Source organism: Tetrao urogallus, assembly GCF_951394365.1.
Source record: "Tetrao urogallus genome assembly, chromosome: 1".
NCBI lineage: Eukaryota > Metazoa > Chordata > Aves > Galliformes > Phasianidae > Tetrao > Tetrao urogallus.
In genome coordinates, this window is record NC_136813.1 from 2,661,232 (window position 1) to 2,733,320 (window position 72,089).

The window sequence follows — 72,089 nt, forward strand, 5'->3', positions numbered from 1 at the left end:
TCTGTGGGCAGCACATGCTAGCAGAGCCATCTCTAGCTCTGGCACAAATTCACAAAGCAGCAACCTAACAAATTCCTGTCCATCTGCCCATTTGGAGGCATTCATTTATAGTTGGTGATGCTAACCTTAATTTACAGTCCTTGTTTCCTCAATCCATTGCCTTGGTTATACAATATATTGATATGAGCATTCAGAGAGAAAAGCCTTTCAAAATACAGACGTTAGCTAATCAGGCACTGCCAGTCGAATATTTAATATGTGTACGGTAAGCTATATTCCCATTTCATCATGTTCTTTTTTTTTCAATATCACCATAAAAGACTTTCTGTGTACATTTTTTTTCACTTATATGATCATCATTTATACCAGCGTAGAGCTGGAGAACACAAGACATCTTTTATTCTTCCTGTGTGCATGCCTCAACCCAGGAGCAGCAGGCAGTCTGTGTGCTTGGTATCTGGTCATGTTAAGAGAATCCTCTTGAAAAGTACATGCTTTTCCCAAAATTTCAGGGACGACTGCACAGTGACAGAGATGTTACTCATTACTCCAGTTTGCAGACACAGCACCAGCTTGCTTTTCCATTGGCACACTTTTATCCTGCAAAAATACGGTAAGCGTTCAGAAAAATAAGATGAGGAAATGCCTGCTTTCATTGGCCACCTAGGTGTTAAAATCTTTAATTATTTTTCCTATTATCACCTTAGCTGCTTTTGTTGTCTGGTCCCTGTATAGTGATCACAGCTATGCAATCCATTGCTGCCCCAGCATGCATTTTTAGCACTTTTAGCAAGTTAAAGTGTAATGACATCTTTGATCCTTTTCCCATGCTTTCTGTTTTGGGAAGTGCCTTTGCTTCCTTCTCAGTGCATTGTTAACCAATATTATACATTACAAAGAGAACAGAGGTATGCATCTGTCTCCCTGAATCACAGAAGCCTCTGACTTTAAGCTGCTCTTTGACATGCCTCAGAATGACACAATGGAGTGTTTGTTTTTTTTTAAATATTGTTTCAGGTTATATAATCAAGCTTTTGCCTCCCTGTAGTGTTTAAATAGATGCTTGACTCCAGCGGTGTTTCCACGCATTAGGTTTCGCTGAATTTAGCTACTTTCAGCACTGAATTTCTTTCCATTTGCAAAATAGATAGAGGTTTTAAATATACATGGATTACTTAAAACAGGGGGAAAAAATAATTGGCAATGCAAAGCTCGCTCCGGTGAAATAAGTTGAAATATTGTTGTGGATTCGAGTACAAATAGTTCTGAGCCCACTGTGACAATCCCTGCTTCTGACAAGGCTGTGCATAAAAGGCTCCCCTGGCAAGCTGCCATTGCCTGAATGTTGTTGAGGCTTCTGTTCCTATCTCAGCCACGAGGAAAATGTGATGGGAAAGGGTTTGAGGAGGGGGAGAGTTTAGGAGTCGTCTGAGGGTGATGGAATAAAATTAAAACGGAGATGCTTATGTCAGGAAAATGTAACGAGTCACTGAATGATCTCTAAAGAGAAGTGGAAACTGTTGGTTAGGCCATTTAACATGGAAACAACAACAATAAAAAAGACCAAGAAAGGATTTAATTTGTGTTAGAATCTCAGCTATCTCTTCCCTGTGCAAAACACAGAACGTATTTTAAAGCATCTTTAAATTCAAAAAAATTTTACATTATCTACAAAGTTTCATTTGTCTTAGTATAAGAGTGTCGTGGCTTTCTTGACTGCTGATAAAATATTTTCTTGATTTTCCAATTCTACTTTTCAAATTATCAGCACAAAACTCTGAATAGTGAAACTTCACCGTTTACAGAGAGGAAGTAGTTGTGCATGTTTCTCATGTAGTGCCAAGTTGATGTGCCTCAATTCTACCTTCAAAAGGCTGCTCTGAAGGAAAAGGGCATTTCAGAGTTTGTATCAATCCAGCTGTAGCTTGAATGAATGCAGGTCTGTCAGCCGTGTGCCACAATGAGAATGGAGTTTGTAGCGGCGTGAGTGGAGATGCACTTAATAATCCAGCAAGAAGAGCAGAGAGCTTGCTGTGCTCGTTTTGTATGAGCCCCTAAAGAGCTGCAAGGAATGGCTTTGTTGCTGGTGAGCTGGGCTGCATACAAATCACTTTTTCCAAGTGAAAATCACTTCTCCCCTGTGCTGTGCCATCTCACTGCTGGTGCCTCAAAACTACAGCGTGTTGTCTTCTCCCTTCCATTGGCTCATGCGGTACAGGGAGGTGCAGTGAGACACATTATTCTATATGCTCCCAGAAAACTTGTAATTAATTAATCCAGTGCCTGTAATTGATGCGAATTGAATTATTACATCCGGTCCTAGAGAACGTGAAACAATACTTGAGTCCTTGATGGTCACTGTATTTCTTAATGTAAGTGGGAATGGATATTGCTTAAATGCATGTAATTGAGCCATTTCTTTATAAGCCTTGCAATATGCTGTTATAAATGATTACGCATGGCTTTTGTATATCAATCTGCCATTCATTTCCTAAATTCTTTATTAAAAAATGGAGATGGAGGTACAAGAAAAGTGAAACAACTTGCCCACGGCTGCTCACTGGGTTATCAGCAGATGAAGAGTACTGCAGGACTAATGAGATCTCATTTCATCTGTGTCTGCTGGCTGTAATGCATTGCTAACACTTTTAGACCTAAGGTTACAGTCTTATAAGACCAATTTGTGAATCACTTGTTGACATCAGTTGAATGTTCAATAGATTTACTGGTTATCATGAGACAGAACTGGCTGACAGCATGGTGGCATTAGTCTTGCATCCTTAGGAATTCTGAAACCAAGCTGCTCTCAACAATTTTCTTTATGGTTTTACTTTTAGAAAAGTCAGAGTGCTCTGTAATTTTGGGCCTCTGTAACTGATGACTCAGTCAGAAACTGAGGATGTAGGTAATGAGAACTAAGAAGGTTGAAGGCAACTAAGAATATATAAAAGAAAAAGCTGGCATTTTCACATTCTGCATTTTCTTCTGGAACCCACAATGAATCAGTCTATTTTATATGACTGCACTGAGAAAATGTCACCCATGGGCTGTTTAGCTATGATTCCTTATTAATGAAGTCTAAACCACCCTGCTCTTCTTTTCATTTTTTAGCATATAACTGGAATGCTCCTGACATTTCTCTTCATCACACATAAAGAAATGTTGTCAAGTCTTGGTCTCCCTTGGGTGGCCTGCCAGGATTACCCTAAATTATCTAAGCAGGCTCCGTGCAATCATTCTGAGTCCAGATAACTTATGCTTTTCAGGATTCATTCTTTTTGTGTGATTTTGTTGTGTCTTTTTTTCTTCTTTGTCTGCAGTATCTCAGCCATCCCATTGGTACGGGTAATAGAGAATTGATTGTAGCTAAGTAGGTGGCTCTGAACAACTGTGCTGTTGTAACTACAGGCAGAATTTGGCCTTCAGGGCTTCTGGACCTTCTCCCACATATTTCCAAATCTGGGTTTTCATCCTTAATGAAAATAAGAAGTATTCTTGGAAAACAACTTAGGACATCTGCAGAAAGTCGCAGCTTCAGACAGTTCATACATAACTGCTTCATGTCTTACATCTCTTTTTTCATTCTGTGTGCAGAAAGAAATGCAGCGTATATGATTTGCTTGAGCACATACATATGTGCTCATGAGAGTGTTAGTGTGTGTCTGTCTGCTTTGCTTGTAATAACTTGACCCTGTTGTCGATTTTGGAAGAAAATTAAAGATCTTCAAACAAACAAACAAACAAACAAATAAAAAACTAACCAGTCTCATTAAGTTTACTGAGCCTGCTGAGCCAGGCTGAGAAAACATATTATTCATGCTTTCTCTGAGAAAAGGTACCAGCATGAGCTGCATTGTTAGCAAGTAGCAGAGAATTCACTGCATGAGGATGGAGAGCATACATAAATAAGCACAAAAAAACTTCAAGAAAATGTTCAGCTAACATCTACACCTTATTAGATAAAATATGTTTTTAAAAAATGGAGTAGTTTCTTGCTCAGGGCATGATTTACTTACCTCATGCAATAAAAATGATTCTCTCCTAGAGCATCACAGTTGCTGTTGATGAATAAATCTCAAAAGGGCTGTATTATTCTGGTAAGTGGCATTCCTACTGAGCTGCCTAACTGAACTAAAAGTCACATTTCAAGCTGGGTTTGCAATGGAACCTCTGAGCTACAAAGAAAAGCTGCAACTTTTAGCACCATCCTTGTCTACATCTTCCTTAGCTTTCTGCAAAGCTTAGGGCATTTGGTTTTGTTAGGGCATGTTATGCAAAGATGATGCTGTTTTCCTTCAGCTGGTTCTTGTTTAAGAAGGCATTAAAAAAAAAGGAGAATTGTTTGAGCTCTCCTGTACCGTTCAGCATAATCGTTTTCAAGTGCTGGAGATTTATACTGCTGTGGAGAACAATAAGAAATTGCATGTGAGAAAATGCTCATCAGCAATCACAAGGAATAAACATTTTTCTGTAGTTAGGTGGAAACAAAAGCACTTGCAGATCTAGAAATAGGCATTGCCTTTCAAAGAGTACCGTCAACCTTGTCTTCACCTCAAAAACCTTCCAGCTGCGTCTTCTCCTCTGCAAGCAAGCTATAAGATAAGATTTTAAGGAGTTGGGACTCGGTGACCCTTGTGGGTCCCTTCCAGCTTGGGATATTCTCTGAATTCATGATTTTCTTGGTAAAAAAAAAAAAGCAGGCAGAATAGAAATTTGGGCTCAGCAGAGAGATTGCTCATTTCTAAGATTTTATTGTTTCCTAGAGAACTATTGAAGGTAACCAAACCAGCCTTTTCCTTTTGGCCGCTGACAAGGAGAACTGCTCCTTGCACACAAGCAAGCCACCACCTTTCCCAGGATCACACTACACACTTCCCAGTAAAACGTCTAGACAGGAACAGAGGGAGTTTTTCCTGCCAGCATTTCCAGCAAAAGCTTCTGCAGGCTGGAGCTTTTAAATTATGTAGGGAGGGAAAAAAAAAAAAAAAGTCTCAATTCTTTTCATTATATATGATTTTCTGTGAAAAGACCTGCTGTGGGTTGCAGATAGTAACAAATTTCTGCAAAAAATGGGTTTCTCTAGCACAGGTGTGGGCCCAAAACCACCAGTTCCTCACAACCTGAAACACTCATTACAGGACAAGAGGGAATCACCTTAAGTTGCATCAGGGGAGGTTCAGGTTGGATATAAGGAACTATTTCTTCTCAAGAAGAGTGGTGATGCATAGGCACAGGCTGCTGGTGAAGACAGCATCCCTGGACGTGTTCAAGAACCGTGGAGAAGTGTCCCTGGGGGACGTGGCCAGTGGTTATGATGGGATGGGTTGGGGTTGGACTTGGGGACCTTAATGGTCTTTTCCAGTCTTAATGATTCTATGATCTGCAGGATGACGGGGGACACCTATGATAGAGGGGACACCTTTCATCCTCGTCCTCAGCTCTCAGGTACTAATATAGATATATATATATACACACACATATATATATATATTTGCAAAATTGGGAAACCCACACAATGAAGCGCAGAAAAAAAAAAGTCATGAGGCAAAACTAAAGCCCCACGAAGGCCTGCTGCCCAGAGCTCATCCAGTATCTACGGTTTTCTGTATTTGTTGTTGTTGTTGCTGCTTGTTTTGATTTTTTTTTTTTCTTTTTCTTTTTGCTCTCCTTTCTCGCTGTCACACCACAGCCACAAACCGCCGTGTCTCCTTCGGGCTTCAGCTGCACGCCAAAGATGGTTTCTTTTTTCACTTCTAATCCCATCTGAGGACTTTCTAGAGGCTATGATCGACTGCACTGCTACGAAAACCACAAAATACACGCAAACACACATACCAAAAAATAATAAAAAAAAAAAGCCAATACGGCTATTAGATCTGAGGCAGCCGCCGGGCTCGCAGGATGTAGCCGTCCCGGTGCGGTTGCCGGCTGCAGGTTGAACCACCGCATTGTCTGCACTGAGGAGGGCTGGCTGCCGTCACCGCACACAATTTTGAGTCAGAAAGCTGGAAACGGGGAAATAACGCCCCGGATTTCCTTTCAGAAACTGCGCTCGACGGTTAACGACCAAACTTTGAGAAGTGTGACGGGCGTAAAAATCGCATCGTTACGCTAATGGCTGTTTCACGGTGTAGCTGTGGGGTGCTACGCACCCCTCTACTACCCCAGCCTTAGAGAGCAACGCGCGCGGCTTTTTGTCCCCTCTCGCTACCCGTATCCGCCTGCAGGGCTATGGCGGGACAGTCGGCGCCACTTCCCACCTCGTAGACAAACGCACAGCGGACTACATCTCCTAGGAGTGCCCCGCGGCGCTGCGCATGCGCGGCGCACTTTCCCCGCGCCATCTTGGCTCCCGCTTCTTCCATCTCCTCGCTCACTGAGTGGCTGAATGAAGGGATGAGGGCGCGCGGACTACAACTCCCGTCGTGCCTTGCGGAGCTGGCGCATGGGCAGTGCGCCCCGCCGCCATCTTGGCCGGGGAAGCGCTGCCGCCACCGCCGCCAAACAAACCCGAGAGCGGCACCGCGGGGGGAGGAGGGGTTGAGTTGCCGAGGAGTCTTTCGATGTGCCGGGCACGGCCGGCCAGGTGAGTCTCGCTCCCAAAGCAGCACCTCCCTGCCTTCTCCGAGGCTCTTCCCTATGAGGAACGGGGCTGCTCTCCTTCCCCGGGGCGCCGGGGACCCGCCGCCCCCTCACGGGCCCGGCGCCTGCTCCCTGTCTGCGCGGCCTTCACCTCCCTTCTGCCTTCAGGGCCTTTCTCCCTCGCTTGAGGTACCGGAGGAACCCCGCGAAGGGCGGGCGTGAGCCCCGGGTGGCTGTAGCCTGAAGGCTCCCTCCCGGGAAGCTCCGAGCCTGGGGATGGGGCCGGGGCTTTTGTTCCTTGTGCTCCCCTCAGGCCCTTCTTCCTTCTCCTCCTCGGGGGAGATGCTCCCTTCCTCCCCTCCCATCTCCCAGATCTTCTCCTCGTAAGGCTTTTTCTCCATATTTCATTATTTTTTTTTAAATTTTTACTTTATTATTTTTATTTTAGGGGACGCGGAAAGCAGATTTCTGCGTTATTTTTTGTTTTGCTGCCGTTCTGTTATAGATCGGTGCTAAATGCGTTGTGTGGGGGGGGGGGGGCCGTGTGGATTGCTGGAAGAGTTCTTATAATAGGTGCTCTGTGCATAAAGAGAAGGAGGAGACTCGAGCATCTATTCGGAGAGTGTTTCAGCATGAAAAAGAAAAGGCTGGGGCAGGAGGTAGGAAACTCAGGAGAAAGGCTTTGACTGGTGGGAGAGAGCATAGGAAGCCCCACGCCTTTGTGAAACTGCTGAATTCCTGCATGGTAACGCATGCCATTAGGTTGGGGCAGGGATGGGAGGGAATGTGGTGTTGAGAGCAGCCTGGGGACTTTGCATTGGGAGGTGGATAGATGGTGGGTTCACGCTTACTGCGGCTGTGTTCCTTTGCAGGGAGGCTGAGCTCTGCGGGAGCACAGGGAGAAGATGCCTGTGGTGTGGCCAACGCTTCTGGATCTCAGCAGAGATGAGTGCAAGAGGATCCTTCGCAAACTGGGTACAGTAAGATGCAATTTGTGGGTCTGTATGTTTGCCCTTTTAAGACTTGCCTGCCTGCTGCTTCCATGAAATACTTTATTACGTCTACAGGCAACTTACAAGTGATTTCCTTCTTCCGTGTGTCATTAGGCTGACAGCTGTGGCTTAAAATGATGTTGGGCAGATGCTCTGCCTGAGCAATAGAGGTAAAACAGAATTGTTTTTGTTTGATTAAATCTCTCATAGATAGCCTTGTCCGTCTTTGCTTTGATGTGGCAGTGTTTATGGCTATGAACGTGTGATATCATATCTGGGCAAGAAGAGAATCTTTGTTTGTCCTTCAGTTCTGTGCTAAGGCACCTATTTGTACCAAAAATGCATAGAATTTTTTGATTTGATGGATACGGTGGTGTTTCTGTAGTAAAGACTTACAGATTCATAGAATATACCAAGCTGGAAGGGACCTGTGAGAATCATGGAGTTCTAGCACTGCACAGTCTTGAAATGTAACAAAAAATAACCTATGATATCTTGTAACTTTCTGCCTTCACTTATGTGAGTTGTCAGAGAGATGTGGAAAGTCCTAACTTTACAACAGGAGCTTTTTGTGCTGTTTCAATTCTAGCTTAATGTCCGTGTACCTTGCCCAACAAATGTGTGCGTATTGAGGTTTTTCGTGCTCTGTAATTGCAGATGTGTAAGGAGACATTGTGTTTTGGAAGCAAATAAAAATATTTATTCTTTCCTCTCATGCAAGCTTTTGGCTACCATAGGAGAGAGAGAATCCTTTCATCTGATCCTATGCTGTGGTTCTTGTGTTCCTAAGAAAAACTTGTTTTGTTTTAAGTTAAGGGCTTTTTCTGAATTAAATGATGCATAGCATTAGAGGAAAAGAGAAGTAGATTTCTTTTCAGGCTGTCCTCTGAGGAGCTTTTTCTAGGAGGTGATGTCAGGAGGAAAGCTGAGCCTGCCACAAACTTCCTGTGACAGTCATGTTAATCACTCAGCTTTTCTTGTTCACGTTTTGAAAGCTAAGAGACTGTGTGTTGTATTCCTTAGTTATGTGAACGTTCTCATGTGCTGTGTAGCCATCGCCACTGTTTTCTGAGAGATGTGAATTTTTTTTTACCTTGCTCTTTTTTTCACTTTGCTTCTTGAGAATCTGGGATTTGCATTCTGTTGGAGCGGTGACGCAGTTGTTGCACACAGCGTCAAAACGAAGCCGTGCATCCATTAAAGTGATAGCTCTAGGTCTGAAGAGAGTCTCAAGGGGCACAAAACTAGGAGAAAGTGCAGAATGCCAAAAAATATGGACCGGATCTCTGCTACTAAATTATGCTAACGTAGCTCTTGCTGGCTGGAAGGGTGGAAAAAAAAACTTCCAGCCGACGGCGGTGTGCTGGCAGAACCCTGCTGGTGTAGCTGAGCCAAACAGAACTGCAGCTACACCTCCTCCAGTGACATAACCTAGGCCGACAGGAAAAAAACAGAAGAAATAAAAATCTTTTTTGCTGGCATGAGCTGTGTCCCCGCCAGAGGGCCCTGCCAGCATAACAGAGATAAGAGCTTGTAGCTGCCGCGTCTCTTCTAGAGTAGAGGAGCTCTCCATTTATACAGACACACCAGAAGGCTGGAGGGAGAAGGGGCACAGCTAGTCTGCCAGCCACGAAGCAGATCAGTTGAGCTCTCAGCCCAACATCTCATGTGGTTGCTCATTCAAGGCAAAATACAGTGGTGCAGGGAAAGCTGAAATGTATACTGAGGTGTACAATGCCTTGTGTTGCCCTGCAGCCTTCGTGGCTTATAACTGAATCACCTTGCACTTGAAATAACGGTATTTATTTGTGAAACCTGGGTTTTGAAGCATTTATTGACTTGCTTGGTGGTTTCAACTTGAAAAGAGAGCACGTCAGTTAGTAATGCTGTGTAGACAGGAAGGTAAGGAAGCTGGTTACAGCTTCTATGTAATCTTTTCTAACTCTCAAAAAGCCAGGGTGTGCATTTGTTAGTCTTAGTATAGAGCATCTGTATTGAAAATGAAAAGAAGAATCTCTTTGCTAAGTAATTATACAATTGTATCTGAGGATTATTTTATGTTGTTAACAGAGGAAAATAATTAGTATCTTAAATATTGTAACATGGTTGTCTAAATAAATGTTGATATTAATAATCACCATTGCATTAATTAGCAAATGTTTTATAACCGAAGCTGCAAATGCTTCTGTAGGTCTCCCAGCATCCCTGTGCAGGCTGTGGAGTTAACCAAGGCAACTCTGCTTTGTGTCTTTCATACTTAATCAGGGCAGCAGAGCAGGGCTTCTTTTCAGCACAACTCCTTGATTTGATTTGTTAATTGGCTTTTTGGAATCCCAGTTTGAGCAGCATCAGTCTTCTTTAATTGCAGGAAAATTCAGATGTGTTTTGGGGCTCTTGTTAAGTTTTGGCCTGCCCCTTTTATTTATGCTTCTGACTAACTGGGATCTGTTGTGGGGGTGGGATAACTGGTTGTTGAAATGGAGCTCTGAATGAAAGTAATCTGCAGAAATAGCAAAATAATTGGTATTGTTGGTTCAAAGCATGGCCCTTAGTAATGTTTTCTTTAACACGTACTGCTATGCTTAGAATAGCAAGCTAGCAGACTCCAACTGTACATGCATTAGGTGTTTTTTACCCTGTTTAGTAGGACAGCATCCAGTATTTCAGTAACCCTTAGCTATTATGTTATTTTGAAAGCACTGATGGTGTTCTTATGAGTCACCTGGTATTACATGTTTATGTTACATCAGAGTTACATTTTTGCATGCTAATCTTCATGATGGCCCTACATTTAAGACTGGCTGGATTGTTTGGTGTACTGTATGGCTTTAATTCACTGCAGTGCATTGTTTTCAGATCCGAGCAGTTGTACATATCAGGTGAATGGGCATGAAAAGATAATGATGATCGTGTTTAACAAAATGGAGCTCATGCTCTCCATGCTAATTAAAGAGCAGTGTTAGGAAAACAAGTCCATTACTCTTTTGACAGTATTTCTTCTCCAAGCCTTGCAACTTTTAATAGTGATATGTATTAAATATTTTCTTCTGCTTCTAGAGAGTTCTAAGCTACTACTCAAATTTCTGGACTCTTTTTTTCAAGGTTTCTATGTTGAACTGTCAGCTCGGGGAGTGCTTGGGTTTATACAACTAGATAATCCTCTGTGATGATACAGTTGTTTCATAGAAAAGCTGTAGGCTGCAGAATAATTGACTGAGAGAGTTCTAAACCATCAATCTCTCCTGAAAAGCGCTAAATAATTGAAAGACACGTTCCTTGTAATGATTTTGGAAATTAATAGAGTACTGTCAGTAATACTGAAAATAACATTTTTTCCTTTTGCTGTGAGCATTAAATAGAACTACTGTTTGCTCTAATTCCTCAGAACTGGAGGCATATGCAGGTGTCATCAGTGCCTTACGTGCACAGGGAGATCTTACGAAAGAGAAGAAGGATCTTCTTGGAGAACTCTCTAAAGTGCTTAGGTAACCCTGACCTTTATAAACTAAGAGCTGGTGGCCTTTTTCTTTTAAGAACGTAACATGTTTTTTCTATCACTAACCATTGTAAAACAAATCTTGATTCTCCATCTTATGGGCGCTTGATTCTGGTTTGTTTTGAGTTTCTGTGGGTGAATATTTACTGTTTTGCTGGTGGCTTTTGAGTTATCTAGTGATTGCAGCTATCTCATGAATGCTTGCTAGTTCCAAGTTCTGTCAGGGTAGGATTTTGAGGTCTTAGGGACCACGTTACAGCAAAGAAGAACGCTGTATGTTCTGTATAAGTTTTTCTACTTTGATATTTCCATCTTTGATTTGGAAATCAGCTGTTTTGCAGTGGTACCCAGCGAACAGTAATGTTCTCCTTATTCTTCAGTAGCACTTGTTGTGCAATGATATGTTCATACTTTCTCACTGTGATAGCAAAAATTAAGTGACAATCTCTGAAACCTAAATACCTGTCCCCCTTTGTCTCCTGAGTGGATTATTCATAAGTTTCGTTTTAGCTGAAAATTGTAGATAAATGTTCATGTCTCCCTTTGACTAAAATATATTGGTATTTTTTTAATAGTATTTCAACAGAGAGACATCGTGCTGAAGTTCGAAGAGCAGTAAATGATGAACGGCTAACGACTATTGCACACAAGTAAGTTATAGGTCATTTCCTCCACGATTTCCAAAGGTGCCTTTTGGAAAATCCATTATGCCTTAACTGAACGATAGAACTTTCAAGATTGATGGTGATTTAAAGAGCAGTGTTTGACTGAAAGAATTACCGTATCAGATTTAGGTCAGGGTGCCAGAACGGTTTTAACCTTTTGGATCTCAGGGCATCCTGTTCACAATATGGCACGACATAGGGAAGAGTCAAGAGGAGCTTTCTGTAAAATAGACCAGAAGAAACAAAATAGAGAAAAGAGATAAAATGTAAACTTGATGAACAGCTTGCACAGTTTTTCATCTTTGTTTTATAATTGTTTTTGAGTTTAATTGTGTTTAAATGCATTTGTGAAGGTCATATTAAGAGATACTTGTCCAACTAGAAAGACAAAAGGAAGGAAAGAGATGAGAGACACTAGTGGAAAACAATGCATCAGCAGCGAGGTGGAAAAAAAAGAACTGCAGCAAGCTGTCTGATGACATCAGTGTCCACTGTTCCCTGCTTGATGCAGCTGCTATGCTGGCATCAGTTGGGCTGGTTTCTCCTTGCATTTGTTTCTCAGGCTCCACGTGACTTTGAGAGGTGGAGAGGAGCAAGAGGACAAGCGCTTACGTGTCTCTGATAGTTAATAATCTTAAGAAGTGTGCTGAAAGAGGGATGGACTGTCATGATTCCCTATTTTCTTTTGTGTTATAACCACTGATTTTTAGTTTGCCTCATGTAACCTAGGTGTTATAATGAGGAAAAAAGAATGGCAATCGTGCAACTAACAGGCTGCTTGGAGTTAGCAATTGTCTGAACGTGGACTTGCCAAGATTAGCATACTGTGCTAGTGCTGCAGGATATTTAACATTTTAGTGGTTTAATGCTCATGTTTAAAGAATTAGAAATGTGCTGTTTACCAAACAAAAACCCACGAACTTCTTCGCACTTCTTTAGAGAAAGAGAACAGATAATAAAAGAAAAATAAGCATTGTATTGTCAAGTCTGGCTTATTTCCTTGAATTAAGTATCCTTTTTAAGCAGTAGTTCTGTTTTTAGCATTTTCCAGAGCAAGAGTACAGTTTGTCCCGAAGTAGCGAACTTCAAACGGACGAGATATTATAATCCAGGCAAGGTGCAACTGTAAAGTGCTGCATCTCTTTATTTTTTTCCCTCTGGTAAATTCTTTGTAAGTGATGGTTGGTAATGTAGTATTTGACTTAAATAATCTAACTCATTAGGAAAGCAGACTTTGCTAGCTTTGCTTTGCGCAACATTTGTAGTCTTATATTTGATTTTAAAAATGTGTTTTTACCTCAGCTGGTGCAGCTCTGCTTGTACTATGTGAATATGTATGAAGAATGCTGAAGCATATCAAGATTTAACAGCAGAGCAGATCCTCTGCATTTTATGAACTAATTTGTTGTAGCTTTTGCTGCAACTTGCTTGCAGTAGTTCATGTGGGAAGTTGTTTTTCGGAATATATTAATACATTAAATGGGTTGGTTTGTTTAAGAACAACATAACAGCATTGAAAAATAATCTGTCATTCTGATTTTACTGATTTCTCAAATGAGTGCTGTAAAACAGTTATAAGCAGGAACAGCTTTCTATCTAGGCAAGCATTTTTTGAAGCATTCTGGTTTGTGTGTAAGTACTATGGTTGAGAGAAAATGAGAGGAATCACAGGATTGTAGGGATTGAAAGGGACCTTTAGAGATCATTGAGTCCAAGCCCCCTGCAAAGCAGGCTCCCTACAGCAGATCAGGGAGGAGCAGGCTGGATTCTGTGGAGAAAGATGTGCTTGAATCTTTTCATGTGCTATTACTTTGTTTGGGATTACTTCAGTCAGTCTGAGAAATTTCTGCTGAGGTAAAACAAGTGTTGCATTAGAAGCTGAGATTTTTCTCTTGCAAGATAATCAGTTTTGGTAATCTTTCATGAAATCTATGTGATCTCTAGGTATTTTTGTCATCCAGAAATGGAGGGTAAACTAACTCTACCTGAATAGTAGATAATCTAATATGGGGGAGTTGAACATGACATCCACAGCCCTGTAAGGGCTTTGTAAAAAATCATGTTAAAAGAAGCAGCAACTCTTAGATATGTTATGGGAGGATTTCTGCATCAGCTGGGAAAAATGTAAGGGCTGTCATGAAAGGAAGAAGACTGGAGGTATTTCTCTAGTGTGTCTTTAGAAACAGCCTTTTACATTTTCACTGTTGAAAAGAGGAACTTAAGTAAGAATGCTGAGCGTTTAGGAAAGTCAGCAGAGAAGTTAAAAGGTTTTCCTTTCTGTTTAGTATGTCTGGGCCAAACAGCTCTTCGGAATGGTCTATAGAAGGTCGTCGGCTGGTGCCGCTGATGCCACGGCTTGTTCCACAAACAGCTTTCACTGTTACAGCTAATGCAGTTGCCAACGCAGCTGTTCAGCACAACGCGTCTCTTCCAGTCCCTGCAGAAACTGGAAACAAGGAAGGTGAGAGAATGCTGAGGTTCTACACAAGCTATTCATGGTTTAAATCGTTTTCTTAGTGCTAGATGCCTTAAAAATCCAAATCTTTCTTTTTTGAAAATGTACCAAGTTATAAGATTGATTTCTACTTTTCTTTTAAACAGTGCTATCACATGTTATGTGTAACTTGGCTGGATGACCTTCAGTTATGCTTCATACAACTACAGGATGTGTAGCACTTCTTCAAAGAGGCTTTTTTTTTTTTCTGGTTTTCTAAGAACTGTTGGAGCATTGTTTTGTACTTGAAAGTAAAGTTGAAAATAGCCATTACCAAAAATATTTGCTCATTACTCAAGGAATGTTTTAATTTCTTCAAGTGATGTACATTTGAGGGGAGGCAGAAACTGTCTTCTGTCAGTTACCTATCTAGATAAAAATTTACAGAAATGAAAGAGATCATTATACTGAATGAACACTAAAATTAAAGATAAATGAACGAACTGTAGTGTAAAACATCTGATTATTGTAAAGGAGGATGAAAAGACAAACCCTAGAAATGGCAGCACAAGTTTCTGGGTATGGGAGGAGGGGAGGGGAGGTTAGATTTCTCCTCTGAAGGCAGTTCATTCCATGGCCATACTGAAATCAAACTTGTGAGTATTCAACAATAACAGGATTGCAGAAGCAAGTATATGCCCCACAATAAGTCTTTAGCTTGCATTTCAATTGCTGAGATAGTGGTAGAGTAATAGATTTCTGTGCTTTACTTACATGGAAGGTGTGTTTTCTCCTCTTTGGTGGTGGTTTGCTATTCCTGCACAAGTACCTCTTCAACCTCAACATCTACCCTTGTCCCAAGTTGCAATGTAGCAACAGTGAAGTCCCTTAGACCCACCTGATCAGTTTCCAGTATATTCTTGTCTAGTGGAAGTACTGTTTATGTTAAAAGTAAGTGATAATAGTAACTGATTAACAAAAGGCAAAAAAAAGGCCTATCTTGTGGCTGAAGTGTGGACTGAAATAGACACTCTAGCCTTGGGCAAGTCATTTAATGCCTTTATGCCTTAGTTTAGTCTAAAGAATGAGCATATTGCTTCCCTTTTCCAAGGTAATTACTGCAGGGAGCAGTAACAACAAGACTGTAAAATATTTTGAAAGTGAAGTATAGGCATTGCTTTATATCAGTGGATTTCTAATCCAGCTTATTCAGTAGTTATCTTTAAGGTGGCCCTGCAGGTTGCTTCAGCAGAGGACTTCCCTCTTCCTTGTCCTGCTTAAGTATTGCAAATAGTCTCTTATTTGAGTTAGGAAGATCTCTCCTTCCCACTTCCACAGCTGATGTATGCATTATTTTGGAAATATTTTTGTGCCCTTATTTCAAAACCAGGCAGGACAGGGCTGTGAGCAACCTGATCTAGTGAGAGGTGTCCCTGCTAGTGGGTTGGAGCTAGATGATCTTAAAGGTCTTTTCCAACCCAAACCATTCTGTGATTCTATGATTTCAGTTAGAGAGCTGTTGTGCTTGTCCCCACTTGCTCTAAACTAGCCTTGCATTTCTTAAGAATTTGGCTTTTGGCATACTATGTTCAAATAGTAGTAGCTTGAGAGAATGCAGAGTTTTCTAAGGTGTAACTCAATGGTTGAACAAATTACAGTGTTTACTATGTCTAGTAATTCTGTGATTCATTTGGTAGCAAATTTTTTGTGACATACCTAAGCAACTTTGGAAATCCGATTGGATATGAGACCTCAACAAATATCCATCTTCATGTGTTTAGATTGGAAGTGCAGCCCATGATGAATAGAAGCAGTCATTCTTCATGTTGTTTTGGTGGTTTTTTTTTTGTTCTTGTTTAATAAATGAGCTAGTTCCAAAAGCAGAGTAAGTCCTCATAAATACGTCCAAATCATCTGAGCTGGTTTTATGTGAAATTAAAAGTGCTTTATTCTGATTTTATTTGAATTTTGATGCCTATCAAAAGGCTGATGACAAATCGAGATTAATAAAGAAGTAGTTCAGAAGTGCTGTTTGCTATTTGTATTGTTGTTATGGATAACTAACATTTTGAAAATTGATCTTAATGCAGTGTGTAGTGTACATGTTTGTGTAACATCTGCTAGCCAAAAGCAACAAACTGTACATGACTGCAATGTTACCTGGAAACAATCATCTGTATTGATTGTATCAACCTACAAAACCCGTTAAGGTTTTTTTTTTCCAATTTTTCTGATTCATTGTGCTCATCACTCAGTTTTAGGTTAATGATTGAAGGGGAAAATGTTTTTCACCTCTTAAAAATTTAGTTTAGACTTACTGAATTATTACATGATAATGAGAATAAAACCAGTCTAGACGCACAATAGAGAGATGATAGGTTCTCATTTTTATTCCAGCCATTCTTAGTTGTTTTTTTTTTTTTTTCCTCCCTTGCCACTTGCTTTATTTTCTTCTGTCTTTTAAAAGAATTGTCCATCTTTCAGAATGTGTTGCATCAGTCACAGCAGTTTTAACAAACCTGAATAAGAGTAAACTTGGACGGGCTGAGTTATAGTCCTGCCTTTGTCACCGATCTGTTGTGATCTCACCCAAGTCACAGCCTGATTGAGCCATTAACTCCTCTGTTCTCTGCTGCCTTGCTTGTCATGTGTGAGTTACAGTCGAATTGCATTACTTCTGAGTTAAGTGCTTCTGGAGCACTTGGCAGAAGTACAGCTTCTAGCATGAAATTACAGGAATAACATTCTTACAAAACTCCAGCAGTGAAAATGAGAAATGAAATGAGCTGTACATAAGAAGAGGAGATAATATTCAGCTGGTTCAATCTGTTTAGTCTTTTGTTATTGTTTTGTGGAAGAGGGTGGATAAAAATACGTTTTTATCTTCAGTATTTCTTTGTAATGCACAAAGGTAACAACTGTGTCCTAACGTGCAGGCTGCGTGTGTTTTATTTTTTAATTGAGATGAATACTTCTCTCATCTCCTTCTGAAACTCCTGCCCACTTTCAGTGTGATCGATGACTTTGCATTCATTGCAAGTTTACGAAGTGTACTTTGTGTAGTACTTAGAGCCTGTTGCTAAAAGATATTCATGGTATTCTAGGGATGGAGTTCACCTTTAGGTTGTTCCGGTCCATAAAGGAAATTGTTTTGAGCCTTGACTTGTAGATCCATGCTTAATCATGGTGTTTCAGTGTGCTAAGACTAATCTTTGAAGCTGCAAGCTTTTCTCTTGGTCAATTTCCCATCTGTGTGTGGGGGCAACCATCAGCCTTCTGCATGACTCTGATGTGTACCTGCCAGTGAATTGGTTATGGGCTAATACAGAATGCCATGTTTTGGACACCATTTGCTATGCCACTTGTCCATGTTCATTCCTGCATCTTTACTTTTTGAATGCCTGAATGTTTAGTTGTTAGATTGAGTGTAGTTAGATCCTGACCCTAATTAGAGATTGTCTGTCAACCATGTTTCTTTGTGTTACCAGCAAGAATGCTTTTTGCTATGGCTCTGTTTGCTGTCTGTAAGCCACAGGCATATAATACAAGATCTTCAATCTTATTCTGCAGAGGAGCATCAAATCTTCCCTGTGTATATTTTTACTGAATTTGTTTATCCCTGGCTATTTTGGTAAACATGCACGTTACCTAGTAACTAAGAATTTACGAGGTAGTTAAACTGTGTCTTTCTGCAATGCATATCAGTTTATGCACCTTTTGCCTACTTAGGAAAGTTTCATATGTATTTATGGTCCCTTGATCATGCTGTAGAATGAAATATTTCTTGCTCAGTTGAATGTTGAAGTAATTTGTTTCTACTTGTGCAGTCGGCAGTTGTGGGGATGAATGAAATTCTTTGAGGCTAGACTTGTTTTCTGTAATTGCATGCAAGGTGATGCCTTGCTATTGCACAAAATGCACCAGACTAAACTTGCAAAGTGAGGTTTAAGTATGTTATGAATGAAAGTGGAACATGAGATGCTATATTGATGTGAAAAGGAGAAAGGTACTGTAACAAAAAGCATGTTGTAACAAAAAGAATGTGCAGAGGTTGAAATCAGGAAAGACTACAGGAGGATAAACTTCAGCTTTCCAGTAAACAACCAGCAACAGCAGTGTAGTATGAAGATTTAAACTGGTGCTATCCTAACTCCCGTGTATGTGCAGTCACATTGGACAAACTTCTAGAGATAGAATGAAACTCCAGCACTGGCTCTGCATTCTTTCTGTCTTTTAAATGGAGTGAAGCAGCCAAGCAAGGTTTTGGGGGTTATGTTTCTTTGTTTTCTGGCCCTGTAAGTGGGGTCTTCATTAAGGACATAACACATCTACGATGTGTTGTGGGTTGGTTGTGACCATAAGATATAATTTATTCTCTGTTTCTTTTTCTTTTGTTTGGAAATGTGTGCAAGACTCAGTAAGTTTGAAGTGTTCTGGAAAGCACTGAGAGCCACAAGTAGGGGAAAACCTAAATTTAGAAAAGCACTTCTCTTCCAGGTGTCAGCTGCTCAGATGATGATGAAAAGCCCCGCAAAAGACGGCGAACTAATTCTTCCAGTTCTTCCCCTGTTCTCCTGAAAGAAGTCCCGAAGGCAGTGACTCCTGTCACTAAAACTATCACAGTGCCTGTAAGTGGCAGCCCCAAGATGAGTAATATAATGCAGAGCATTGCCAACTCCTTACCGCCACACATGTCGCCAGTGAAAATAACCTTCACTAAGCCCTCAACACAGACAACAAACACAACAACACAGAAGGTATGTGGGGGAAGCTGCCAAATGTTACTTTATTTTGGTTTTATCAGTGAATAAGATGTGATGTTTGACTCTTCCTTTCTGTGAACTGTCTAGCTGTTTGGTTGTTTTTTTTTGTTGTTTTTTTTTTTTAAAGGATTATGCTTGGGATAAGGTAATCCCTCTTTAAAACAAAGAGAAAACCAAACTCGTGTATGAATTTAGTTCACCTGTGTGTGAAAGGACCTGGATTGACGGCTGTGGAGACTGAAGCCCTCTTTTTATCCACAGAACAGGTACAGCACAGGCAGCGGGAGTGCAAGCTTCCCCCAGACTGCCCCACCAATGTGCCTCAACCCTGACCTGAAGGGACCACTTCTAGGGATGAGAGGGGATTCAGTCTCCATGCTCATTCAATTCTTGGCCTCTCTGGTGAGACTGCCAACAAGGTTGCCAGTTAGTACCATTTGTGGTGTTGGGTTTTGTGATATGGACACTGATCCACTGAGAACTGGATCACATAGGCCACTGAACAGCCTTCAGATGGTAACAACTATTGGTCAAAGGTAATCTTTCTTATTTCTATTTTCCTTACTTATAATTATTCTTTGCAGTAGTAGATTTCCAGGAGAGGTGGCATGGACTTTCCCTTGGCATGCCTTTTGTCTAGAGACTACATTCCGGGGGTCTATAAGGCTTGCCACTGGAGCTGATGGAAGACTGGGGAGGGCTTTGTTTTCCTTTTAGTTCTAGCGTGCAGTTTCTCATTCTACATGAACAGCATTGTGGTGATCAGATCAGTTTCATCATCTCAGCTGAGTATGCCCGGGTTCTGTGAGAATGCAGCATGTGGAGGCTTACCCATTTTGAAACTTTTTATTGGACTCAGATTTTATGTGGCTGTTCTACTGCATGACTACTTTCCCATGCTTAACAGTGTATTTCAGATCTGTCTGCTTTTTTGTCCTTAAGGTTTAAAAAAGATTAATGCTTCAGACCAAGTTAACTCTTGGCGCAGTTATTAATTAAGGCAGACTTGTGAGAGAGGCAAAAAGAAAAAAGAATTTGGCCTTGATACTGACAGGCTGGTTGTAGGCTGGCTACTGACAAGCATTTGTTTTTTTCTGACTATGAGAGTTTGACACTTGAACTCAAACCTTCACATGGGATAGTCTTGTTAATTGTTTTATTACTCTGGGTTAGCAGAGTTCCCATGTCCTGGGTTTGGAAACTTTAATAACAAGGACAATATAACTGAAGTAACATGCAATAAAGAACTTGCTTTCTGGCCTTTTTCCATTTCCAAGGTCTTTGTTTTCATTTGATTTACTGTTCTTTGACAGTGTTCTTAATCAGTCTTCACCTCGGAAAGACATGCATAGAAATCTGTGAGTGAGCATACATCATTAAACAGAACATCCTGCATTCACTGCAGCAAACACACAACTTGTTTAGAGCCTGACTAACCTACCTAGCCTGCTGCTCTTTTTAGGCTCACCTTTTGTGCAGGAAGATTTTTCTTCGCCCTAACTGCCTATGGTGTTACATATGCTTGGTAGTTAAAACTGGAGTGTACTAAACCTGCAAAAGGAAGAGAAAGGACTGTCAGCAGAATCTTTTCTGCAGATGTGCTTTTGCTTCATTCAGATTTGGAAATTTTAGGTCTTAGTTTGCACATTGTGACTCTTGCTAGTCTGCAGCTATGGGAAAATCATTTGTTTCATCAGAGAGCCATAGTAGTGCTTGTGTCTGAGCTTGTCACACTGCCCTCTTTCGTTGGATTTAGGTATACTAAGATACATCACTGGATAAATTGGTGGGAGAAATCCCACTGTGCAGTTTTAAATTAAATGACAGACTTGTTAGACTCAAATTGGAACTGCACCATTTTAAACAAGTGCAGCTGGTTACGAGTGAAGTTGTTGGGTATGAATGAAATTTTTAGTTTCTACACGCCAGTTTTCAGAATTGTTTTGACATCTCAGTGGGTTGGAGAAAGACTTGCCGTAACAACTAATAATGTCACAGCTCCAATTTCTGGCTTCTCTTCCTGTAATGAAATCCTCTGTGTAGGACACAGAAGGAATCTAGCTTCAGCTTCTGGCGGTTTGGTTCATTTATTTCTTCAGGAGCTGGGTTTTGATGTTTCTCAAAATAGGGCTGATAGGACTAAATACAGCAAATGTAAGGGATTTATATCTTACTATAACAAAAGCAAAAAAAAAAAAAGCAACTTGCTCTTGGTCACTGGTCAGTCTTTCTGCTGTGGAAAGATATGCAGTTCTGGTGACAAGTTAACATGTAATCACAGGATATCCTGAGTTGGAAGAGACTGAGGATCACTGAGTCCAGCTCCTGGCTCCACCCAAAACCCAAACCCTGTGTCCCTGAGCTCTGGCAGCTCGAGGCCATGGCCACTGTCCTGGGCAGCCTGTTCCATGCCTACCACCCTCTGGTGCAGAACTTTTTCCCCACACTGAGCCTGATCCTTCCTTGGCACATCTCCATGCCATTGAATGTTTGGACATGTTTAAATATAATATTTCAAAGACATAATCGTTGTGATTTAAGTTTCAAAATTTGAAATTTTTTTTTTTTAGATCAGAAGATTCCGCATGTTATATTTCATGCAGGAAGATCACTAATCATCATTGCATTTCTTCTCCCAGAATTAACACAGCAGAACATAGAGATGCAAATCTGCTTAGTCACAGGACAGCAGTTGATTTTGAGCTGTAATACGTGACAAGACTTTTCCCCTTGCATGATTAAACAAAGTCATATTATGTAATAACCTCTAACTGATGGTTTTATCTCTTGCTTTGATTGAAGAACACTGTTCAGGAGTTTTGATTATATCCAGATGCATCCTGCATGTTCGTACTTAGCTGAGATGTTTAATGCCCTGTTGCACTAGGAATTACTTAGGAAGATTAATATGAATAATCTTCCTTCATAACCTGCAACTTGTTGTGGTGCTCCTAAATTAGTTATCCTATATGGAATGGAGCTGGCCCTAATATTCAGAAACTATTATTTCTAGTGCCATCTGACTATTGAAGAAACAAAATTGAACTCTGATCACGCCTTAGGGTCTTTTCCACATGCAAGATTAGTACCAAAATTGAGCTTATGCAGTGTTCAGCATGTGTATTTGGCCACAGCCCAGGAGCAGTTTCAGAAGAGTATTTTGATTAAATTGTGGTTAGACAGAAGGCGAAAATAAGGGTGGCACAGCAAAAACATTCTTTCTGGAGTAAGAAATAAGGAGGTGATGTAGTGGGTATGGAAAATTTATGCTTTGGGTGATGGTGAGGTGTGGTAAATGTGCTGTCATTGGTGGAGGTAGTAAAGTCTTGTTTTTCCTCATGTGAAAATGTTTAAAAACTCAGTTAAGTAGCAGGGATCGTAAAAGTAGTGGGGAGAAAGGAGAGGCAGAGGCAACCACAGTGGTGAAATTTGCTGTCTTGATTCCATCCATTCCATCAATTCAGAGCAAGATATCAGTAGCGTTGGGAAGTAGTATAAGACCTTCAAATTATTCTGGCCAAGATTTGATTTCCTCCTTATGTACCTCTTTTCTATTTGATTTTGTTCTGTGAAATCATGACTTAAGTTTTAAATTTATAGATTTGTAATAAATGATGTGGGGGTGATTGGATTATTGAAAGCGTTTCTTGAAGTTCCTGCATGGCAAACTGCGTTGTATTTCTGTCCTGTGTGTTTCTATTTCAACGGTGTGTTTGTAAATGCAAGGAGGTAGGAGTAAACAGAATAACACAAACCTCCTTACATAAGTGGTTCCCATCTTAAAAACGTAAGAGATGGGCAGTTTTCTAGGTCAGTTGCATAAGGACAGACCTCTTTCTGTGTATGTCAATGTCAAACCAGAGCATGGCCTTGTAAGTGAAGATCATACTAGGAGTAATGCTTATTGTCTTCAGACAAATGGTTTTCAGGCAGATATGAACGAATTTATTGTTACTGAGGACTCTAATTAAAACAAATTGTTTCTGAACCTAGAACAGATTTTTCACCGATGAAATATTGATTGCTTACATCCTTGTGGATCAAAAATACTTTCCTATTTATTCCCAGTAATTTCCCATTACTGACTCAGCAGCTGTTAGTTGTTGAAGAGAAAAATACATTTCTTTATTCTCTTTATTGCCATTTCTTGATATTTGTGCTAGATTAGAGAGAATGGTGTTTAAAACTTACTTGAACTCCCTGCTGTTTTGTTCAAAATGGGCTTCAGGCTTCCTGGCTTGGTTAACAGAACTGAGTTCTTAATTCCTCCTGTCTGTTTGCCTTCAAACAAGCAATTGCTATCTAATTAAAATAGAATTATCTCTAAAAAACAAAACAAAACAAAAACCTTCTAAGGAAATGTTTATAACTGTCTTTTCAAACTAAGGGAAATTTTTAATTGCCAGCAAACATGATTCACACTTTTAAATGGTCTTGATAAACGTGTATCCCAGAACTAAATGCTTATACACCAATATGTTACTGAAGTTTTATGCTTTTTGTAAGTGCAAAGAACACATGAATTTCTTCTTTCTTTTTTTTTTTTTTCCCCTCCTTTCAGGTGATTATAGTAACCACATCTCCAAGCTCAACTTTTGTACCCAACATCCTTTCCAAGTCCCACAACTATGCAGCAGTTACAAAACTTGTTCCAACATCAGTCATCGCCTCAACTACTCAGAAACAACCGGTGGTTATCACTGCTTCTCAGTCCTCTCTGGTCAGCAGTAGCACCAGCAGCAGTAGCTGTTCCACTCCTTCCTGTACTGCAAGTACAATTGCTGTGACTGCTGTGGTATCATCAACGCCATCTGTGGTCATGTCAACGGTAGCACAAGGTATGATGAAAACGTATGTTTAAGAGCTTTTTTGCTGATTGCTTTGAGAACAGCATAGGGATGAGGTTTATGTTTACATATGCTGAGTTCAAAAGAAGAGTTGTTAAAAAACAAACACTCCACTGATGAAATTAATCCAAGGTACTACAGAGGAATTCTTACTGGACACAGCTCTTTTCCTTCTTCCACCACTGATGTGTAAATTCAGTTATTAAAGAGAATCTGATGAGGCAGTGTGGCAAAGCTTTTAGTTCTGAGGTAAAAAAAATTTTTTGGGGCATTAAAACATTGCCCCAGAATGAGTGTTTTCAGACAGCTCTGTCTGATTCACAAAGAATGGGTATTTCCAGTATCATTTGAATACCGTGTTGATTGCTTCTCTTAATGCCTTCACAGAAACATGTAAAGTTCACACCAAGTAAATTAAGCTTATGCTTGACATACTCAGTATTGTAATACTCATGAAGTATTTTAGAATAAAAATATTCTTAAAAAGGCTTATACATTTTATCTTCATATTTTATTGACTTTCAGGTCCTTAATCTTAAGATCTGAGTGAGCCTGAATTTAACACACCTGAGTTGCTGGTTTCTCTTTCCATCTGTGCCTGCTAGCATGATTGATTCAACTCTGTGCCCGTTGGCTGTCTCTTTGGGTGGGGAGGTGTGAGTGACTGAGGGGACCTCAGTGACCACTACTTGCTGTGCCTGACAGTGACAATTGTTGCGTAGCATTTCTCTTGGTCTATATTTTCCCTTCCATTTTTCAGTCCACAAAAAGTTGCTGAGCCAAATCAAGGCTCAGGAGGTATTCTGCAGCCCATATTGCATGCGTTAATCAAATCCTTAAGGTGTGTCAGTAATCAGCAGCACACAAGAGCTTACAGCAGCGTTTTGTATTGAACCGTGAATTTTTAATTGGATTTGATCTTGGAAGTGGCAGCTACAATTCAGAAGTGACTGATGCAGGTTAAAGATTCAATGTAATTACGAAAGATAAAGCGTTGATGAAACGTTGTGACAAACTGATAATGGCTCCCACCATGGAGAAATGAAATCGGTAAACAAGATCGACTGACCGAGAAAGGGAGAAGCTGATAGGTCATGCAGTGAGAAAAGGGTTGCTTATTTAGATTGTCAGAATTCTAGGTTGCTCTGTTAGTGTTATAGCTGTCTATAACTGTAGAGGAAAAGTAAGAGAGGAGATTAAAGCCTTCTGCTTTAGCACGGGCTTGATTGAAAAGTGCCAACGTAAGACATGAACTTTGTCTTTCTCAACTCTTTTTGAAGGGTGGATAACAGCAGGACAAGGGGAAATGGTTTGAAGTTGAAGGAGGGAAGATTTAGGTTGGAAGTCAGAGGTTGGATGTTGGATTATAGAGAGTGGTGAGGTGCTGGGGTTGTGGATGCTCCGTCCATCCTTGGAGGTGTTCAAGGCCAGGTTGGATGGGGCCCTGGGCAGCCTGGTCTGGTATGAAAGGTGGAGGTTGGTGGCCCTGCCTGTGGTGGGGAAGTTGGAGATTTCATGATCCTTGAGGTCCCTTCCAACCCTGGCCATTCTGTAATTCTTTTTTGGGGCTTGCAGATGTACAGTGCAGAATTTGAGGTAAAGCCCAAATTTGCTGGAAATGTTCTGACAGCTCTGCCAGCTGTGCAAGGAAATAACCTAAATGCTTATGCATTCAGGAGATTTTTTTCATCTGACTGCACCACTTTATTACTTGTAAGATTGTTTAACCTTTCATCAGAAAAAAAGTATGTTCCATACTTTTCTAAATCTCATACCATTACTTGATTCATTTTTGTAAGACAGTTTTTTGTTCACTAATGGATACTTCCTTATAATGATGGATTTGACATTTGTCATTCCTGCGTTCTAGCTTGTTGCAGTCTTGATTTTTATTCACTGTAAACATTTTGCTTTATTGAAGATTGAAGATCTGGCTTTGAAAAGATTCATGAAGTTATTTGTACTACAAAAGGTGCAGGAAATAGGCTAGAATTGTGGTCTTCGTGTTAGTTGCCTGAAGATATCCTACTGTCACATTGAAAGCCTGTATAAAGCTCCCTGGACACTGAACAGGGCATTTCTGGCACAAGTACTATTTTTTTTTTTTAACCATTCTGTATTTATTTGCATTCTTCAGTAGTAAAGGCAGTTTGAATGAAAGTGTATATGTATAAAGAAATCATACTTTTCTTTCGCGTTGCCCTGTTAAATCCCAAACCATTTACTCTTTTGCAGGTGTATCCACATCGGCGATCAAAGTAGCCTCTACCAGACTTCCATCCCCAAAAGGTTTGGTTGGGAATCCAACGCAGATCTTAGCACAGTTCCCCAAGCAGCATCAGCAGTCCCCCAAGCAGCAACTGCACCAAATGCAACAGGCCCAGCAGCAGCAGCCACAGCAGCAGCAACAGCAGCAGCAGCCACAGCAGCAACAACAGCAGCAGCCACAGCAACAACAGGTGGCACAGTCTTCTGTAGCTCAACAGCAGCCCCAGCAATCTCAGTTTCCACCTGGCATCAAGCCCACCATTCAGATCAAACAGGAATCAGGTAGTTGGAGTTAATCTTGAGTTATATTGCCAACTGTGATCTACTCCCAAACCTCAAGAAAGTAGGGGCCAGATTCTATCCCAAACATAGAGAGGGAGCTGTGAAGGTGTAGCTGCTTAAGGACAGTATTTCAAAATTAAATAATAGAGAAGAATGATATTATGTTGTCAGCTAACAATAATTGAAGAATTTGGTTCTGCCATTCTTGTTTGGTTCAGGTATTGCAGACCATACTTTAGGAGTAAGTATTTTATCATTAGACATTGAAAGGTATGTAAATATCTTGAAAAGTAACTTAGTTGAAACACGAAGACACCGATTTTCTGAAGATCCAGGAGCTGTTCAGCTGTATCAACTGGAGGAAAAAAAAAATTAATCCTTGTTTCAATTCTTTTTTGTGGTCCAGAAATTGAGATCTATTTTTGAGGTACTTGTCACAGCAAAAATACAATTAGATCTGAGTCTGGGAATTGATCTTAATTCTTTTTGTAATGTTGACTTTGGGCAAGTTGCATAATCTTTCTTCCTTGGCTTCACTTTACTGTAAAATAAGAAGTAATGCTTGCAAAGTTACCAAATTCTAAAACAAAAAGTGCTATAAAAGTGCAAAGTATTTTTAAATCCATGTTTTATATTAATAATGTGATTGGTAAAATTATTATTTTGTTTGTACTGTTTAGTTAAAAAAAAGAAAAATTAAAACAGGCAGTGGAATGAAGAAACAAACAAACCTACCCCTGTCCTTTAATAAACTTCTTGGATTACACCACCTCTGCCTAGGAAAAAATACCCTGTAATGAAGACAAATACGACCCCTCCATCCTCCAATTACTAAACAGTGCTTCATCAATAAGAGCTTCACTCTGTGCCTTTTACTGTGGTTTTGGACTCAGAGTGCTTTTTAGTTTAAATTTCTTTGGAAATGCCATTTGATTCTCAACCTATTTTCTCTGGCAGATGTGAGCTGATTTTCATGAGGGCTTGGCTTTTTATCCAGTGTTGTGTCTGGATGATTCAAAGGCTTCAGTTTTTCCTTCCTGATTTGGAGCTTACATACTCTGTACTGTGGTTATAGTCAATGCAGAAGAAGCAAACATCTCTGGAGGATGTTTCATGGCCTGAAAATTGCTCACCTACAAACCTTTGTGTACAAATACAAATGCCTACACTTGGGTGGGATTAATTTAGGCTGGGTGTTTTGTAGCACTTAACCAACACAGTGGAATCTCAACACAGAACTTGACCACCTGAGAAACGTGCAGCCTGGATAACTTTTGAGCAGACAGCAGGGACCTTTTGGTTTGCAACTGAGAAGTGAATCTCACACATCTCCCATTCCTCTTCGATAACTGAGTGAAAGTGAGCAAAATCATTGCCATAATGAGGTGTCCCCATCCTTTCTACTTCTACTCAGAGTTTGTTTCAGCCCAGTTCCTCTTAATATCAAGATAACCAATAACTGGAGAGATGATACTTTACTTAAAGCAACCTTCTATAGCCAATGTTACATTAGTTCCTTGCACCCAGCTGAACTGATTGTGCAGGAAGCTTTTTTTATGTGTTCACAAGGATGGAATTAAACTGGGCTGTTTAAGACATTAAAAATTAACAGATTAAATTTATGGATTACTGCTTCCTATTTAGATGCTTCACGGTACAATTTGGTATTGTTTGTAACCTGTTGGCCTGGGAAATGTGTTCTAGTTTTTGAGTCATGAACTTGAAAAGATTAAAAATCAATGAAACAAATCAGTGATAGAATGTAATCCTGTGACTCAATGGGAGTCGCTAGGAATTGAAACAGGCACATGAAAGCAAAGGTGATGAATATCTTATTTGCAAAGAAATCCAAAAAAAATAATAACAACCAAACCCAACAAAAAAAAAATCACCCACAAAACAATAAGCAAACAATTAAAGAAAACAGCCCAACAAAAAAAGAAAAGTATTTTCACAATCAAGAATAAATGGGCTCAGAATAGAAGCCTTGTGAGGCTACCTGCCCACTAGGGCTCAGTCTGAGAAAGCATTTCAGGAAGTAACTTTTCGTGCCTGTATTTTAACAGTAACCTTTCTCCTTTCCTAGGTGTTAAAATAATCACTCAACAGGTGCAGCTCAGTAAAATCCTTCCCAAACCAGTTACAGCGGCATTGCCCAGCAGTAGCAATTCACCTATTATGGTGGTTAGCAGTAATGGGACTGTCATGACAACTAAACTGGTCACTACTCCCTCTGGTAAGTTATGATTCTGAGAAGGGAAGGGAGGGTAAACCCAGGCATGCAGGCAGCAAAACATGGCTTGCTAGGGGGAAAAAGGTCACTTCTCTCTTGTAAACAGTGAGCACAACATCACATTCACAGACCTGGATCATTATGCTAGATAAGGATTTTTAGCTCTTTCATTCCTCTTGTGATCTCTTTGCATTAATGCAGAAAACAATGAAAATTCCATCCTCATTGAGTTGATTTAAATATATATATATATATTTCTATATGTATATATATATTGTTTTGGTTTTGTTTTTTTTTTTTTTTTTTTGCAATATGCTGATACTTTGCACTTCTGTAGCACCTTACATTAGACAATTTACATTAGTGTGTGTTTTTTTTTTAAGGTGTCTCAAGTAGGTAGGTCATCATCATTTCTGTTTTAGACTCATGGCGTTTAAAAGACAGATATCTTGCTCATAGTCTTGCCAAAAAACTGAATTTTAAAATCCCATTTATTTATTTTTTTTTTTTCTGGAGATCTAATTGTATTTGTGTTTTCTTATTCATGGAAGATCAGCAATAATGCAGATGGTGCAAGTTATAATCTTGTATGAGGAAAATGTGCAAAGGAGCTCTATCCCAGTTTTCTGAATTTTTAGCATGAGCTGGGATTATTAGCTTATGCTGATAGTTAATGATATCTCAAGAAGAAACAAAAACCTATAACTCCTGCTTCACACAAACATTTCCAAGCATATAAAAAAGAATGAACAGTTTTGCAGTTCTTTTAATTTGTATAACCTTGTTCTGCTCTCTTAGATTTGAACATATGGCTTTCTTGGTAAAGCAAGTTGGTTTTCTCTATGATGTTTAGCAATTAATGTCTGTAGCAAATTATTGGCAGCAGCACAAGCAGAACGGAGTTGTGTTCATAGTCTAGCTATTGACTTCTGTTATTATTTTGAGCATGTTCTTCTGTGCACTCTCACCTCATTCTGTTCTGAGTAGGTAGAGGAAAATAGGATTTAGCTAAACACTATATCTATGCAATTGTATTGTCACTGTAAATTACACTTGGGTCTAAATATATCTCTGAGGGAAGTAATTACTCATGTTCTTAAATGATTTGTCTCTTGGGCAAAATGGGAGTTCAGGCCTCCTTCAGGAGGAACAGGAATCAGTTCTCATGGTTTTATCAAAGAACTAATTCTTGGGGGTCTAGCAGAGTAAATGGCAAAATTCAGGTAGAACCTGTGCACGTATTGAAAAGTAAAATTTTGGGAACAAGGACACGAGTCAAAATGTGTCAGTCATAGAGCATGTAGTGCAGTATTTCACAAAACTCTTTATGCTAATTTAAAGATGGCATGTATATTGCCAATATATCGCTTTGCATGTTTAGAAACTACCTATAGGTTCACAAGGAGTTGCAATAAATTGCAGTCCAGGGTCTCTCTGAATACAATCTAGTGCTTTTCTTCTAATTTATATATTTTTTTCCCCCACCTTACAAATAATAGGGAATTATGTTTTAACAGAGAACTTCTGCTGTTTTTGTCTTTTGTTCTTTAACACAGGAACTCAAGCAACATACACACGGCCAACGGTCAGCCCCTCTATAGGGGCTCGGATGGCTGGAACTCCAGGGGCTGCAACTTATGTGAAAACCACGAGTGGTAGCATCATTACAGTAGTACCAAAATCACTGGCTACTCTGGGAGGCAAGATTATCAGCAGTAATATTGTTTCTGGTAGGCATCTGAGTTGGTTTTGTTTGTTTTTTTTAGTATATTAGGACTGAATTCACAAGCAAGTTCATATTTGCTCAGATTGTTCATGGCTTTTCTGTGGATTGCATGCTTAAATAATGTATAGGGCTTTTATTGGAGGGGTTAACTCAGAAGAAAAGTAGCTGGAAGTGAAGATATAAATAGCAGGTAGAAGGTATGGATTCTTTTGTACCTAGGTTACTCAACAGCTCATGCTGCTGGTTCTTAGCAGAATCCCAAAGTACCATCAGCCAGATCCTGGCACTGAAAGGCACAGCAGAGGCTGGGGTAAAGCCATGCTGGAGTGTAGTCTGGTAGACATGCCTCAATTTTTTTTAATCCTAATTTCTGCAAAATTTAGGGCTAATACGGTAACTTCTTTATCCTGTTGCAGGTATGATGGGTTCTTAAGGAGATTTCTAGATAGACTAACGAGTTCATAAACAAAAGAGAATATTATTGTTCTCCAGAGCAGCAGACTATGCAGGGAAGCCCTTACTTGATCTTGGTGAGGATTATACCAGTTTGTCCTGATATTACACAAGTTTAAAAACTATATCTGCCTTTTTATATATACTTTCTTATTTCATGTTCTTTTCCTTTTCTGCTAATGGAGCAGCCAGCTAGAGGCTTCCTAAGCTAAGAAAATAATGGTTGTGTCTCAGCAAATCTTCCCTATCTCCGAATTAGTACAATTATTGATCTGAACTATGTAGTGAGGCATCTGCAGGCATGACTAGTGGGTATAAGGTAATGAGAGGAATTCTTGGGATTGCAGCTGTGATGACTGAGCAGTATTTTCTGCAGAGGGAAAATGGTAGGGGTGGTTAAAAACAAAAAAAGGCTGTCCGAGTAGATCTTGAAATGGCAGTCTGATAACATTAATGACAGAAGTATCAGTGTGTGTACCATTGTAGACTGTGGAGGGTGGTCCAGCATTGCCTGCTGTGCAGGTTGATGCAGGGAATGGATCTTAGTACATACAGGGAGAGGGAGAGAAATAACCAGCACAGCTCTTTTAAATAAATAAAAATAAAAATGGTTGGGAACTCAACTTTCAAGAACCGATTTTAAAACAATAGCATACTTTTCTTAATTTTCATTTTTCCTTCAATCTACTATTAGTCACTTACATTGCAGCAGCTCAGTTCTAGAAAGAGATGGCTATTATTGACACATATAGGTTCTTCTGCCTAAGTTATCTGTTTGAGTTCTGAAGTCATCTAAGTCAACTCTTATTTGTGCATGTAGGACCCTGACTTGAGTATCAGTATTGCCCTTATCTCCCCTAACTCTAGCTTTTGAGAAGTTAGATGTATTATCCTGAGAAACTTGCATTAGTCTTTTCTGTAATTCATGAGAAGAAGCTGTCTGTTCTAATACAGAATGAACTGCTCTTGTTCAGCACATGCCTGTTTTGCCTATAGACAAAAGATTCATACAGCAAGCAGTTGATCTTTGTATGTTGAATTGGGTGGCATAAATTCCCATTCCAGTTGCTTTCTTTGTTGTGCTGTAAGATTTAAATACAGTTATTTCTATGCAGCCAACTTCTAAAGTGAAAGGAAATATATGTGGGATAAACTTGACATTCCTTCTTTTCTCATTAAAATTTAGGAACTACAACCAAAATCACTACAATTCCAATGACATCCAAACCCAATGTGATTGTTGTGCAAAAGACTACTGGAAAAGGAACCACAATTCAAGGGCTTCCTGGCAAAAATGTTGTCACAACGTTGTTGAATGCTGGGGTAAGTAAGCCTTTAGAGTTAAAAGATCTATGGCCAAATGACAGATTGTGCTAGCTGCTGTGCTCTTTCTGCTAAAGTCCCAATTAAAAGCCAATTTTGCATGAGCTTCGTAGCAGATACAGCATGCCTTAATTTCAAGGATGTTAGAAGAAAAAAATATGCTTTGCAGGTTATTAAAGATATTTAAAACAAGCTGGGATTGTTCCCAAAGTTAAGTAACGATTCACCCTTTTTTCCACTTGTTTTGTAACTCTGAAGAATTAAGCAGAAGTAGACTCTCAATCTGTTAATTCTCTAATGAGAGCCTTAGACATGTTACAAGCTTTCATTTCTGTGTCTCTTTTGGGCAGAAATAAGCTGTTCCTTTACAGTAAAGGTACCACATTTGATTTCCTGTTCCTGAGTACTATTAGTTCTTGAATAACATGATGTGTAGTAAAAACAGAATCAAGTTTCCAGATGCAGCTGGATTTTCCTTCACATATTATGAACCTGCTTTTCATTCATAGCTAGAACTGTGAGATTGAATGCTTTAATCGCATTATCTTTCAAAGTTTACTTGGCTAGCTGAGCAGGAATCTTTTTGAAACTTTTCAGGACATATTTTTTGAAAATTTCAACTTTTCTGGCTTAAACAAGAACAAAACCTATGTTCTTAAACAAGAACAAAGCTATGTTTTCATGCAGATAGGAATCTCATGATGTTACACAATAGGAGACAGCAGACTGTGGTATTTCAGAAAAAAAACCAAAAAGTATGGTTGTTGGAGTTTCCATCTACTTGGTGGGAATGTGTAGAAGTACTGAGAGAACTGGCAACTAACATGGTTCCTCATGTAGTTTCTTACTGTGCAGAACTAAAAAAGCATGTTCAATTTCCTTGCTGTTCTTAAGCTATCAGGAGTTTAGTTATACGTCAGCAATATCTCAAAATCAAATGTTTCCCATGGAACAGCTGTGAAAATGCATCTTTAAAATAAAGGAACTTTTAGTTTAGAAACAAACAAACCAAAAAAAAAACCCACCCAGATATAATTAATATCTTGGGCAGGAGGATAACGCAGATTTATATTTATGTCATTTATTTATAGTTTTCCAATTCGGATTTCATAGATGTTGTGCCAAAATTAGTGTTGGTAGAAATAAGAGGCTTTAAATAAACATTTGCAAATGATTTGAGGAAAGTTCCAGCTTAGGTGAATTCTTTGGAGCAACTTCAAGAAATTTGTCAGTGTCATTTAGTTACTCTTTGCTCAACCCTTCAGAGCAGTTCTAAAGATAAAGTAATGGAAAAGAGGATTTTGGTATTTTTTCCTCAAAGCCATAGGGTTTTTTAAGTCTTGGATGTACTTTGTATTAAATACATCTAGTTCTAACAGCAGTAGGTTGATTCTGTGGTATACACACTCACCAATAACTGTGTATTTTTTTAGAGAAGCGGGTCTCTCTGAAGAACTTCACTCAGTTAACCTGTAAACTTTGACTTCTCTACAGGGGGAGAAAACTGTTCAGGCAGTGCCAGCAGGAGCAAAACCTGCTATCATCACTGCCACGAGACCCATCACAAAAATGATTGTTACACAGCCAAAAGGAATAGGGTCCACGGTCCAGCCAGCCACCAAAATCATCCCAACTAAAATTGTTTATGGTCAGCAAGGGAAAACGCAGGTACAGTGAGGACCCATTTCTGTTTTGAAATGTACCCCTAAATTTTAATGGGAAATAGATCATTTTTCATTGTGTTGCCACAACTATTGCGAGATTAATATATGCGGAATGTGTCTATGGGGAATGAGTCTTAAGAAAGTTATGAGGTGGCCTTGATCCTGGCTTCTTGAGCACAGTGTTGGCATTTGTTAGATATTCTTGGAGGCATAGAATAAGTTGAAAAGAATTATTAAGCCTGTTACATAGCTGAAATTTAAGATGTCTGGTCATGGCTCTGGAGGCCTCTTTTAAGTCTTAAAGCTAATGACTAGATCATTAAAAGTAAAGATGTGGAGACTGAACATAGGTCATGTGTCAAATGAGAGAATTTTATTGAAGCTGTTCTATCATTGATGTATTTTCACATTTCCCCTACAGTCTTGTATTGTTGGCAGGGCTGTAGACAGAGAATCTGGCTTTTGTCTGGATGCTCCTAGTTTCAACTTTTTTCTCTGGTTGCTTTTTGTATATGAAAGTGCTAAAAGCAGGTGTAATATTTTGTGTATCTTGAGCATTCTAGGCTATCGTGGGCTAAGGAAGAGAGGTGTTTGTCCTTACCAATGCAGTGCATGTTCCAGCTCACTTACCTAGCTTTCTCTTGTCCACATCACTGTGTCCAGCTGCGAAGAATGACTGCTTAGTGCTTTATTATGTTAAGTGCTCAAAATTACTGAGAAGTACATTCTTGTGCAGTGCCATTTACTGGGACGTCATGGTTTAACAATCAGAGCTGCTGAATTTGCAGGTAGACTGCTTTTAGCAAGCTATCAATATTGTCTAAGTCTTGTACGTAGATCTCTTTTAGTGGCACACTGTTCTCTAATTGCTCAGACCTGTTTTCATGAGTGCTCTTACTGTATGCAATCTGTCTTTCTAACCAGGTTCTCATAAAACCAAAGCCAGTGACATTTCAAGCAACAGTTGTGAGTGAACAAACTAGGCAGTTGGTAACTGAAACATTACAGCAGGCGTCAAGGGTGGCGGAGACAGGAAATTCATCTCTTCCAGAAGTGAAAGAAGAACCACAAAGCTACACTGATAGCAGCTCTTCTTCTACAGAGTCCTCACAGAGCTCCCAAGGTATGCATCAGTGTTTCCTAGAATAGGAGTGGAGTTTCTCCCAAGCATGCTGATTAGTTTCACATAACTCTGTGCATCTCTTCAGCAAAGTTCTTCATCTAGTCTGCTGTCACTGAGTGTCGTTGTCACTTCCCTTATGGATGTATTCCTCTTGTATGAGCTATTTAATAGATACATCATTATCCTTTGTGAAAAATAGAAATAATATTTACTTGCTGGGCTCTTATACTTGGTTGTGAAGACAGTGTAGCCACCCTCCTTCAAGCTCTGATACAGATGCAGCTTCTCATGTGAAAGAATAGGATAAATAATAAATGTATTTATAAAGTAACTAACACTCAACCTTTTGTCTGAAGTGACCGTAGAGTGTATCATTACACTAAATAAAAGGAAATATCTCTCAGTGAAACACACTTATTTATCAATCAGTAACCTTTTGTGTATAATACTGTAACTTTTGGTTTATACTGTCATTTTCAATAAAGTTTTTTTTTAAAAAAAAAAAAAAGACTGAAACTTAAAAGATAGGCAGTGCAAATTCAAAATGCTGAATGCATGTTGATAAACTGAACTATGAAAACCTTCAAGGTGAATTCAGCATGCAAAGAGAGATACTGAACTTTGATTTATCAAAGCTTTGGTGAAGAACTAAGAACTAAGATCTTAGTAACTTGATAACATCAATTGTGTTTTACTTTGGGTCACTTGTAATTAAAGCTAAACAAAAGCATTGCAGTATGAGACTTTGCATCCTATTAAAAGTTCAGAACGAAAGAATAATGGTTAATGTAGTTTAATTTTGAGCCCAACTGTTCTTTCAAGCAAGATGTTGGACAAGAGACCTCCAACCCACTTGGTTCCATGATGACTTCATGTGTCTTATGGGTTTTTTTGTCAACAGATTCTCAGCCTGTAGTCCATGTGATTGCTTCCAGAAGTCAAGATTGGTCAGAACATGAAATAGCTGTGGACACCAGCCCTACAATAATTTACCAGGATGTATCCAGTGAATCTCAGTCAGCTACTTCCACGATAAAAGCTCTGCTAGAACTTCAGCAGACAACAGGTGTGGAAATGCATGTGGTTGGTTAGGATTACTTCAGAGCACTGAGCTGCTATTTGCTTAAGCAGCAGTTTGTTATAAATTTTGTAATTGAAAATTACCTACCTTAAATCAACAAGTTTTGTTTCGTTTCTACACTATAAAAGCTCTTTTGAAACAATTATGTAACATGCATAATGTATTAAACTATTGCTTTTATACTGGAGATCTGTTTTAATGCATCCTGCTTTGCTTTTCTTTGAAAGCAGTGAAGGAGAAGTTAGAATCAAAGCCAAGGCAGCCTACGATTGACTTGAGCCAAATGGCTGTCCCAATACAGATGACCCAAGAGAAGAGACATTCTCCAGAAAGCCCTTCAATTGCTGTAGTAGAATCAGAATTAGTTGCTGAATATATCACAACTGGTAAGTGACTCAGACAGTTGATTGTGATTTTGTAATTGAAGTCTTGGGACTTTATTTTGGAGTTTTCTTACAGTGGAGTTTTCTTCCACTTGTATTTTACTGTAATCCTCCAGTGAAGAAACGAGTGTTTTCTTCCACTACTAAGACTCTATGCAGAGAGGGGCAGAAAATGCATCTGCTTTTCTGGAACATGCTCTTAGTTGAAACAAATGATTCTTGCTTCAAGGCATTATAATTAAAGAGACATTCTGTCCTCTGATTAGATGGTGAGGAAACACTGCCCTTCTTGTCTTTAGGGAAAGCGTCTAGTAAGAAAGAAGTAGAAAATGAAGTTACAGGAACTACACTTATTTTTTACTTCATCCATACTGGCAAAATTGTACTTGCTTACAAGCACAAAGTATGTTGTTTTGGCCAGGTGTGCTTTTGGCTTCCTAATGCAGTTCCCAGCTTCTTCATTTGCCGGAATGATTTGAACTGCTAAATTTGCACTTCTTACAGAAATGGTTTAAACTGAAATTATATTTGGGAGACAACTCTTTCCTTCTGTATTTTATTTTTTTAAACACTTGAATCCTCCTATCTGGATGTCATTTTTGTCTTAGCCCATGACTCCCTTGCATTGGACAACTCTAATTATGCCATGTCTCTCTGGATGCTCTCTGCTACCTTAAGAATCCTCCTTATGAGCCACCTTCACACATGAGGATCAAATTACTTGATTGAATTTCTTAAGTCCACATTGTTGGTCTACTTACTGTATTTGGAAAATGAAAACGTGAAAATATGCATTGAGGGAGTGAAATAAGTATGTGTCTGTAACTTCAGTGTTTGTACCGTTAAATGTCCAATCTGATTTCTTTTCATTTTTCATTTTCCTGTCCGACATTCCTTTCCTTGCTTCCGTCCCTTCTGTATTCTAAATTTAAGTTATGTGAAATTGGGGATGGAGGGGCTTATTGTTACTCTAAAATAATACTTGATGTGTCTGGCTTTGGTTTTGAATGTTTGACTCATTCTCCCTTGGATCCGTTTTCAATCGAGCTCTGAAGTACAATAAATAATGTTCAGCTGCTCTCCAGTCACCAAGTCAGTCATGCTCACTGACATAGATGCCATGCATTGTGTTTGTATTCAAAGTTCTGTTTGTTACTGGGTCTTACTGCAAGAGCTGATGTAAACTAGGACCCTTTGGGGGCTGGGAGGAGAGAAAGTCAGTATCTCTGTAGAGACTTCGTGATATGGAGTACAAAAGCTGAAAGCTTCCCTGAACAATTAATGCTTAAAGTAGTGTTTTTTGGTAAAGCTTGAGATGATTTACAGGAATCTGCCAGGGAAATGCAGGCCACTATGGGCTGACTGTCAGCAGTCTCTGCTACGGCACAAAACCAGTTACTTTGCTCTTAAATTTTTGTCCCTTTCCCTTCACCCAGTTTAACTGCACACAAACAGGGAATGCAGGTAATTCAGAGTTTCCTTCTGTTTTAATTTCTGCTTCTCAGGATTCACCATAATCCATACAGTTGTATTTTCTGCTAGAAAATTCAGTAGTAAGATAGTCTGCAAGATGTAATTGACTGTGGAATCTCCTGCATGCGCTTTGACCAAAGGATTAGGTGCACTTTTATCTGTATGGGAGCTGGGATTCAAAGTGAACTTCCTGGTGAGGACAAGGGAGCAGTTCATGCATCTTAGTGTCACCGTTTTCTGTCTGTCTGCAGACTCAGGAAGACAACACTGTCTTGGTTCACATTCGGAAGAATATCTACACAACCACATAGGTTAGAAACTTTACTTTTAAATGAAGCTTTGAATTGGGCAGGAACTGTTGGGGGATATCCATAATGGATCTAGCGCAGCATGCAAGCTGGTATCGATATCATCCAACTCCTTTCCTGGAATGGGAAAGTAAAATTGTCATAATAATTCAAAATTTGACTTTCCTTCTAACTTTCAGCAAGGTCGCTGGTGTCTTTTAATTTTCAGTTATAGTATAACTGAATATAAACTTTGCTTTTTCTCCTCCAGTTATTCAGTATTGCATGACCAAAACGTTAATGAAAGCAAGTATTTACGTGTTGATATGGATAGGCGTGGAATTTGGGTTTACGTCTTATCAGTGACTGCAATATGGAATGATTGATGTTTTATTTTTTGAATTGGCAAGGGAATCATTTCTCTGTCAATCCACTATTTAATTGTGGAGCTATAACCATTGCTCCGTAACTTACGGTTGTGTCTGTTCTAACAGACCCTTGACAAGGTCTCTAATTTTAGTCTGTGATTTCTGATCAGACTTGCTTGTTTTCTGAATAATACCTGAGCATTTTCTAATGGCTAATCTTGCAAATTTAGCTTGTACTTGAGAGAGTATTTGTTGTGATTTAACCGTGATAGAAATTCAGTGAGCAGGGGTTGCTGTTCTTAATTGCAGTCAGTTGTGCAGGTGCTTTTGGCACCTGTAAAGGTGACAGAATAATTTGTGCTCTGTGGTGTTGTGTAGTGTGGGTTATATAAGAAGAACCCAGCTGAAAACAGTACAAATTCCGTTTGCAAAGTTGGTGTGTTGGGAGAATGAGTCCAGAGGAGATTTGGACCAACCGTGATGACTTAGGAAACAGAGTCAAATGCAAAGTCCCTGAGATGCTATTTTAAGAGGCTTCTCGGAATAGATCTGCACTTAAAAGTTGAAGCTGTCATACAATCAAATATATTTTGTACTCGGCTCTTTTTCACTCATGCTTTCAGCTGAAGGATAAATACAAAGCAAATAGTTGAAGTTACTGCAGTTAGTTCTGGAGAAGTGCCACTGACCTCTTTACTTTCAGTTAGTCATCGGTCCCAACCCCACCAGCAGTCATCCCAGCCCCAGAGGACTCTGCTGCAGCACGTGGCTCAGTCACAGACAGCAACGCAGACTTCTGTTGTGGTGAAATCTATCCCCGCATCCTCCACAGGCGCAATTACCCATATCATGCAGCAGGTTGTACCCTTTCTTTTGCAAACAGTCTGTAAAACAGCAGTAGGTTATGTGAATGATGCAGGAGCAGGGTTTCTTCTGAAAGAGTATGTTGCTGTCATTGGAAATGCTAAGTGTGAGGGCAAGCGAGTAACTGAGTTCAACGTTGCCTGCTTTGATGGGGGAGGATGGTGGGTTAAAAAGGAAGACTTGAGAGTGTTAAAAGAGATATTCACAGTCACTGTGGAGAAGTCTTTCCTAGATTAGTTTTTGCCGTCTATGTCATCTTCTTGAGAGCAACCAGGTGCTTTTTTCCATATTGTTGTGTTGTAGGGGTCAGCATTCCAGATTATATTGGCATTAGAGTAGAAAAATCAGCAACCTCAGCTGTGGAACAGGGCAGTGTTGTGTTAGGGTTATGAATCCTCTTCAAAGAACAGATTTTCACTGGTGTTTGAGTAGGCTGCTTCATCCTGCTGAAGTCACTTAATAGCATGCTTATGCAATGGTACAGAAAGTATAGTAACATAGGTCTCTTGCTCCCTCAAAAAAAATCCAATCAACTTCCATGAAATGCATGAGAAAAGCTGTTGTAAAATTTTGAGGAGAAGGAAAAGAGAATCTGTGCTGAAATGGGATGGGTAGTAGGTATAGAGAATTATAGAAATCTTGGAATTGCTTGAGTTGGAAGGGATCATTAAAGGCCATCTAGTCCAAATCCCCTGCACTGAACAGGGACGCCTTACAGCTCCATCAGGTGTTCAGAGCCTCATCCAGCCTGACCTTGAGCATCACCAGGGGACGGGGTACCACCACCTCTCTGGGCATCTTTGGGAGCTGCAGCAGAAAAGATGGAAGGGATGACTAGATTTTCAAGAGGCACAGTAAGAAGTTGTGTAGATGGGCTCTGGTTTTAATGAGAAGTTAGTGATTGAACCACCTCTTTGTCGCTACTCTCTCATATCTATCTGCCATGCTGATTTAATGGGTTTGAACCCTAGTGTGATGTGAGCCAGGGCTGTGTATTTTCCACTGAAGAGCAGCTAACGCAGTTAATGTTCTCGTGTGGGGGCTTGCTACCTTTCAACATGGAAACAGTAATATTAATTACATAGGTATCATGAATTTTCTGTAAGTGTATACGTGAGATGGGAGTCAGCAGTAGTAAAATCAGCTGTAGAAAGATTGAAGCATCAAAAATTATGTTTAGATTATGCTTTCTTATAAAGCCTAATATATTAGATTGCTCCTTACTAACTTGCTCCAACTTCTTCTTCCTAAGGCCTTAAGCAGTCACACTGCGTTCACCAAACAGAGTGAACAGCTTGGAACCGAGGAGGGAGAAGTAGAAGAGATGGACACCTTAGATCCTCAGACTGGCCTATTCTACAGATCTGCCCTGACACAATCGCAGGCACAAAAACAGCAAAAACTGAGTCAGCCGCAGCTGGAACAGACTCAACTGCAAGTGAAAACTCTGCAATGTTTCCAGACTAAGCAGAAGCAGACAATCCACCTGCAGGCCGACCAAATCCAGCACAAACTCCCACAAATGCCCCAGCTTTCTATAAGGCATCAAAAGCTAACCCCCCTGCAGCAAGAGCAAGCACAGACCAAACCAGATGCACAGCATCCCCCCCACCACATGATGGCCAAAGAAAGGCAGCTTCCTACCTTAGTGGCGCAGCCACAGCAAACTGTAGTACAGGTGCTTGCAGTAAAAACCACGCAGCAGCTGCCCAAACTGCAACAGGCACCAACGGCACAAAAAATCTACATGCAACCCCAACCCCCCCAGAGTCAAATGCAGCTACCTGCCTCTTCAGAGAAACAGCCAGCAAGCCAGGTAACGGAATATTGATAGCATGCAAAATACACGTCGCTGTTCAAGGAAAAAAATCTAAACACCAACCCTGTCGCTGTAGCAGTGTTTTGTCCTGGCAAGAGAGAACTCCTCATTCCGCTGATCTTAATTACCCCATCAGAAGGTTGACACTAGGAAAGAGAAGCACATGTGTTATAGGGGAAAAATCCGTAGAGCTCACAAACGTGTTTTGTTGGACAGTTTTTATGAATTTCTGCCACCACCGGTGCATGGAATTTGTCCCTAATTATTTTCTTCCTTTTTTTTTTTTTTTTTTTTTTTTTTTTTTTTTTAAGATATGACACATGATTAATTTCCGTTCCCGTAGCACTTTTTATTTCTGTGGAAATAAAGATGAATACACTGCAGTCTCCTAAGGCTCTCCATTGTACATCTTCCTTTGTAGTTTACATCTTCCTGAAGTTCAGTGGCTTTCATGTACAAGAGTAAATTCATTTTCCTTGGGAGGGGAAAATGAAACAACTAAGGAACATGGAAAAACATATATATTTTAACTCCAGAAAAGTACAAATTCTTTGTCCCTTTCAGGAGTACATGTGAAAACAAGAGAGTTAACAAACGTCACTTGGGGATGTAAATCCCAAAGGAAAACGAGGCTGCTGTGGTATTACACTGCTACAATCCTTATCTAGCAGCCCAAAGAGCTGCGTTTCCCCAGGTTTCAATTACCTGTTGCCATCTCCTTGCTAATTCCTTTGTTAAAACACTGAGTTTCAACTGTCTTCTTAATAGCAAGTATGTTGTTTGTGCCAATACTGTCCTTGGAAATATTGATTAGATTTTCAATAATTAAAAGAAAAATCTAGCTGTAATGTGAACAACAAAAATTTGATTTTCAGGTGCAGCAAGCATCCAATTATAACTCAAGGATCCACTGTTACAAAGATAACTTTTGAGGGGCATCAACCTCCTGTTTCAAAGGTAGCAGGTGGCAGTTGTGTGCCCAAACTGGCATTGCCAGTTACAGTTTCCCATGCAGGCATCCATGAAGAGAGCAGTAGCAGACATTTTGAGAATGTCTATGGTGGTGGAAGCTCAGATTGATACAAATGTAGAAACTGTGATAGTGGATCCGCAAAATCAAGGCCATGTCCAGTAGTAAACCTGCTAGCGAAGCAGAGTCGTCACCTTGTACCCAGGTGCCGAGGGTGGCTGCAGTAGGGATGACGGCAACTTCCATCCCCCAGCAACAGACATGTAAAGAATCCAGTTCAAGTCCTCCTGCTGTTGGTCCTACTATAACAGAGAGGAAACTCGATGCACAAGGAATGCCTACAACAAACCAGTTTATACACATTCAGAATGTATCACAAAAGAAAGCTGAAGAGAGTTCATCAGAAATTGTTATCCAGGTAAGAGAAGACCAGAGCAAATAAGGCAAAGATTTAGCAGAGCAAACTTGCTTTGTCTAATGTCGTGATAGCAGCTGAACAATGTTCAAGTACTTTTTGTTTTTTCTTCAGTTTTTGCTTTTTCTACTCTTAGGCTTGCAATGGATTACTGCTCCAAAGTATGTAGCTCTTGTTAAAATGAGCTCAGGTTTCTTCAGCACTGTCAGTCATGGTGTTCTCAGTGTCTTCCTTTGTTTTTCTGTTAAGAAAACAAAGCAAGTTCATCTATTCCAAAGTGCTTTACTTTGAAATGTTTCAAACATGACCATCACTGCCTACAATGGATCCATGATCTAGATTTTTTTATGCCATTTAATGAGTATAAAATGAATTTGGGCAGAAAATGAAGTAGAGGGGTTCTGTTGACTGGGTGGGAAAGTTCAGTAAATGAGGTCTGGATTCACAAGTTTGTAAACTGTGTATAAACAATCTCTTCACTTTTAAGATAAAATGACTTTAAACCTTTAAATGCTTGGAATCGTTGCCTATTTGAGGATTGATATTTTAATTGATTTTGCTATCTTAAATATGATGTTTTGTGATGTAGCGCATGGTCAGAGAGTCAACTGGTGAGGTATTGCAGTCATCTGAGGTCTCCTAGTGTTATATATGAATTGTTGCAGACAAGTTGGCAGTGTATCTGTTTACAGAAATGAAGTGTGGATTGAATTGGTTTTATTGTGTATCGTGTTACAGTGAAATACTTTTGATGGGGAAAACTGTGTACAGAGCATTCAAATTTTTCTTGTCACTTTGTAAACTCTTCATTGCAGCTAACTTGGCTTTTGTGCAATCCCTAGTCCTTATTTCCTTAAATAGACCAAAGGAAATTTCTATTTTCTATACCTTGAGATGTTGATTATCTTCATGGCATGCTACAGACTTTTTCAAAGATAGAACACTGCCCAGGTCTTGAATTGTGTAAAGATGTAGACTGAATTTCCAGGACCAGAAAAAGTAGAACAGCCTAGATCTGTTTTGTTTCTATAGTGCAGTGCTACTGCAGCACTGAACAGGGTCAGAGCTTGAATCACATACAAGAAATAGAGCTATTCCATAGATCTGAATGCTCGCTGAGAAAAATATAAGATGTTGAAGAGTATTCTTTCTTGGTTTGCATTTGGAGAGTGATGAGTGGTGACAATCAGTGGTTTTGCTGTTTTGCAGCAATTCTGTCACAGACCTTTAGTGAAGGTCCAAGCCCACGATCAGTGCCCTAACGAAGCATTCAAACGTCGTCTTTCACAACCTCATCTTGTGAAAGGGTCCTTTGAAGCTCTGACAAATGTTTGCAACAGGCGTTAGCTAGGCAAAATTACTCTTGGAAAACTGAATAGCCCTTTTCCATGAGTTCCTGCGCCTGCTGAGATGTCTTTGCCTGCCAAAGCTGTGCATGTTAGAACTTAAATCTTTCTCTTTTTTTTTCAGACTATCCCTCGATATTCCATCCCTTGTCACTCCAGCTCCAACGTGGTAGTGGAACCCAGCGGGCTCCTGGAGCTCAACAACTTCACCAGTCAGCGTCTCGATGATGAGGAGACTGCAGTGGAGCAAGACGTGGACAGTAGCGCCGAGGATGGCACTGAGCCCAGCCCCTCTCAGAGTTCTGCTGAACAATCCTAAGGAATGGGGACACTGGAGTGCACTTTAACCTATCTGGGGATTTGAGTATCCCAGATGCCCTTGTTTTGTGATGTCTTAGAGCACTTTGCCTATTAGAGTTGTTCATTGGACCCTTGAAGCATCAGTGTGTTTTAACAAGACAGTATTGCAAAAGCTGCATCTTAGAAATTGTTTCCAAAAGAAAAAGAGGTATAGTTACTGAGATATAGTAATCCCGTGACAGTGGAATGTACTCCTGATAACAAGCAAATCTGCAGCGAATTCTACAGCCCGTGCTATTGAAGCCCTTGCCCAGATACTGAAAGAGCTTTCATTGAAAAGGGATCTTTAATTTGCTGCGTCTTTTTGTTAGCTGCTGAGCAAAACACCATCAAAGAAGAGAATGTGTAATAAATATTTGTATTTTTAAATAGCATGTGAGAGAAACTGTCTCTGACAGTGCTGGAAAAGCCCCAGGAGTTTTGGAATTGGTTAGCTTTCTTGCACTTGTGCTCACTTAGAGTTAAGATTTTTTCATAAGCCGAAAAATATAGTTTATTTTTTTAAAATTCTTGTTGTTGAATGTTTGGAAATAAGCAAAATCACTAACTGGTAGCAGTGTGGATTTGCTCGTGGATTTTTGTTTTCATGCTTTACAGGAATTAGGGTAACGGTGTACGAGCTGTTTCTTCGTGCCATAAGCACATGAAATGCTCATCGGCTCTAGTTGATCTCTGATTATTTATTTAAAACTTAAAGTGAGTCCAAGTTGTTTAAAAAGTTCCTGTTAAACAGGCAGGTGTGTAAATTCTAGTACAAAAGGGTTGTGGGGGATGTATTTTGCTATATATCCATTTTTCAAAACTGGGGGATAAGTGGTTCCACGTCTTTAAAAGCTGAACCTCGGAGCTTAGAAGTGAGCGAAGGCTTTTAAAAAATCTGTATTTTACTCTGACATGCTGTTTTTAAAGCGACCACTTGGGGAGTTTCGATGCTGAGATCAGTAAACAGTGGTGGGTCTCTGAAATCAGCCTTATGACTTGGCTTGTTGAAGCAATACATTGGGTTTCTGTGATAGTTACAAGCCACAGAGAGGGGGGTGTGGGTTCGGATGGGATATGAGAACCAGTTTTAATACGTTCTGCTAATGAAGACAATACTTTTTTGTTTTGAAATGTATATAAAAAACACGTTTTTAACTGTTTTGTATAGATTTCATTATAAATAACTAAGCATTTTAAGACTTTGACATATCATTTAATTGTATATACATCTATCAGCCTAACTGCCCACTTTTTGGTGCTGGAGTACTACTGTAAGTAGATTTCATCCAAAGTCTAATACAGTTTTTTGCGTCAGTCTTTTTTTTAAGCTGTGATTTTACTGTTGATATTGTAGTTACGATTAAATTCAAACTAGAGTGACTCAAACAGAAAATACAAAACCTAAAACGTTGCTTTTCCTTGTCCTGAATATCCATGTATGTCAGAACGTGCAGAATCCCCTAGATGGTGCTGTTGCTTCTTCATCTAACCTCAGTTATATTTTAAAGGAAGTCCTTATGATTTTCATAAGGCGTTTTCTTCTCTGTTCTCTTCCATTGCCATTGATTCTGAATCACATTTTTATTATGGTCGAGAGATGAATTTATCAACATGCAAAAGCTTAATTTCATTTTTTTTTTTTGTGTTACCTTTATGTTGGAATGGATTTCTGTTCTGCTTAATATTCAGGATGGATAAGAATTTATATGAGGTGAAACATAGCATTTGTCAAGTTAAAAGAAAAACCTTACCAGCGTGCCATTCTAAGCTGTTCAGGTTGACCAGTTGTCTGGGAGCTGTCACTCTTGAGGAATAATTCTGACCAACAGGAGTGTCTTGAGTTATGATCTCAGGCCTCAAATTTTCCTCTGGCTTGGATCACGTTTTTGCTGTCTCCTGGAATCTTGTTGTGTTCGCAGCATTCCTGCCATAATCAAGATCTGAAAGGCCATAAAAAGAAAAAGCAGAGCAAGGTTTTTCTTCAGCACATTTGTGCAAAAATGTTGCCATAAGTTCTAGTTTCACATTTAGGTTCACCCAGTGGGGTGGTGGAGTCACCATCCCTGGAGGTGTTCAAGAACCATGAAGATGTGGCATTGAGAGACATTGGCATTGGCATAGGAGGGTGAGTTGGGGTTGAACTTGGGGATCTCACTGGTCTTCTCCAGCCTTAATGATCCTATGATTAGGATCCTAGCATTGGATTCTATGATCCTATGCTTTTTGCGATCAAAAAGGGAATACTAAGAAACTGCATAAGGTGAATTCACTGCTGCTAACGTATTACATATATTGTTAAGTCCTGGTTAGATCTGATGTTTTATATAAGAACTTTGTCTGCACCATTAGTGATGTCTTTGCAGCAAAGGTATGAGCGGATCTGCAGTGACATATTTGACAGTCGCTTGAAGATAGCCATGTCTTGAGAAACATGAAAGCTTTTAGGGCTACTCTAAGAAGCAGCTGTTTTATAGGCTGGCAAATGGGAGCGCATGGGGAGCTAGCTGGGGTCATGTAAGACATTTAGAAAAAAAAAAAAGGACTGCTGAAATCAATGTGGTCAGGTTAACTTGAAGCTCCTCCTCTTCCCATTCTTTCCCAAATGAGCTGCTTCAGATTCCCTTACTTAATTAATTGTTCTAGCACTTAAACCTCATAAATACCTTTAGCAATAAGAAATGTGCAAGATGAGATAACCCACTCGGCCCTCTCTCCCTTTTCTTCCCTACAGAAGAGAATCCTGCTGTAGCCCTGCACCCATTCCTTGCAGCCTTATAAATATCGCTCAGCTCCTAAAAATAAACCATCAGCGTGTACATTAACATTTGCATATCCCTTATCACTCATAAGCTGCATCGTCCTTCCTGAAATTAATGTGATGATTCCCCTTGGAACAGAATAAAGGTGAGCTATGATGATGATAGTCTACGCTCTTAGGAGTTGGCAGCTAATTGGGTTGTAATGTAGCGAGAAGATGTGGAGGAACTGGAGAGCAAGTAAAAAAGGAGTTGCTTTGAATTCAACGTTTCAGTAAATGTGCTCTGGTGGTGCATCTGATGTGTATATGGATTTTCAAAATCTGATACAAAGTCAGGAGAAAGTACTGAAATAAAGGAGAAGTCAGGAATACTTTTAAGGATGCTTGCAGTCTCAGAGGGCAGCACGTTTCCTGGAGAGGTTTAACCCTTAGGAGAAATTCATTCTTAGTCTCTGTCTTTCTTCCTGTGACAAAATGGGCTTTTGAAAATCGAGGACAAAATACAAAGCATGAAACTGCTTGGAGTTACAAATGTCATCTTACATGGGGAGAACCCTTTGAACAGATCACATGCCTAAATAGGATTAAAAGAGAAAGTCTAAGACCTCCAAAAAAAAATCAAAGTCAGGGAAATGTGAGACTCTATGTGTGCTTTTTCCCCTGGTATATCAACATTTCCTGAGAACTAAGAAGTGTTTTGCAGACAAAGGTGGTTATGAAACCCCCATGGGCACACTGCAAAAGTTCAATCCAGAAAGGGCTGATCGTAATTAAGATACTGAGCAAGAAAAATCACACTGCTTAGAGGCTCTCCTCTGTTGGCCATACAGCCCATTCAGTGCCTTTATGGCTATATTGGGCTCAGGACTTACTCCCTTAAGCCATTAAGAATGGTAACGAACAACTCGTGTGAAGTTTCCTTCAATGCTATGGGACTGAAGAATTTTTCCCCCATCCAAAGTCTGTCCTGAAGCCATTCTGCAATTTGTGAATCTGATTTCCTCCTGCAGCAATGTAAAATGTAGCTTAGGGTAAGTTTAGAGGTCGCCATGATGAGTTTAACAAAGAGAAAGTGAGGAAAAAAATGTTTTTAAATGTGTTTGTGGATTCCGAAGCAAGAAGGAATTTGACATCAGTGGCTCTTTAACCTCATGTTGCCCAACTTGGGTGGGATTGAGGAACTTGAGCTCCTTGGGTTATCAGGGAACCCGTAGAGGGAGCAGGGATGTCTTTCAACGACGTATGAGAATCCAAAGAGGTTTTGTCAGTCAAGTGGCCAAAATACATGTAGCATCCTCTCTGATGGAGGTTTTGCTAAAACTATGACAACTCTTAGTGTGAGAACATGTCTAATTTATTGCTTGTTACAGCCAATTCCATGTCATTTATTTTAACAAACAGCTTTCCGTAGCTGCTGGCCAGAACTGGCTTGTACTGTACTGGCTTGTAGGACTCCAGGACTTTGGGACTTCTTTCACATCATTCTCTACCAGAAATCAACTGAAGGCTCTGAAGGCTTCTTTGCAAACTCTTTGATTGCTGCTAAGAATGTTTTTTATTGTTGTTTGTTTCAAATGCCTATGCAGAACATAACAGACTGGTTGTCTCTGTAACAGTGAGTTATGAGAGTCCTTGCCACACTGTTCTCATCGTTCTGGCCACTGACTGTCTCCATAAGTGTAAACACTTTGAAATGGATGTTGGATCAGGCTGGGCTTTTCCAGCAGATAAACTAATCCTTAAATGTTGAAGTGCTGTTTGATGCAGCAGCCCTTTTGAAAAGAAAGGCAAGCAAGATAGATTTTGCTCAATACCTCTTCAGGTCTCCGTTCTTCCAGTTCTCTTTGTTCCTGGATATCAGCTTTCCCCATCAGTTTATTTCAGACCTGTTATCTGATCTATCTGCTTTACAAGATAAACTTAACCCACTTTCCAGGTGGAAAATGGGGATGCTTTGGACAATGTCCAGATGAGTTTTGAAAATACACAAGGGTGAAAGTTTGACAATCTGTTCTAGTGTTCAACCACCCTCATGGGGAATTTTCTGGTCTTGAGTTTGTGACCTCTACATGGGTACCTCTGCCCCAGCTGGGACACCCAGAGCAGAGTGCCCAGCATCACTTCCAAGCAGCTTTTGGAGATCTCCGAGGTGGGGACCCTACAACCACTCCACACACACATTGTGTATTCATACACATGGAGAATATCACCTTCCATCTGTACTCCAAGAAACCTAAATGGAAGCCAAAAAACTAGCAATGTAAAATACTTGGAGAAATCACTTCTGTTTCAAGTTTTCAATTGCCTGGCCTATGGCAAGGTGCACATCTTGGGACTTACGTCTTCTTGCTTGTTGATGTGCGTGTTGATGGGAGGGTTTCAAACACATGTGATGCAACAGCCACTGCTTTCAGGGCTCTGGGAAATAAAGGCAGTAATTTGAAGCTATGGTGACCATGGACTTTCTGGAGTGTGAAAATGATACCAGCAAATTCTTTGAGACTATTTTGAGAGATGCTGGAAGAGAATTTTCCTACTGTGTGTCATGTGGAGAAGATTTGCCTCCTCCAGAACGAGGATCAAGCATCTTCTATGGGGTGGGGATGTGTCTCAAGGATTGGAAACAAGGACTTTGTTCAAGGTTATGACATTATCCAGAAATGAATTTCTCCCAGAGATGGAAGAACTCCTTTTCTTTTCTTGTGTGTGTTTTGTTTTTGGTTTGTTTTTTTTTTTTTTCCCCCCCTTCTATCTTTTTGTTTGTTTGTTTCCTGTCAAGGTTTCTTTCTTTGTTTGAACTAAATGTCACAGTCAGATGTCATAGCGAGCCCAGGCTATTTATAGTGGAAAGCAGCAGTCTCTCGACTTTCAAAGTCTCTAGCACAGAATTAAAAGCACAGCTTTTCTGGTCAGGAAATGGCAAAGGTTTGTTTTGAAATAAGAAATAAAAGTAGAGCCCTTATTATAAACAGCTCCTTTGGGGTACTGTGAGGGAGCGAGTGCCTTTTGGGACAGCGGGACTGCGTAAAGTAGCACTAATCCTGAGCCAAAATTGAAGCTTTTCTCTTGTAATTGCACTTCAATTTGTCCTGGCAGGTGAATGAAGAAGCGTTCTTCCTTCTGCAGTTCCACGTTTGGGACCTCCTCCCCTTTTATCAATTGTAAGCCTTTCTTGTGTCCATATCTGCTGAGAAATGAAAAAACAAAGCCTTTTTTTTTCCCCTCTACCATCCCAGCAAAGACATGGACATGTCTTACTCTTGCAGCTGGGAATATGACTGATTGATGCTCAGTTCGTTGTGTTGCTTTTGGGTGGAAATGCCCAGCAGTTGCCACCACGATAGGATGTACCACCCTGCATTGCCATCCCTACTCTGCTATTTACCCAACCCTTTTGCCTCCTGCAAGCAGTGTGCTTTCAAAAATGAGAGATCATGAAAGGGCATCCCAACCTAGAAAGGACTGAACACTACAAGGTTTTCGGAGCACGGATGGTGATCTGACTGTGGATGATACGAGTGCTCAGTGTTCTAATTGGGGTTGATGGGCTCTTCAGTAGCTCTTAAAGAAGACTTTGCTTTCTGCATGCCTTGGTTTCCCAAGTTCTCAAAGCATGTAGAGTATATCTAGCTGTAGATGTCCCTATTCCCTGTAGGGGAGGTGAACCAGGTGACCTTGAAGAGTCCTTTCCAACTCAAACAATTCTGTGATTCCATGATATTTCCTTCTCATTCCACCCAGTTATTTTTCTTAATAAGAGGATGTAGCAATAAGATAGGAAAAATCACCTTTAAACCAAATGGTCTAGCTGGAATTTTTTATTTTTTTTTTTTCCAAACCTGCACCTTTTGTTATTCAATGGGAAAACAGAGCCTATGTTTCATTTAGAGACACTTCAGTGCTGCTTTTGTAATGAGCTAAAATAGTAACATGTGAACTCATTAGGAGAGAAGAGAAGGAAAAGTAGAACTGACCTAAATTGTGGCTAAAATCCTTCTGGGAATGAAAAGGTTTCTGTTCAATTGTTTTTCATATGCACTGTGTCTTCTGTTTTTTCCTTGGTTTGTTTTGGACATGAAATGGAAATACTGTATTGGATTGAGAAGAGGTTAAAAACAGCATGAGAACAAACCACAAGAAGTAGGAAGTAGCATGAGTTTAGTGAGAACAAAGTTTTGTAGCTCCAGGGTTCCCAGAAATAGGGATATTTGTTTTCCTTTCCGGACTCTACTTGTATATAATCCCTACATTTGGACTACGGTGACACTGGGAACTAAGAAAGCATTGTGGTGATCTCTCACTTTCTAGTATTTCTTAATATTGAAAATAGTGTCTGGAGAAGGATTGGGATGCTCAGAAATGTTTTCTTAATTGCGTTCATCTACAATTGGAGTTAGTGAACACCATGCATCTTCCATGTACAGATCCATAGGTGACCACAGCATGGTTTTAGTTCTGATTTAAGGCTTTTGCTAGCCCATATGTACTAAATATTGGAAGTTTTTAGGCTGATTTCCCTGTAAAGCAGTGATTTTGATCTATGTGCCTTGAGGATATACAAACTCATTTTGTGGCTAAGATTGCACTTGCCCTCAGGGATGAACAAGTTCTCCTGCATTAGATGGGGCTGAATGGACCAAAACAACACCAAAGATCTGCAAAAACTTTTCAGGACAAAGAAACTGCAAACCAGAGTTGTCTGATTACAAAGAGCTCAGAACAGGGCATTATTACAAATAATTATCAGATTAGACTGATGGTAGTGTATGGATTCATAGAGCAATTTCCCGGTGCTCTGTATGTACCGTGGCGCTCAGTTTCTTCTGTTACCAGAAGTGTTAGAACACTTTATAGAAGGGTATTTGCAGTTGTTCTTGAAATAAAATAGGCCAAAATCCCCCCCCCTCCAAGAGCTGCAGATCCTATTACAGTGAGACATGGCTAGCCCATTTTGTACCCAGATGGTTGATTTGGTGGTGGCACTCTTGTTTGCAAAGCTTACAATGGCTCTCAAAGTAAAACAAAGATATCAAATTCCTGAGCAAGGTGGACCCATTACCTCATTCCTCCTCACCTTCCACCCCTAGAAAATAATTTTTCTAAAGTTCTTAGCGTCACTGAAAATCACTTTTCCTGTCCAACAACTTTCTTAAGAGGGTGAGGTTTGTTTTCATCATGAATCACACCCTCATTCTTGGTTCTGGCAGAAAGGATGTCCTTTGTGTGCTTGCCAAGGGGCTTCATGGTTACCTTTTCCTTTGTCCTTTTCTTCATGGTCATGTTGCAATGATGTCTACAGCACAGAGATTAGCTCCAATCTGAGTAGATTCCCCATGGAAATCATGAAGTTTCCCAAATGATTAGGATGACTGCAGAAAAGCATGAAGCCACTGTGTGACTAAGTATAGAAGATCTGGATTCTCATACTTCAGATATCAGAGACGCCATGTTGTCTTTGAGATACCACCCCACAGGCAGATGGAGCCATGGGGCTGGTGTGAAATAGAAAGGGAGAAAGACAAGCTGTCTAAGGACCTCTTTTTCAGCCCAGGACTGGTTAGCTCTACAGGTCAGATATGAACCAAGAAATACAATGTGAAAATTGCAGCTTGCTGATCACGCCATCAAAAGCTGTGTGACTTCAACCATGAAATTATGATTCCTGTCAAATGGGATGAGTGAAGACTCCCAGAAGTGATGAGATTTATGCCCCATCTGGAGTACTGTGTTCAAGTCTGGGGTCCCCAGTACAGCAGGGATGTGGAGCTCTTGGAGCAGGTTCAGAGGAGGCTGTGGAGATGCTCAGGAGGCTGGATCACCTCTCGTATCAGGAAAGGCTGAGAAAGTTGGTTTTGTTCAGCCTGGAGAAGAGAAGGCTCTGGGGATATCTCATTATTACTTTCCAGTACTTGAAGGGAGCTTATAAGCAGGAGGGAGACTGACATTTTACATGGATAGATAAAGATAGAACAAGGGGGAATGGCTTTAAACTAGAAGAGGAGAGATTCAGACTAGATGTTAGGAAGAAATTTCTTACTCGGGGGAGGTGAGGCCCTGACACTGCTGCCCAGAGAAGCTGAGGTTGTCCCATGTCTGGAGGCATTCAGGACCAGGTTGGATGGGATCTTGGGCAGTCTAATCTGATGGGTGGCAATCATCCATGGCAGGGGGCTTGGAACTTGATGAGCTTTAAGGTCTCCTCCAACTTAAGCCATTCTATGATTCATGGTACAATAGTGACAATAGATACGATACAATTCCCCAGGATCTTATGGAGTCTTCTGCAAGGATTCCAATGTGTTTTGTTTCACATTTTTGTGGCTTTTTGATTACACTATACTGTTCCCTGCAAACGAATGAGTCCATCTTGCAAAAACATTCACTGCTCTTTTGTTACGGTGCTCTATGTTAATATTCATTAAAGTCATGGCAGCTCCTTCACTGTTTTTTTGAGATCACTTGTGAGCCCTAGAAGATGATAAGCAATTGGAATGTAGGGATGCATCTGAACAGCCTGGGTTTTATTTTCGCAAAACATGATGATAGTTCCTCCTGGATACTTATAATTTCTTTGATTTGAATGAGGGAATTGAGCATACCCTCAGTAAGTTTGCAAATGACACCAAATCAGAGGGAAGCATTATTCCTGAGTGTAGGAAGGCCCTGTAGAGGGATCTGGACAGGACGGATCAATGTGTTGAGGCCAATGGGATGAATTTCAGCAAGACCGAGTGTCAGATCACTTTGATCACAACAACCCCAGGTAATGCTACAGGCCTGGGGCAGAGTGGCTGGAAAGCTGAAGGAAAAGGATCTGGGGGTGTTGTTTGGCACTCCAGGTGGCAAAGAATACTGATGGAATCCTGGTTTGTATCAGAAACCGTGCAGTCAGCAGGAGATGATTGTCCCTCTCGGCACTGGTGTTCAGCTTTGGACCCAAAACTACAGGGAGGACACTGAGGCTCTGGATTGTGTCCAGAGAAGGGTAGCAAAGCTTTGAGGAGTCTGGAGCACCAGTTTTATGGGGAGTGGCTTTACAGGGATTGTTCGGTCTGGAGAAGAGGAGGCTCAGGAGAGACATTATGGCTCTCTACAATAACCTGAAAGGAGGTTGTGGCATGGTGGGAGATGGTCTACTCTCTGTGTAACAGGGATAGGATGAGAAGGAATGGCCTCAAGTTGTGCTAGGGGAAGTTCAGATTGGATATCAGGAAAAAATTCTTCTCTGAAAAAGTGGTTAGGAACTGGAACAGGCTGCCCAACGAAGTGGTTGAGTCACCGTCCCTGAAGATGTTCAAGAAATGCGTAGTTGTGGCACTTAGCATGTTGCTAATTAATCTTGGTGATAGGCAGATGGTTGGACTGGGTGATCTTAGTGGTATTTTCCAATCTTAAGGATTCTATGATTCTCCGGTACTCATTCCTTCTTTACCTATACTTGACATTCAGCATTTTTCACTCATTGTCACCAAAATATGGCAAAAAAAAAGCCAAATGATACAGGGTATTCCTGTTCCTGCAGTTTGTGCTGGCTGGTTGGCCTTCTCTGCTTCCCTTGACCAGACATGTTGTGTTATCGCAGTGCAGCAAGCAGTAACTTGTGTTAACATAACATTTGCTATTGCTGCTGTTGGAGCCTTGCCACAAATATTGCTAGGTTTACTTGTCAGATTTTAACACCAAAACGTAAATAATCCAACCCAAGAGGACTTAGCGTGGATACCTTCTGGTTGGCTTGGCAGGAACCCAGCCTCGCTGTGTGCTGACACAACACGATCTGTGCTGAGCATGGTGGCTTGGCTACAGCCTTACTGCTCTGAGACTGTGACAGTGAGCTTTGCTGTCGCGGTATGTACAAATTCTACCTGCTCTCCCACAAACTATCAGTTTTGGAAAAGTCTCTGAAAATTATCTCTGCATGCCTGGTTCTGATCCATCTCCTCCTAACCAGAGAGGTCATAACACTCTTAGGGAGTGTCCAAAGGAGGCCTATAGAAATGGAGAACGGTCTGGAGGGGAAGAGGTGTGTGAAGAGCAGCTGAAGTCCTTTGGGTTGTTCGGCCCAGAGAAGAAGAGGCTGAGGGGAGGCCTCATGGCAGCCTGCAGCTTCCTCATGGTGGCCTGGAGCTCATCATGGCCGGCAGCTCCTTACAGGAAGCGGAGGGGGAGCACTGATCTCTGCTCTCTGTGACAGGACCTGAGGGAATGACATGGAGCTGGTCCATGCAACCGTCCAGAGTTTGACAAAGAGTCAAAGAAGGTGACTGAAGAAGTGGCCAGAGGCTGTGTTGCAGGGAAAAAACATCTTTGTGTAATTAGCTGCAGCGAGCACCGCCTTGATGAGGAATTTTGGGGGAGAACTCGTGCTGAGCAGATTTCAAAGGTCTCAGATGATGTCTGAAAGATATTTCTGGAAGAAGAGTTTGTTTTTGGGAAGCACAGTGCTTGGAATGTTGGCCTCATTGCTTGGGGGCTCATAAAAACATGAAGCATCAGCATCTTCTGAAGGTTTATTGAAGAGTACTCCAGTTTCTTTTCATCCATATCTTAATGAAACAGTGTGGAAGGGTGAAGTAGAATCATAGAATCATAGAATATAGAATCACTTAGGCTCGAAAAGACCTCTAAGATCCCCCTGTCCAACCCTAACCCACCCCCCATCATGCCCACTATGTCCCTCAGTGCACATCGCCACAGTTCTTGAACACCTCCAGGCCTGGTGACCCCAACACTTCCCTGGGCAACTTGTTCTAGTGCCCAATCACTCCTCACGAGAAGAAATTTTTTCTAATATCCAACGTAAATGATGAAATACGGTAAGAAAGGTCTGAGACTTGCTCCTGTCACTTCCTCCCTATTGCATTATATTATCATACCGTTTTATTTTTCCATTGTCTTCTGAATTGTGTGGGATACTGCTGGCCTGTGGTAATACAAAAGCAAGAAATCCGTGAGATTTCTGATGCCTGTGACAGTGAGGAGCTCATGTGTAGCGAGAGTGGGTCAAGCTGAGGAACCAAAGACCATCGTCATTTGGATTTACATGGTTTTCTGTGCTTCAATTCTGTTTGATTTTAGAATCAGCTTCTGGCAGTTTGTATCACCAAACAAAGGTTTTGGCAAAATAATAGATCCTGATTATAATGGAAAAAGAGAAATATTGCTGCTTGGGAAAAAAACTGATGTATTTAATTGGGTGCTTCAGTTCTCAAACACAAGCACGTAACATTGCGTGTTTGGTTTTTCTTCTTTTATGGCCTCACGTTTGGATGCTGGAGGGCTGAGCTGGCAGATGAGTTTTGTCTTAAATGTATGATTTTTTTTTTTTGTCCCAATAACGTACGCTTATTGACGTAAAGGATAAATCAAAGCCTCAGGTGTCTTTCCAGGTACCACCTGCATGAATCCCTGTAGGACTGAAGCCACATTTCTCCAGCCATGGTGCAAACTCCCTCTTGTTTTGCAGGAGCATAAACAACCCTATGCAGATGTTTCATGGGGAACTCAAACCAGAACATCACAAACTGTTTACAGTGAGATGTGTTGTTTCCTGTGAAAAACAATAATACTTAATCACTGTTTTATGATGCAGTTTGAGTTTGGTAGCAGGCTGGTCTCCTTCATGATCACTTCACAAAGGAAATAGCTCAACAATCCACAACAAATTGCTACCAGAAAAACCCCAAATCCTTTAATCTCATCACACCATGTACCATGACATTACAAACACGAATTCTTCATTTCTTTCCCAGACTCAACTGGAAGAGAGAAATGATGCCATTCAACAACTTGTATTTAGTTTCTTCTTCTGCTCTTCGTTCCTTGACATTTGAAGTGATACCCAAAAGTAAAAAAGAAAAGATGCAGGCCTGTTTAGTTCTTTATATGTTTTCTGCGATTCTAAAGGGGAAACATTTTATAGGTGACATAGAAATAGAAAAGCCATTATTTGAAAATGTCTTGAACACAATGTTCTCAGAAGCCCACAACTGAAGAAACTGTGATGGGTTAAAATATTTGTGGGAAGTCCTCTGTTATTTGTCTTTATGAGAAAGAGGATGGATAGTTGTTTTCTGTAATGGAATAAAGTTCTTATGTTAACCACTGACAGTGTGGAAAACAAGTGTAAGAGCAACAAATGAGGGTTGGAGAGAACGTGAGTGGTAATTTACTCTCTGAAATTGTAATTAAGTTTTGCCTTTTCACAGCCTTCATGCAAGTCACCATTGCTTAGGATGGCAACTCTCCAGGATAATGCTGCAAGCATTTCTTTGAGAAATGGAACTAAGCAAAGATAATGCTTCCTGATATTTTCTGTTGGGCTGTAATGGTCTCTAGGGACAGGTGGGAGAAGACTCCTAGAGAGGGCAAAACTGGAGAATCTTGGGGAGATTTAGATTAGATATGTGGAAAAGTTATTTACAATAGGGGTAGTGAAGCACTGGCATGGATTGACAAGAGATGTGGTGCGTGTTCCCATTCTTGGAGACACCCAGGTAAGGCTTGGGGGGCTCTGAGCACCTGATGGAGCTGTAGGTTTCCCTGTTCAGTGCAGGAGAGTTGGACCAGATGGCCTTTAAAAGTCTCTTCCAACTCAAAGGATGCCATGATTCCATATACTATCTGATACATACATACTGATACCATCACCAGGTTGTCCAGCTGGTAGAAAAGGAAACATGAAGCCTCCGTGTCAGAAAAGATACAAGAATTGTCTTCATGCAACTTTTGGAAAAAGTATGACGCTGTCCTTAGAGAACCTCTATCAGCCTTCACCAAGATTCCCCCATCTCACTACCCTCTTTCACAAGCTGACCCAACAGAAATATGCATGGTGAGCTTTGCTCCAGCGTGTGGGCACAGGTGGGAAAAGTGCTTATGTATTCTTTTTCCAGTGGAAAACTTCCGTAACTCAACTTCTGTAACTCAATTTCTATAACAACAAGGTGATCTGTGTATGTGAGAGAGAAATCTCTGTCCCTTCTTGGTTAATGCTTTTCTTACCCTCAGGCCTCTCTTCTCAAATAAACACCAGCAAGTTGCTGACCAGCTTCCCCCCTTCAAGGGGAGCATGCCTTTGTGGTAAAAATGCCAGACTGGAGTTAGACAGTCCCTATGACCCCAGGCAAATACATCACTCGCTCTGCTCTTCGCCTCAGCTCCCAAGCATTTGGCCATCTCCTCGCTTTGCAGGGTAGCGTGAGGATAAAATCCATTTGTGATTCTGGGTTGCTTGGATACTGTGTGGACTTAGGGCAAAACAAGAAAAGAAAGAAAGAGAAAAATGCATCTTCTAGAGTCTTCCCTCCGGTCCCCACCTCTCCTCATGTAATTAACCAACTGCTGTGTCTTTCCTCGGGGCCAGTTTGCCATCCTGATCTGCTAATCTTGCTTCTCATCTGGTATCCTCACTTCCCTCAGGTTCCTGCGAATTCTTTTCTTTAACTGGCAACTTTTAATTGACAAATTACCTTCACCCAGAATGCTTCCTCCCTACCTTGTAACATCCTCAGGTGTTGTTTGACCAACAAAACACACCTGCTTTCCTCATCCACAGTCCTCCCTGCATTATCTTCTCCCCAGAGGAAGCCTATGCCACCAAGGAACAGCAGCGCACATTTTCTGACTTATTTTTTTCAGTCTTTTCAGTCTATTATAGGTATGTCATATTTATTACCTATTATGTCCATAGATCTTTACTACCTAATTCCAAGCCAAGATAATGAATTAGACTGCAGAAATTTACACACCCTCCATCAGTGGCACTGCCAAAATTAACTGCCTAAAGTATGTGGGCAAATTCTGGACTGTAATGTTCAACTCAGCATCTCTGCAGCTGCTTTCAGAAGTGAAGGCAGCTCCGCATACTGTAAATGTTATCTTTTGAGAACTGCACAGCTTGTTCAGTGAAAGTTTTGTTTCTCTCAGAAAGAACCCGTGCCTTATACATCCTTAGAAGTTGCAGCTACAGTTGTGGCAACCTGATCTAGCACGTGGCAACTCTGCCCATGGAACCAGATCCAACCCAAACCATTCTATGATTCTGTACAAATATAAATATGTAGTGGTGTTCAAGGCTGGTTTGGTTTTTGTGGTTCCAAAATGAGTTAAAGTGGTTTGGAGGGCTTGGTGAAGGGTATTTGGCTGGGTTCAAACAGAGTGCTCATCAATCAGGTCACCAGAGAGTAGTAGAGCTACTCTCATAGCTCACAGATCTGCTCATGAACCTCAGTTCCAATCAATTACATGTTGAGATTCATATTTCAAATAAAGAGGAAATTACTTGTGCCACCCTCAGATTTTATTGTGCATTTGTATGCTCTATAGAATGACCTGGACTCTTCAAGCCCATTTGCCAGAAACTAGGTATGCAGTACTTTTAGAAAAAAATAGATAGAAATTATGTGTACATATACATATATATATATAATATATAAAATATTGTATATGTATAGAAATATACGTATGTATATATAGTGATATACATTGTTGGCTGTTGTTCTGCTGAGCCACTTCACTCAGGGTAGAATATAAGAACATGAGGAACAGCCACTCGTTGTAACTTAAATTTATAAAGCTACAGCAATCTAGGTGTTGACTTTGTGTGCAAGATACAGCAGCTGGTGCTGTGTGTTCTGCCAAGCCTTTTACTGCTGGTGGCTGGGCAACTGCTGAGTTTGTTTGCAGTGATGTTAGAGCTCAAGCATGATTTATGAAGGATCTGATACTCTAAGCTGCCTTTCCCTCTGTTCCCAAATGATCTTCTCACCATGTAGGTCAGGAGGTGCTGCTTTGCTGAGTACAACAGAGCTGAAGGTCACCCTGTGTTCTTCTTAGCTGTCAAAAGGCACTTCTATCTTTTCCATACTATCTTGACCTTTGGCAGTCCGCATGCCTCGTTTCACTGTCTACAACTCTCCCAGTAAGCCAAACAAGGTCAGAACCTGGTCCTCAGCGTGGTCCTCTGGTTGTCCAGGCCATATCTGCTAGCAGTTGCCATCAGAATAAAGCAACATGAGATACCTATTCACAGACCTGTGCTACAGAGGAAATTCCTTCTGGATGGAAGCAACAAAGCAAAAAATCACCAACCCAACTCTTTGCTCACGTGTAGCTGTGAATGAAACTTTCTTTACAATACAAAGCAACATCTCCTGTGAAATCCATCTCTTTGTGACAGGACGAGGGAAAATGGCCTCAAGTTGTGCCAGGGAAGGTTTAGGTTGAATATCAGGAAAAACTTCTTTACAGAAAGGGTTGATAAGCACTGGAATAGGCTCCCCAGCGAGGTGGTTGAGTCACCATCCCTGAATGTGTTTGAAAACCGTTTGGATGTGGTGCTCAGGGACATGACTTAGCAGTAGGTTGTTAAGAGTTAGGGTAGTATGGTTAGGTTGAGGCTGGACTTGATGATCTTGAGGGTCTTTTCCAACCTGAGCAATTCTGTGCTGTTGGGTTCATTGTTTTAGGCTTTAAATGGTTAACTTCACATCTCAGTTTGTCCCCCTCATCCTTTTGTGGCTGATCATAAATACACTGCAGTGAAATCCAGGTATTAGATAAGGTTTGTAAAGAAGCACAGACACGAACGGTACTTTATAGATTACAGATGATACATACTCCCTGTCCAGAAGGCTTTGAGATCTAAAGCAGCAAAGTTAAACACATGGGAAAATATTCCATGGTGAGGATTATCCGGGGTTAACAGTGATTAGAAGAGGAGTGCTGCTTGGAGGGCTGCATTTTAAGCAGTGCTTTGAAGAACAGAGAATGTTTGACACATGGACACAGGGAAGGGGCAAAGGCACAAGGCTAAAGAATGTGAGGAAAAAGAAAAGAGTAATTAGATGAAAATATAGAGATAAGGCAGTGTGCTCTGGAATGAGAGTCTTGATCTTGGGCCTTACAGGAAAAACACAGGTTTTCACCATCACTGAGGGTAGAAAAGGAGAGATCCTAGCATAGCTGGGTTGGTGACTTCAAGTGTATGGCTGCATACCTTCTGGGGTCCTGGTCTCAAAGAGGAAAGTGTGGACTTAGGAACCAAAGAAAAGATCAGAAAACAAAGAGAGGAATAGTCAAAAGTCAATGGGAGTCAATGGAAGATGGAGAGGTAGGTTCTGGAAGGAAAATGAACTTTTTCTGGGGAAAAATATTGTGTTTTAGATGCAGGTTCTGAGGTTGCTGTGGGAAGGAGTGGGAACCAGAGCAGTGTCAGCATGGAGCAGAGTGGTCAGAGCCCAGTGCTGAGGTGCAGCGCTGTGGCTGTGTTGCCATAAGGACATGGAGCAGCTGGAGGGGGTCCAGAGGAGGGCCACAAAGATGATCAGAGGGCTGGAGCACTTCTCTTTTCAGGAAAGGCTGAGAGAGTTGGGGCTCTTCAGTCTGGAGAAGGCTCTGAGGAGACCTTACAGTGGCCTTCCAGGACCTGAAGGGGGCCTACAGGAAAGCTGGGGAGGAACTTTTTATAATGGCAGCTGGCGACAAGATGAAGGGAAATGGCTTTAAACTGGAAGAGGATCTATTTAGACTAGGTAATAGGAAGAAATTCTTCACTGAGGGTGATGAGACACTGGCACTGGTTGCTCAGAGAGGTTGTGGATGCCTCCTCCCGGGAAGCACTCAAGGCCAGGCTGGATTGGGTTGTGAGCAACCTGATCTAGAGGGAGGTGTCCCTGCATATAACAGGGGGATTGGAACTAGATGATCTTCAAGGTGCCTTCCAACCCAAACCATTCTATGATTCTATGATTCTCACACCCATTGCGAAGAGTCCAACTGCCTCTGCTTGGATGTGACCATAATTACCTGTCTATTAAAAGATTCCAAAGATCTACCTGTGCTTTTCCAGTCTGTGCCTCACTGTTGGGAAAATTCCCCCGTAGGGAGACCTCCATCACCAATAGAGCAGAAACCTTGATGACTTCTGCTGAACAGTGATGGTTGTTGATTGTTCCCAGTGTTCCTCCATCTGCATCCACCTGTCTGCCCATTGCTTTGTGCTTTGCCTGTGAGCCAGGTGGATCCCTTGTAGACCTTCAGGGTGCTGCAGTGGTGTGGGAAAATAATGTCCTAGGCTAGATGTTCCTCTCTTATAGCTGATGCTGGATGAGTTGTCACCCTTGCCTGGCCAGTCTGCTGGTGATGTCTCCTTTGGATGAATTTATGCCAAGAGGCATGCTCCATCTTCACATTGTTGTAATTTACTCAAGAACCTGAGAAAAATGAGATTGTTTCTCTTCTATACTTCTACCTCTAAGTATCCTCTGTGCATACCTTGTAACAAATGCAATGACTCTCCCAAATATTGACCTATCAGCCATGCAATGACAGACCTGTTTGCTATAGCTGCAGTGTAAGTGTGCTCCAGGCTTTCTTTTGTAGGGAAATCATAATACGTAGAAAATCTGGTGCACAACCCAGTTTCACAATGGTGAAGATCCAGGAAGGAGTCTTGGGCACCCACCCAGATGTGGGACCTGGAAAATACCCCCTGTGCAGCAGATGCAGAGGCAATGAGCCATTTCCAACAGCAAAAAAGCAAGAGAGGAGAGCTATCAGCAATCAACAGGGAAGTGGGTGGGTGGATTAAACACACACACAAAAAAAAGAAACTCATGAAAAAAAAGCTAAGATAGATTTTGTTTTTTGTTTTTTTTTTTTCTATTTGTCTGTGCTTGTTGCAAAAATTCCCAGAAAAAGAATAAGGGTAGTAAATAGCACCATTTCACAAGCCAAAATTTGATTATGAGTGGAAAAACAAACTTGTCCAACAGCAGCTGCTGGTTTATATGTTGGCCATAAAGCACTTGGTATTATGAAACATCTAATAATATTTAGCAACTGCAGCAATCTAGTTAATTTTTTAATAGATGTTCACTTACATCCTGTTTATAAGATGGTCCTGAACATCTGCAATACTACAAATATGTATTGTCATGACAGTGTGATTAGAGGAGATGTCTGCGTGGGGTGACAGTCATTAATTAAGTTTGCCTGATTTATAGACTGGAAAAAACATGATGCAGGGTAAAGCTATGGATGATACAGTAATTGGTGATAGTCCATGTTGATCTGAGTCGTTCAGTCTAAATTCTTGTCCAAATTTCTATTCTGTTTTAATCAAAATTGTGCCATCTTGTATGCCTATCTGCCAATCTTTTATGCCTTAATTTGCCTATCTGCTTCAAAATTCTTAGCATTGTTTCAAGAAAAGGGTAGATGTGGCACTGTGGGACGTGGTTTAGTGGGCATGGTGGTGATGGGTGGATGCGATGATCTCAGAGGTCTTTTCCAACCTTAATGATTCCATGATTCTAAGATCCTATTTTTTTGATCTTATCCAAGGCATGTGGATCAGGTTTGGGACTGAACTGTAGTTTTTCTGCAAAAACAAGTATTAGCCCTGAGAGATTTTCACCCAAGGAGTCTGAACAAAATTGGGTGTCAAATAAAATTTGCCCCAAAATCCCAATTTCAGTGTTAGTTTTGCATTTTATAAAGATAAGAGTTCCCATGTAAAGATGCTCTAGGACTCATTTGTACATGTTAGACAGATCTCATGCTGCCTGTGGGATTTGAGGTGACTGGAACAAGTGCTTACACAACTATTGGACAGACTGCAGATTTACCATGCAAGCAGAGGGAGAAATACTCAATTTCACAGAATCACAGAATCACAGAAACACCAAGGTTGGAAAAGACCTACAAGATCATCCAGTCCAACCATCCATTGGTTCATTGACCTATTACACGTGATATGATGTAAGGCATCAACAGATTTGGCAGAGTGGGCCAAGTTCATAGCTGTTGTTGGTGCTGATACCACTGGTCTCATGGGGTTGGGCTAGGTGACCCCCAGAGGTCCTTTCCAAACCCTATAATTCCATGATTCTGTGATTCTTGCAGCAAAAGAAACAAATACAGATGAAGAACAGAGGCTGAGTCCATCCGTGGGCCATATGTATGTATTAGTGGCTGCATTTTGCAGGTGTAAGGTGGGGAAAAGTGGATGTCCAATGCCTATCCTCTGCAGATAAATGGGAGGCTTCCTTCCCCAAATCTTTTTGGCAGCTTCAAACAGTTCTGACTTTTCTAGCAAAGAACCAGGGGAAAAATAACTGCACCCTGATCAGTTTGTACAGCAGTAGCACAAAGTGTTTGTGATAGCAGCCAAACAACTTCTTTCTCCTTCTGGTGTGTGGGGATGTGCAGGAGTGAGTCCAAAATCAATAATACTCAGAAACACAACAACAGTGCACACACATACATAATTAAACCTTCCTGCCTAAAATATCAGCTCAGAGCACATATTTACCTACTCATGTTTCCCACTAAAAATAAACAGATTGAAGTCACAAACCTACAGTGTGAGTAGGTGGGGGAAAAACACCACAAGCAAAGCGTGGCGTGTTGATAGCAATTCCTCGGTGCAGTGCTTGCAGGCTCCCTTCCCATCTCACCCTCCCTTCAGCAGTCTGGATGGAGTTGCTGGATGATTCTTGCCAGCAAATACAGGGACAGCGTGCCTGCTTCATGTCTGTGTTTTTATCAGTTACTCACAGCCACTGCAGCCACATTTCCATGTAGAAGTTATCAGAAGTTATTCTTTTTTGGTTTGTTTGATTGATTTTTTTTTTTTTTCCCCTATCTCTTTCATTTTCTTTTATTCTTCAGCTGGACACACTGAAGCGCCAGTCTAGGAATCAAATTCTGTTTTCTGGCTTTGCCAGTTACTTATTGGTTCCTTGGAAATATGTTACACTCATAATGTGAGGGACTGCATAAACCTGTGCCCACGCAAGGTTTTGTTTTTTTCCCAAATAAAATTATTTTAAAACCTCATTTGGATCATTATCTGTTGGCTTTATGCAGCCGGGGTGGATCTCTGATGGAGCAAAAAGTGGTGATTGCATGCAGAGCAACAGCAAGAGAAAATTGGGATGTTAATGGACCTCATGGTGTTCATTCTGTTTGATGTAAGAAGCAGCAAGCCACTCAACATCTTTTGATGTAACACCGATGCTCAACCCAAATAGCTAAACACACGGCATTTTCTGTGAGTCATAGAGTTGTAGAATCACTAAGGTTGGAAAGAACCTCTAAGGTCATGGAGTCATGCAACCTCAACCCATCACCACCATGCCCACTAAACCGTGTCTCTCAGTGCCACCTCTGAATGGTTCTTGAACACAGCCAGAGATGATGATCCAACACCTCCTTGGGCAGCCTGTGCCAATGCCTCACCACTCTTTCAGAGAACAAATTTTTCCTAATATCCAACCCGAACCTCTCCTGCTGCAGCTTAAGGTCATTACCTCCTCTTCTATCACTAGCTGCCTTTCCCCAAAGTGCAGGTATTGTTTCTTGAGCTCAGAAAATGAATTTGGACTCTCCCTTTGCTTTGGGTTAAGCTGCAAAGGACTGCTCCTACCAAATGGTGTCCCAAACTATGGCATGTAAGGGAGGGATGGATTGTCCAGGGCAGAGGTATAACAGGGATAACTCAGCATGTCTGATACCAAAATCCGAAGTATAGGCCCTGTATGTGTTTAGCTTACTAGAGTAAATTCTATGATTCTATGATTATTAGAAATAACACCTTCGTGCATCTCTACAGCCTGCACAGAGCAACCACTGGATGGAAGCCCAAATTGTGAACAGGAATTTCTGCACTCAGCATCTGCTGGATGAAGATTTCGGATCTCTCTACTTGCCTTGAACATGTTGCAGTTGCTCTTTTCCCGAGAGGTCCACACAAGACCACTATTGCAGTTTTGGTTTTGTTTTGTTTTGTTTTTTTTTGTTTAAAGAGAAATTCTTTGTGGTTTATTTCACGCACAGCTGGAAAATAGGTAACAGATCTCTCAGCTAAAAACTAAAATGAAAAATGCAGCGAGCAGCAAAATGGGCTTTGAATGAAATGTTCCAGACTAACTCTGAAAAAGGCAAACTCCTATTTCTTAATGATCTTTATCCCTTAATGATCCATGGCCCTGAACATCTGTCACAAAACATTCAGGCTTGAGGCTGCCAGAAAAAGGACTGGAGGGTTAAGGGCTTGAACTTCCTGGAGAAGCTACACTTGGCCAATGAAGGCTTTGGCTAAAAGCCTTTAATGGGAGATGGATGAAGATCCATCTCAGAGCAGAAACTGACGCCAGTAGTTTGGTCACATGTAATGTTTTATTATTTTGTTATTTTATTAGTAGTAGGGATTTATGGAGATGTTTTGTTGTTGTTGTTGTTGTTGTTGGGCCTTTTTGGATGGGGAAAGGGGGATATTGCTGCTTTTAGCCAAGTTAATCCCCCTTCTGCAGCTATGTGTCATTAACAAAAGGAGATGGACTGGGAGACCTCTTCGATTTTCAGCCGAGATCTCGGTAGAACGGAAAATAAGGGCTTGTTTCCTTTATTTCCTGCCAGCACTTTAAATATCTCCACCGGTTCCATTGGGCATCAAACAGACACCAAATTTGGGTAAGACAATTTCCAGCACAATGCATGATGCATGGCCCCTTTGACAAGCAGCGTTTGTGGGAAGCACTGCACCTCGTGGTCTTTAACTAAACACAGGTGAAGCAGTGAGTTTATTCCTGAAGGCCGGGATTACTTTAGCCGTCATGGAACAGAAAGATAAACAGAAGTCATAAAGGAACAAAGCTTTAAAAATAGTCCCATCTGTAAATTGCTCAGTGATTTAACAGGGACTGCACATGGAGAGGAAGAGGGCTACGTGACTTTATTACTGGAGCTCTGTATGAGTTTCAAAGGGTGGGCAGAACTCCTGCCATCGGTTGTTGCCAAGCTTATGTCTACATGGATCTGGCCTGTAGCAAACAGGGTGCTGGAGGGCTCAGGATCAGGAGTGGGTGACCTCTGGGTTACAATGACTCCATAGATTTAAGCTGTTTTTATTTCTCCGTCCAGCCCAGATGTAACCAAACGCAGGCTCCATTTCTGACCCTATGAAATATCCACTATTTGTATCTTGTGGGATTAATTTCCCAAGCCTAGCTCCTCCCTCGACTAAATTTCATCCTTTTGTCCTGCTCCAATGGAAGAAATGGGTTTTCTTTCCCAAACCCCATGACATCTTCAGGATGATGGCACCCTGATGGCAACCCTGTCCATGATAGAGGGTTGAAATTGGATGATCTTTAAGGTCCCTTCCAACCTAAGCCATTCTTTAATTTCATGATGATCCTATGATCTCTCCTCATGGCTCCTCCAGCTTTGTTCTCATCCTTTCTCAACAACAGCAGAGGGAATTACTCAGGGATTTCAGTGCACAAAACTATCCAACCTTTTGTCTGTATTAAGTTTCAGAGGGGCTGAAAAATAATAGCAAGAGGACAATTCCTTTAGCACAGTGACTTCCATTTCCTCACACAAAGATGCTGAGGATGAAAACTGTTTTTTTTCCAAGAGAAATTGCCAGCCAGAGGTTTACAACTAGAGGGGATTGGCTCGCAGATATAAATTGAAGGGCTTTTGGAGTCTAAAGCAAAATAATAATAAAATAAATAGTCTTTTCTGTAAGAGAAAAGTGATTTCTGGCTCAGGGTGACTGGAAAGAAAAGGGTTGGAATAATCATAAAATACGACGGCTAATTATATTAATCAGAGTATTGGGGCAGTCTGGTAAGACTGGGCTGTGCTTCAGTGACATAAACGGTACAAATTACTTCAGGGTTCTTGTTAATTTGCAGAGGGATACAGACAGTAATGTATCATCACTCCAATCCTGCATACCAGTAAGATTCATTAGAAGATTCATTAGAACCATTATCAACACACAGCAAATCCCAGTGCTCTGCACTTTTATTGCAGTGAGGTTGTTATTTTTCCCTTTGCTTCCCAAATTCACACCAGTACAACCAGGAAAGCTTCCATTGGAGTAATTGTGAAAAATCAGAGAGAACTGATACTCATCCCAGCTGCTCCATGGAAGAAATGCAGTAGTTATGGCTTAATCCCTTGTATGAACCAGGGTGGATCTGTGGATAGAAACAACTGCCTCACTAATGACTAAGCAGACTGATTTCTTCCACTGCTTCACTCAGCACCACACAAGGCTCATCGACATTTACTGAAATCTCAGTGCCCCTGGAGTTTTCTTTCCCAGAGCAATCTCCATGTATCTGGGAACTGCTCGTAGCATCACTATGACTATTAACAGTGCTTTGGGGTCTTGCTCAATGCCACGCATCACTTTCTCTGATTGCACAACGCAGAACTAAGCTACAGATTACCACTGCGCACAGGCTTAATCCTGACATCATCTACCTATCTTTTTCCTTATCACTGTTTCATTGGCTGTCTAACTAAAGCGCTGCGTGCATCTCAAATGACACAGAGGTCTTTGTGCCCAACTATGTATGTGCACTGATTGGCTTCAGAAGAAGCCCTTTAGCCCTATCTCACTGTAGTAAAGCTTCATGAGTCTCTTTTTCTCTCTCTGAACATTTACTTTTGACCTGGAACAGCAGATGAATTGCGATTAAATAATTATGTATCAGGAAGCCTGCACTGTATGAAGGTTTGTAAATGTCACCGTCTCTTAATCAGAAAGACAAATCTTATCTACTGTGTGGGAATAATGCGTAGGAGGAGTTGCTGGTCAGCTTGATATTTTTGTCCTTTATCAAAGTAGCCTCAGGCTCCAAAGCTATATGTAAACAATTTTTCACCATATGAGCTCACTCCATTAAGAAACAAGTAGGAGGCTCAAGTGGAGGTCCACAGGGACTGGAGCTTGATATTTTTCTGCCCCAAAGGGTACCAGGACAATATTGCTTCTGGATGCTGTGGAGGAAAAGCACTCAGAACCATTTTTCAGCTCTTCATGCTCAGCCTCTGTCAGCATTTTGAGTTGCCCTTGTTCTGCTCCACAGATGAGTTGTGCCTTGGCAGGATGCAGAGCTGAGCACTTCCTCAGTGTTTTCTCTGCTGCTGGTGCTTTCCAGGGTGTTCATCAGCTCAGAAAGAGCTTGCAAACCCAGGGATGTCCCCACCTTGCACACACTGAAGTCATGAAGCATGTGTCTGATGGGGACCCACAAGGGTAGCAACACCACAGCCAAAAGCATGGCTGGAGCAAGCTCCATTTCGTCCTCAGCTTGTGCAGGTCAATGGAGCTATGAATGATGGAGAAGTGTGAACACAACCAAACCAAGCATCGAAGCCGGTTTTAAATATCCAAATATCCAGTATCCAAGCTGGTTAAAAATATCCAAGATACTTGGGCTTCACTTTACCCATCACAGCAATGCTGTTGATGTCTTGGTGCTTTATGGTATGTGAGATGGGTGGGAGAGGGCTGAAATGGGGCAAAGACGGGGATTGAAAGCAAAAGTGATCAGTACCGTGGACACCATGGACTTTCTAGAGGTTTTCAGGGTCTCAATTGTAGTTAACCAAGAAGACTTGCTTCTGCCAAAGGTTTGGCAGGATTTCAATGTGCCTTCCCCTGATAGAATCATAGAACCTTAGATTGGCTTAGGTTGGAAAGGATCTGAAAGATCGTTGAGCACCTACCCCCCACGGCAGGGTTCCCACCCACCCAATCAGGCTGTCCAGGGCCCCAACAAATCTGGCCTCAAACGCCTCCAGGGACATGTGTGAGATTCATTCTGAGAAGGTCAAGACGTATTTGCCAACCCGTTGCCGCCTTCGCACACACTGAAGGCTCGCTGTGAGCCTCACAAAGCCAGTCGCGGTTGGTACATCCCCTGTCAGCAGAGGCGGAGGGGGAAAACATCCCCAGACCTGCTGCCCTCGCTGCAGTGCTCTGAGACGAATGACACAGGTGCCAAAATTTCGGGCGAGCAACCAGAGGTACGACATGGAGTTTCCTTCAGCTGTGAGATTGCCATTGCATAGGCTGCTTCCATTTCTTCATTTCCTCTATGTGATGGCGTGTTCTGCTTTCAATCTCATCTAGAGACCTTTGAGGCTGCAGAGGAGCTTTCGATTTAGTTGTGTTTATCAGCACCTCATTTCAAGCCATAGCTGACGTCATCTCACATCTGTGTCTGGTGGAGCCTAGGTCTTCATTTACAGAAAAGGGGCTGAAGCGTAGCACTGAATCATAGAATCATTAAGTCTACAAAAGATCACTAAGCTCATCAAATCTAATTATCAAGCCATCACTGTCACATCTAAATAACTACTTCTGAAGCTCACAGAGCAACAGGAAAGGCCTGAAAGAGACGAGCACTTGAGTTCTTCATTCTGAAGACATCTAAAGTATTATTTGCAGCCTCTAGCATGAGATAGATCCGTGTCAGGCTTTACTGAGAACTCCAGTGTCCTCCTGTCTCCCTCCAAACTGTGAGGAGATTGGGATGTGTCAGCAGTGAACAATCTTTTCTTTCTGCAAAATTGTGGCTGCCGAGAGAAATCATCTTGTGAAAGTCTTTGTTTTCTCAGAATTGCTCCTTCTTACCACACTTCCTTGGGCTGTGCTCCTGCTCCAAGGCCAGAAGAGAGCAAGCCACCTAAGCACACCACTGACTCACACTTTTACTTCAAATTGTCAAAGGCTGACAGAAGCTGAGCCAGATACACAAGTTGCACAAACTCAAAGAACTTCCAGCTAGATTTATGCATGCTTTCCCTGTCTTTCATGGATTCTTCCCATATTTCAGATTTGTTTGCTTAGAACTCATTGCATTGCTTGCTGTTCTGAGGTCATTACAATCTTTGGAGGTGTGAGCTGTTTGTGTGGTTGTTGGTGCAAAGGCAGTTGGATCTGTAGGACTTGGTTTGATCCCTACTTTGTCTTCCTTTGATAGGATGAGAGGGAATGGCCTCAGGGAAGATTTAGGTTGGATATTAGGAAAAATTTCTTCTCTGAAAGAGTGATGATGCATTGCCACAGGCTGCCCAGGATAGAGTCACCATCTCTGGAGGTGTTCAAGAACCACTGGGATATGGCAGTGAGGAGTATGGTTTAGTGGGCAATATTGGTGGTGGGTGGACAGTTGGACTGGATGATCTTAGAGGCCTTTTGCTGCCTTAATAATACTATGATTCCTACTGGAAACACTCCTCATGCCTCCACCTCTTGGCAGTAGATAAGAAATCTGAATAGTGCTTTGGCCTAACACCTGGGTGTGTGTCCTTTCAGAGGGGAAGGAACAGGAGGCTGCCTTGGGTCAAGTCATCTGGCCCAAGGACATGTGCAATCGCAGAAGAACATGGAGCATGTCTTTCCATCAGCGCTGGCTTGTGCTGGATCAGGCCCAGGATGCATCATTGCAGCTGTGATGTGTGGTAGGATGGTAGGATTCTTTTGTATACACAACTGTGTTACCAAGTAAGGTTTCTCTTCAGAATGGAACTGGTTGTGCAGCAAGACTGTAGGCTTACAGGGAGGGGCAACATAAGCTGGTCAGTGTTTTCTAAGCTAGAAACCCCTTTCCCCTTGAGTCTAATTTTTACAATGGTCTGTTGGGTTTGTTGCCAAATATCGGTTCATCACTTCTTTTGTGTGTGAAACCTTTGCAGCTGGGGACTTTCCACGGGACAGCTTGTTTGGAAAAAGTGATGTAAATTGTAAATTGAGTCTTAGTACATCTTAAAATATCTGAGCCTGGGAAAACATGTCATTTTACTGAAGATAATACAGATGCTTAGCAGGTATCTGCTGAAAACTCACACCTGTAATCAAAGCCATGGTAATCTTTAAAAATGGTTGTTAACAAGTATAGCTGATCCTAAAATGAGATAATTAAGTTTATGAGCGAGATAAACCTTTTTTCACTTTTTGTTTTTAACTTCCTACCAGCAGTGAGACCTGAAGAATAATTGAATGAAAACAAATGACAACTGGGAAATCAATGAGCAACTGGTAGAATTGCCACATCTTTCAGTGCATTGCTCAAATGCAGAAGAAACCATTGTCATCATACAGTGAAACTCATAGTTAAATGACATGTTCCCAAACTAACATTCTATAGTATTGAAAGAACTGTGTGTATTCTTATATGTATTTATTTATTGCAGCTTTGTTATGCAATAGAAGTAAAAACACAGTTTGCATCTTGAAGGAATTTACACGTGGATATATAAGTAGTGATTCCTTTTAATTTTTTAGATGCTCTCTTCTTGAGGGAAATGGGACATC

General features: G+C 40.9%; 1 protein-coding gene across 1 annotated transcript; it reads left to right on the forward strand.

Moving 5' to 3' along the window:
* Nucleotides 1–7,487: 7,487 nt before the first annotated feature.
* Nucleotides 7,488–44,176, forward strand: EMSY (EMSY transcriptional repressor, BRCA2 interacting; the record flags this gene model as incomplete). The annotated part of the gene is given in 22 exon segments (XM_079549763.1): nt 7,488–7,557; nt 10,960–11,059; nt 11,646–11,720; nt 14,021–14,196; nt 14,971–15,068; nt 15,072–15,120; nt 18,667–18,926; nt 23,494–23,770; nt 26,015–26,329; nt 28,416–28,565; nt 30,119–30,292; nt 31,928–32,064; nt 33,559–33,732; nt 34,653–34,851; nt 35,753–35,917; nt 36,163–36,318; nt 39,147–39,301; nt 40,560–41,123; nt 42,012–42,127; nt 42,129–42,243; nt 42,245–42,514; nt 43,982–44,176. Coding segments are annotated over 22 exon segments (3,990 nt in total).
* Between the last annotated feature and the right edge of the window lie 27,913 nt (nt 44,177–72,089).